Here is a 54488-nt window from a genome sequence, read left to right as displayed (position 1 = left end):
ATCCATGATTCAGAGTAGACGCTAGTATACTATTGTAAATTTGTAAGGTCTGTAAGACTGTAACAGATCTACATTGATAATAACTTAATAAGTGTGTCATTTGTTTTTCCTCACAAGTTGCACCCTCATTTATAGAGATATGCAGCAGATGAAACTGGTGCACAGTTTTTTGAGTAGATACAGAAATTTGAGTGAACTTCATCAGTTCATCTTATGCCCCCCTCCTAGACCAAACTAAACTTTGGCAAAACTGACCTGTAATGAAATTCAGTACTCGTAATTCACTCTATCCAGCCTACATCATAACTATATTGAAAACTAGACTAGACTACCATATTAACATGAATTAAAATTGACTCCATCCAAACTAAATGGACTCAAAACTTAACATAAACTAGTGTTGACATAGGTAAACATAAAATCACGAATACCGCTTGTAATTTAGTTTTAACTGAATTGAATTGAACTTATTGACTAATCACTTGCAATGACCACTAACTCAAACTATATTCAATCCGAACATCATGATTACCACCTATACACCTAACTCAATAAACTATTATTGGTCATCAAAATAATATTCTTTAGAGATGCAAACAATTGAATAAAATGATTCCTATAATATCTATGAAACTGTTAGAGGGTGGTGGGACAGTTGTCGATGATGGTACACCATAAGCTACGGCCTACGGGAAAGTACAATGCCCCTAATCCCTATGCCTGCAAGCTTAGCTAGCTGCACTCCCACAGCTAAGCTTTGGCATGTTTCAAAGATACTCAAAATCTCATCAACTATTCTCAATTATTGTAATATAAATCATTATTATAATTAAGATACTGATGTACTGTAACTAAAATACATACATATTTGGTTGTATTTTAATACTTAAGAGTAGTCATTTTTTTGTAATTTTATGCTAATACATTATTAAAATATATGTTTATGAAGTAAATTGCTAGTAGTTAGCAGCTTCTAAGAAAGTGGTTCTCCTGTCGGGACATTGTCTGAATAGATGGCAGATTTGAGGATGGTGTGTGTGAATTAAAGCTTGCTTTTGAGTTGGCTTTGGCATACAAGTTGTTGATAATTTTATTTTAGTGGAACAAAATAGATTTTTTTTTTTTTTTTTAAAAAAAGAATATGATTTAATTAAAAATGGTTATTAATCCCTTCATTTATGCCTGCAAATGCATTTTTGAAGTCCTTTTTTTTGTCTACATTGTAGACTATACATTTTTTTTTTTTTGTTTTTGTTTTTGACAAGGACTCTACGTGTTAACATTTTTCAAATTATATCATAATTTGTACTTGTACCAGTTGTATGAAAGAATCAAAAGCAATATTCTCCATGGCATGGTACACCTTACTCTTAATCTTTTATAATCAAGCACTTTTCTATTTATTAAATCTTCTTTTTAAGTCTATATTCATGATACTGTACTTGATTATGTAACTGAAATATACATGTCACTATGGAGTATGTCTTTGATCGCATAAAAGGAAGGGGTAATGCCATTACAAAAATCTAAATATTTGATGATAGTCAGTTAATGACATACTCAAATCTTGTCTCTAATACAACACTTTTAATGACAATCTGTTAGCCTATCATAAAACATACCCAATTTCATATAAAAGACCCAACTCAACTCTTATGTGTAAATTAATTAAAATATCAAACAAAGTATATTTCTCTATCTTGCCCAAGTCTAGTTATGAAATGTTCATATTCAACAAGTAAGATTTGGCCTATTGAGGAGTTTTGCTTTTACAATTTTACACCATAAAACTGTACAATCAAATCCTATTAGAAGGCTCATTAGGATGGAATATTCCATTATCCTTCCCTTCTCCGCTAATTGTGCAAAGTTAATTCACGCAAAATTCTAACCTAATAGGATTTCTCCTTACCAACCAAAAAGCAAATACTCGAACTCATTCATTAAAAATTATTAATCATACGTCTAGTCCATTTACAATCACGCAAACTCTAGCTTATTTATTAGCTCTAACAATATTCTTGACACAAATTACTGGAGTAAGTTTTTGTAAGAAATTTTCATGGGGCAACAGTAATTAGAGACGTGACAACTTGTAAGTTTGATGTACGTGTATAATCATACACTTTACAAATTACAATCTACGGCTGTATTATGTATTTATAATTGTACTCGTAGTTGACTTAGTAAACGTACATCCACATGCACGGCACGTATCATCTTTGCCCGTCTCGTGCTCCTAATATAGTCCTCATTGATTAGTCAAGCCGCAACGCTTTCCACGCGATTAATCTGTCAAACCATACTCCTTCCACCTCCATACGATTTCTGACATCTGTCCACTCTACCCCACTCAAAGTCAAAACAGGCGACCCTTTCGCAATTTCTTACACACACATCAACTATTTTAGGAAATTTTCAGGGTTTTTACACCATCTCTAATGGTAAAATTTGAATGAGTTTTTTTTTTAGAAGAGAGACTATTTTTTACGAACAATATCAATAAGTTGGTATCTAAATTTAGCAACTTTAACATAATAAGTTTAGATAATCAATCATTTGACAAAAAAAGTGAGCCCTTATCAATATTATAATATATTTATAATTTATTTATCTTTTTGGAAAACTTATAATATGGATTTGGTGGGCCATAAATTAAAAGTGACATAAGTATACTTTAAAGAGTTTCATCATTAGGAAATTAGACTTTACATGAGTTGCTAAATTGAGAAGTGGATTGGGTATCACCATTAGAGGTAAAAAACAACTCATTTTGTTTTTCAATACTCAAAGTTGAGTCTCACCAATGAAGATGGTCTTACTTTTGCTTATCTTTGCACATTTTTTAGGTTTTGTTAAGGATTATTTAATGATATTAGCTACGTACTACTTGTATGTTGTATCAATTTGGCTTCTTCTTTGGAGTTTGGATATAGATTTGTGTTTAATGTTTTATTCTCTTTACCTTATTTAATTTGTGTTTAATGTTTGCTTAATGTTTTTCCTTATACACTAATGTGCAACTAAAGTCAAAATCTAGTTAAATCAGACAATAAGATTAGATCAGACCAAATTTGAAATAGTCGGATCATACAAGCTAAGACTTTAGAAAATTCGGATCACGCCTTATTCTAGAGGAAGAAACAAAGCCTAAATCTATCTAAGGTTACGAAAGCAAATCTCCACTATTTTGTAACAACTAACAAGTAACAACCCTGTATGACACTTTGAGTTCAGGATTTTTCTTATACTCATACTTTTAGACAGGGGCGGAACTAGGGTGGGTTCAAGTGGGTTCATTGAACCCACTGATTTTTTGAAAAAAATTTAAATTTTTTTTTTTTAAAAAAAAAAAAATCAAAATAGGTTTAAATAGAATATTTGTGTATTATATGGCAACAAGTAAAGTTGTAGCCCAGTGGTTATTTTTACCTCCCATCACACAAGAGGTTGTGGGTTCAAAACCCATAACTCACATTTTTTTTTTTTTAATTTTGTTTCCTGAGCACTGAGCTTTCCTGCTTCGTGCTTCCAGAGTTCGCTTTCCTCTTCCTCATTCAGTCATTCCCCCAAATTGCAAAACCCTAACTTCTTCCTCCAATCCTCCTTCTCTTAATCTCTTCCCGTTCTTCCTCCTTCAGTCCTTCTCTTCCCGTTCTTCCTCCTTCTCTTCCCGGCGCAGCACGGCAGCAGACTAGCAGAGTCAGCAGAACACGGCGGCAGCGGCAGGCCGGCAGCGCACCAGCCACTCACCCAGACCCAGCGTCCCAGCCTCACAGCCGTGTATGGTGTATCGGTGTATGTAGGGGTAAGTGAATTTGGGGATTTTTTTTTTTTGCAAATGTAATTTACTTCTCAATTTGGGGATTTTTTTTGCTAAATCATTGAATACTTGAAAATTGAAATTCATATGCTAAATTCAATTGCTAATATACATTACGATTTACGAATTGCCAATTTTTTGTAAATTGCTGAAGTTTGGTTAATTGGTTATAATTATCTAATTTACTTCTCAAGTTCTCAATTTGGGGATTTTTTTGTATTTCGTATGCTATTTTCTGATTTTCATATGCTATTTTCTGATTTTTTTGTAAAAGCCGGTTGTTTAGCTACTGCAAAGTTGCTGCTGGAGGTTTAGTTGTTGCTGGATTTGCAAAACTAGCTTCTTTCCGTGAAGGCAGTGGCAATGGCATGTTTCAAGTTAGAGAATGGTTCAAAAATATTCGCGGAAAAGGATCAGAGAATAACTAAGGACTTATAAGCATTCAAGTGTTCTTATTATGGATTATGTTAATTAGTTTTTGTGAGTTTAAGCTTATTACAATTATATATTCAGTTGAAAATCTAATTAGGTAATTTAACATTTTTAGTTGGGTGATAAAATTGGACTCTGCCTTACAAGCATTAGAACTAGGAGAAATTGAAAGTGGGCAAGGTTTAAACCAAGAACATGGCTTAGGTAGGCCTGGTGATACTAGGTGGGGATCACATTACAAAACTGTTTCAAATGTTACCGCATTGTATGCTACTATTGTTAAAGTTCTTGAGAAGATTGGATCAAATAAGATTTATAAGGATGATCGCGTGAAGGCTATCACTGTCATGTCTACATTTGAATCATTTGAATTTGTATTTATGATACATTTGATGTCCGAAATATTTGGGATTACTGATAAATTGTGTCAAGCTCTGCAAAAGGGGGACCAAGATATTGTTAATGCCATGACATATGTTAAATTGACTAAGGAGGGATTACAACAAATGAGGGACCATGGGTGGGAAGACTTTTTACATCTTGTGGTTTGTTTTTGTGTTAAACATGATGTAGAAGTTCCTACTATGGATGATATGTATGTTCCTCGTGGAAGGTCAAGACGCTTCTTTGCCAAAGTTTCAAATCTTCATCGATTTCGGGTAGAAATGTTTATAAGTGTTATTGATTTACAACTCCAAGAGCTCAATAGTAGATTTGATGAAGAAAATATGGAGTTACTTATTTGTGTGTCATGCTTAAACCCGATCAATTCATTTGCGGCATTTGATATGCAAAAGTTGTTGAGACTTGCTGAGTTATATCCCAAAGAGTTTCCAACTAATGATATGACGATGACTGCACTTCGTCATGAGCTTCAATTTTATATTAATGATGTGCGCCAAGATGCAAGGTTTGGAGACTTGAAGGGTATTCATGAGCTTTCTATGATGCTTGTTGAAACAAATAAGCATACTACTTACAACTTAGTTTACTTGCTTATAAGACTAGCATTGATCCTTCCGGTTGCAACTGCAAGCGTGGAACGAGTGTTTTCCTCAATGACATACGTAAAAAATAAGTTGCGAAATAGTATGGGTGATCAACTATTGAATGATAATTTAGTCACTTTTCTTGAAAGAGATTTATTTTCAAGAGTTAGTGATGATGATGTATTGGAACGCTTCCAAAGTATGAAGACTCGAAGAATGCTTCTGTAGTCTTTTTTTTTTTTTTTTTTTTCATTTTTCTATGTGTAATCTATTTGTAATCCATAGTTTGAAATTATTTATGTACTGAATATTTAATTATTGTATTTTTATTCCTTTGTTAATTATGATTTCAAATTTCGGAAGTTTCGAACCCACACTTCGAAAATCCTGGTGACGCCACTGCTTTTAGATACGGAGTCTAGCTTGCTAAGAAAGGATTATGGGATCCATGCTACATCAAATTCAAGAGGTTATTTCAAGCAACTTACCTCAAGGAACTCATTCCCCTCGTCAAGAGGGATTTTTGATGTTTATTTATTTTACCTTTTTTGAAAAAGAAAAATATAGTAATATTAGAATGACAGCAAACTAAAAGTTATGACAAATCATTTATTATAACTTGTTTGATTTTATTAAAAATAAAATAAGAAGAATAAATTAAAATAATCTCGAAATTTACAATTGAATGAGATAGTCCGGAAAATTTTAAACCCATGGAGTAGACATATTTTTAACTTTTCTTTTAATACATTATATTATACATTTATACGGAGCACTTTCTTATTTTAGTACTTGCAATGTTTTAATTTTTCACTTTGAATACATAATTCTGCTCATTAATATTATATCTATAATTGACAACTTTTATTAAGTTAAAAATACTAAAACTAAAGAAATAATTAAACAAATAAGGCGAATCCAAAAAACATTGACATTGATGCAATCTTCCTTATATTGTAAATCAAATTAAGTGATCAATGTATATATGTGAATAGTACAAAACCAGTTAAATATACTCCGTATAATATTTCGGAAAAAACAACGTAATTACTAGTGTACTTTAAATTAAATCACACTTTTGATTAATGGAAAAGTATAACTAAGTACGTACATACTGACCCACTTACCCTACCTTTCTAACACACTCACTATCCACGAGTCTACAACTAGGAAAGAAGGAACTTAACCAACCAACCAAGTAAAAAGTGTCATTAATTAAAATATGTGATTCCTTCATTTCCTTGTTTATTTTATGAAACTACTTAGAACCTCACTTGAACTCTCTTAGAAACAAACTCCCACCAACACCAACACAAACACAAACACAATACACCTCCCTATATATATACATATAACCTTCACCCTCCAAATCCTCTAACTTGATCAAACAAGAAGGAAAATTACTATAAATAGTAAATTCAAATTCGTCACTAAAACCAAACATACAAATTAAACTATTACACACAAGTATGATGGGAAGACAGCAGTGCAAGAAGCACCCTAAACACCGCCAATCCCCTGGCGTGTGCTCCCTTTGTCTCTCCGACAAGCTATCTAAGGTCTCAAACTCCGGTACCGCCTCTCGTTCCGCTATCATTCGAGCTCGTGCTCGTGTTTACTATGAATCCTCCTCATCCTCCTCACTTTCATCTAGCTATGATTCTTCTACCGCTGCCTCCCCCGTACACCACGTTGTAATTAGTGGTGCTCGCCATCGGAGGATCGTGTCCGATGTACGAGCTAATAATGTTATTGGGTATAACACTAATAGCAAAGGTGGTTCGGTTTTTAGTAAGAGTAAATCTATGGCTCATGTTGAAAAAGAGAGGTTAAGATCGGATGATAGTAATAATTATGATGATAAAAAGAAGAATATGAAGAAGAATGTAAAGAAATTATGGGCCAATTTGCTTCGATTAGGAAGAAATGAAGAAAAGCGTGTTAATGCACATGTTAATGATCGTAAGATTTTTCAGCCGCATCAACTTCAAAGTTCTAGCAGCATGGTTGTTTATTAATTGATTGATTGATTAATTGATTAATTAAAGCTAGATTAGTTTTATTAATTGTGTTATTTAGACATGATTAGTGATTTTAATTTATTTTTTTTAACTTTTTTGTGTATAAAAGAAAAGGAAAAATGGAGGGGAGAAAAATATACATACAGCAATCCAAATTACAAAAGAATTGAAGAAGTTTATTATGCTTTGATGAATATGTACAGTTATAATGTGATACAAGTTTTACAAAGGATAGCGATGAAATAAAATTTTGTGGATAATTTGTGTTTATTTTATTATTGTCAATTATTTACTTGTATGGTTAATGATTTTGGAAATTTGGATATATTTTTAATATATGTTGTTGATTATTTTTGGTTCTTTTTTCAATTCAAAGGTTTTGGACTAGATTGGCAATGGGATAAGAAAAGTGTTTAAGTGCATGTTGTGTGTGCATTGAAAAGTAAAATAGGAATTTTGCTTTGGGTGTAGTAGCTAGATTTAATTATTATTGTTAAGATTTATGTAAGAAGAGATAAAAGGATTTTTTTAAAAAAATAAATAAAAAATTAACAGTTAGTTTTTGCTTTGTGTATGTTATTGCCCGGATTAAGTTTATGGATGAAAATAAATTATACAAAGATATGCAATTTTTTGAGTTAGCTATTAATGATAGTATATACAGTTCGATATGTACACAAATGCAACTCGATATTCCTCATTGTAATGTAACTCGTCTGCAAATACTCCGTAAGATACATCTGCCTCTATCACAGATCGAGGAAAGGACCTGCCTCATGCAACCAAATGTTGGACAATTCAAAGCCACAAGGGCAAAATCCAATTAATATAGTTCGCGTATTGATAATAATGCCTATAGATCCATGAAGTTTCAACTTGCATACACAATATATCATACACCACGATTCAAATTATTTATCATGATGTACATTCACTTGATCATTCTATCCGTTTACAAACATATACTCTACTAATTTATATCTCTAGTGTCATTTAAAATATCGATGATTTGTCAGTTTTCAATGTTAATACAGTCGGCATATACCTAATAAACAGTTCATTTTATAATTATATACTACCTCCGTTTTTTTTTAGTTGACACGTATTCTTTTTTGAGAAATTTATTTTTAGTTGATACGTTTCTATTTTGGGTAAGCTTTGTAATTGATGTCATATTATATCATAATTATTACAACAATGTATATATTAAGAGATATTGATTGACACAATAGTCATGAATTCTGTTTACATTAGAAATGACGCAAAACAAAGTATATAATATGTTATGATGACCGTTTTGCTTAATTAAGTATTTTCAAGATATGCATTAAAAGAATTTGTTATCCGTAAGCATACATATTCTGATAGGTACACTATTTGCTAGATTGCTAAGTTAACCACATCATGATCCCTTTATTTCAGCTTACGAAGTAATATACCTTTAAATATACGATTATCTATACTAATTAATCTTAAAACACATTATTAGAGATAAGAGTGAGTCATGTTGATTTGAACATTATTTCTTATTTATATGCAAAATTAGTTATTTATTAGTTGAATTTGAATAATTCATTTACATGAGCTCAAAATATTGTTCAAACTCAACTTAGTTTTTAGAGAAGGTATTGGATGTAAATTTGGTGCGGATAGCTTGGCTGATATATTTTACTTTTTGGCTGATATGTTTCATGTGTTAGCTGATATAGTTTTTGTAACGGCTAATATATTCTTTTTGTTGGCTGATATATTTTTTTGTAATTTTTGATAGGTTCCTTTTGTTGGCTGATATCAAACATCATTTGGCTTATATGTTTCGCAGCCACCTACACCAGCGAATCGCACCTCCCCTGCGATCTTGAATCAGAGGACGCTCGCCGTCGTCGGAGAATTTATTCTTCATCTACTCTGTCGTCGTCCTCGTCTCTAACAAGTATTAATTCTCTCTATTTTTTATTTTTTTTTAAATTGGTTTGGTTTTGAGTAATGTGGAATTTGAATTGATTGAGTTGAATTTGATTGAATGAAGTTGAATTCGATTGAATTGGATTTTGCAGTTGGTGGAACTTGGAAGGATGTGAGTTGCCGCACGAACTAGTCCGCACCCAATAGTTTGTATAGTATTTATCATGTTTGAACTTGGTTTGTATTTTGAGTATTAAATGAACAAGCTTTGTATTTTCTAGTTTTGCATGATTACATTATTACTTATTCTCCAAGAATATACTTAAGATAATAAAATTAATTTTATATTTTCTATCCTAGCAATTTGTTGACAAATTCAAACATTTAATACAAGTTCTAGGCAAGTTATTAATAAAAGCAATTGTTAGTGAATGAACACAAAGACAAGATATTCATGAATATATTTAAATAGATGAGTTGTTCATAGATACATACGTAGTATTAATAAATGAATATCCATGTATTCAGGTTCAAGCTCATTTACTACTCATTAATAAGTTCGATTCGCAAATAATATATATTGTATTAACTTATTTTCACCTCAAATAATTACCAATTCAAGAACTTATTTATGTTATTGAAACATTCTTCTTGTGAATGTTGTGACTTGTGAGCTTCATGCAAACAATAGGAAGAAATAGTACTATAAGGAAAGAGTGAAGTTAAGAGAGAGACGTGGAATAATAAGGAAATAAGGTTAGAACAACTATTTGGCGATGTGTTATTGTGACTTGTTCATGTTTAGGCCGTAGAAATTAGGTTGATTCGGTCATTATGGGGTAGAAACACAAGTATGAAATCGTCTAAAATAGACAACTAGGAAAAAGTTTAATACAACTTGTCAAATTAGGCTTCTTAATGTGTAGTCACGCATCGTTAATTTTTCACGAAGCTAAAGATTAGAAATTTAGAAGTCAACTTATATCATAAAAACTTACTCTATTTATTTCTAAATAATTAACACGTTTAATTTTTTTCACTATTCACACATTAACTTTGACCGTCATATTTTAGTAACGTATTTTATCATTAAATATATTATTAAACATGTATTAATATAAAGTTTCATAATATCAACTTTTAATACTACCTCCGTTTCATATTATTTGCAACGATTTGACATAAAGTGTGAGTAGAAATTGTCGAATTGTTGCAAATAATACGAAATAGAGGTAATATTTTTCTTACTAATATTTAAGATCAAACAAGTGCATTGACATTTGTGACAAGATTGACTCAATCAATTGTTTAGGAACGAAGAGTAGAGCATAATGAAGTACTTATTCGTATCATATTTATTTTGATCATATTATAACTTCAATATCCATTCTAAATATCTTTAATTGTTTATTGCTATAAAATACGAGCATAAAATTATACTTCGTTTTATAAATTACACACGTGAAATAATATTAAATTTAATAATTCTCATTTAATAATGTTTTTTTTATACATTTACATAAAAGTACGGTAAAATATTAATCATATCAAACCAGACCATACTCCAAATCAGACGAGAAAGATTAATAATAAATCATTACAGGTTAATTGAATGTAACACTCACGGAAAAAACTTGCGTAGACTTAGTCCACAATAATATTATTGTGGACATGAGGCCGCTTATAGCACGCTACTAACGTTATATTGAACATAGTGACCCTTATTTTAACGTAGTAACCTTATTTTTATTATAGTTGTCTTTATTAAAACATGTGTTACTTTTAATATTATTGTGGACCTGAGGCCGCTTATAGCACACTACTAACGTTATATTGAACATAGTGACCCTAATTTTAATGTAGTAACCTTATTTTTACAATAGTTGTCTTTATTAAAACTTGTGTGACTTTTAATATTCTTGGTAACCTGAATTACAAAGTTATGTTGAATATGTTGACCTAAATTTTAAAATAATGACCTTTATCATTCATATTGTTCGGTATATAAAAAATTTCATTAAAAAAAAAAAACTAACCTCTTATAGATTTTATACCAAAATAACTTTAATTTCATCATAAAATTCTTTTATTTTAATACAGTGACTTTTTTTTTTATTGATAAAACAATCATAGTTTATCTAATGTTAATAATTTACAATAAATTAGTATGAACCATATCCATTTAAGAATTTGTAAACACTCACATCACACAACATAATTAACCGTGCATTTGAAGTTGTAAGTATGGGTGGTTAATGGACTAGGTTGCTTATTTATAATAGGGTCGGGCCAAAATTTAAAGGATCTTGACCCTTTAATATTTTAGTAGATAGGGTCAATAATGGGCTTTTATTTTATTTTTATTTATTTTTTTTGAAGAAAATAATGGGCTTTTATTGACAGCTCATTAATATCAAAGACATAGGGTCAATAATGGGCTTTTATTGACAGCCCATTAATATCAAAGAAAAATTAAAGGGTCAAAAAGAAAAAAATCCAAATTTTTAAAAAAAATAAAAAATCAGAAGATTAGAATAACCAACATAGGGTTAGCAATGGCGATCCTCTGCATCTTCTCCATCCTCAAGAAGCAACCTTCGAATTCCTTCATTTACTACATTTACTTCGCTCGTCGTCTCTCTGATCAACAACAGCAGCAGCGCCAACCCCTGTCGTTCGACCGCTTCTCTTTTCGCCGTCTTCTCCCTTCCGTTTCGTGATTCCTCGGGCTTTTCGTGTTTCCGAGGATGATATTCTTCGTAATTCTGGCCTTGATGCGCTTATTATCATCCGTCTCTTCAAGTTTGGGTATCTTCCTGTATTTTCTAACACTTTACATTCATTAAAAAATTGCTACAAATCAGTTTTGTTTTTCTGTGCTATTTAATTTATAATTACTCCGTATTTTATTTTGTTCGGGTTAGATATGAGTATGTGATGGTATGCATAAAACACAATGCTATGACTTTTAATTTTGGATTTTATTTAAATTTTTTACAAATGAAAAATATAGTCATATTCAATGAGTAAGACTTGATATATTTTATCTGTATTACCGAAGATGTCACTTGATTTGTGAGCTCGGTAAATCAAGGAGATTACTTAGACATTTCATGGTTAATACTAGTACTTTGATGTTACTGTTTTAAAGTATGTTTTCATTGATGTGTCGCAAGAAACTTGTTATAAACAGATCTGCATAATACACTATCAATCAATTGTAATTGAGGCTGTAGCATGGACATTCAGACAACACTGCTGGTGGTAGGGATAGATTTAGAGGATCTGAGCATGTTGCAAAGCTCAATTTCAACATCCTCCATGGTTGGCCTTTTGTATGCTTGAAATGATGTGCACCTGAGTGCAAGATCTATAGATGCACTCAATTCAGAGGCTGGTATTTCACTATTATTAATTACAGGATCTACAATCTCACTAATGCGCTTATTTCTTATCTTTGAGGTTACCCAGTCAATTATGTTGGTCGACTTAGCATTTTCTCCAATGCAGATACAAGAAAAGGTAGCATCTTTTCCTGTTAAGAGCACAAGAAAAAGCACACCAAATGAATACACATCTGTATATTCTGTGAATTCTCTACGTGTTTGATATTCAGGTGCCTCATAACCCCTGGTCTCTTCTACAAAATGATCAACCACAAAATTTTGACCCTCGGGAATAGAAGCAGAAAGACTGAAGTTGGACAATATGGCAGCATTGTCCTGGTTCAAAAAAACACTAAGAGGTTCCAAGTACCCGTGGATGAAAGGCCTTGGAAAAGCTGAATGGAAATATGAAACAGCACAAGAGATTTCCCATGCAATCCTTAGTCTGTCTTTCCACTCTAATACAGGTAGTTTGTTTTGTTTCTCATCTTTGAGTAATATACGATCTTCAAGAGTTTCAGCAGCCACCCACTCATAAATAAGAACTGGAACTTTAGTCTCAAGGCAGCATCCTAGTAGTTTATGGACCTTATTATGAGTTGACATCTGAGTAGCAATCACAATTTCACGAGAAAGCCTTAATAGGATCTTCCCAAAAGAGCTTTCACTCTCAGGTACACTTTCACGCAGCTTAACCAAAATAGCTCTCCCTTCCCAAGAACCTTTGTACCAGTTACAATTATTACGCAAGAATTCCACAGCCTACGCACGCATTCCGTGCCGCTTCCACTGCTGTTGCTGCGATGCTCGTGCTAGGCGCAGCCCAACACGCTGCTAACTCGCGTGCAAGGCCCAGCTAGCATGTGCTGCTGGCCTTGCTTGCAATGGTGCGGGCTGGCTACTGCCATGCCTAGCATGTGCGGCTGGCCCCTTGCAAGCCATGGCTTGCACGCATGGCTGGCTCGACCAACATGCTCGGTAATGCTAGGCATGCTGAGCTTGCGGCCGAGCCTTGCCTTGCGGCAATAGCTCTGGCTAGCCATGCTAGCCTTCCTAGCCCTCGATTGGCTAGTCCACTTTGAGGCTAGGATTTTCTTGTGCGATGGCTTGTTGTTTGCTTGATTTCTCGTCACGTCGATTCCTAAATTCGAATCGACTTACGACGCTCGGTTTCCGACGCTTTAAGCTCGGATTTCGACGTCTATGTTCGTAATACTCTTATGACTCATTTAATCCTTCGGATTAATTCGTCGTTTCGGTTCGGTTACTCGATTAGGTGTGACCCGAAAGGTTCAGTCAAGAGTAAGCTGTAATATTAATTATGCATTAATATTACTGATCGGAAGCGACCTCTAGCTAGGCGTTCCGATCACTTGACCTCACTGAATAATTAACTTTCTAATAATTTCGAACCCTCTATCGGAATAATACACTTGTTCGAAGGACACCATTCCTTTCAATCTCCAACTTGTCCTTCCAGACAAGTGCGTTATTAGTGTATAGCCTATTTCTTATGTCACTTAATGTCTCTTCATGATTTATAAGATAAGATTCTTCGTCATCCTTATTACATCTAGAAGTGTTTCTCGATTTCCGAGTTTGACTGTCAATAAGCAGATGATATTTAAAATCCATCTGATCACGACCATGCATTTTCATAGTCTCGCTCTTCGTGAGGCATTGTAAATAGCAAAGACATGTTCCCTATTGTTAATAAGGAGACATTCCTAGTCTTGCATTGTTAGCTTCCCTTACTAAGAGGACCTAGCCGCCCGAGTGTTGCCGTTATATTGCCTTTGTACGGCAGACGTTTGACAACATCAAAACGGACTAGTACTAAAACAAGAGAACTTACAATACTCATGGTCGAGGAAATAGGTTCCAATAGCTATAATGAGAAATATACTTATGACGATTTTAAATCTCTTAAAGTATTCTCATAGGTTAATCCGGTATAGTTCCAAACGAATACCTGTGCAAATGATTTATGACAGTCATGTCCTTGTAACACAAGAAACGGTGCTATAAATCATACTACACACTAATCTCAAGTGGTCATTAGTCGTCCAACATTTAAATGACCTTGATCAGAGATAATATTCATTTAAAATATTCAATGTTCACTTAATAGGTGTTTCTTTATCCAAGACATTGTCTTGATACCCTATTTTGAATATTCTCAAAAATCGAAGGACTAATTATTTAATTCTAAACCACAATTAAACAGAAATGGAGTGATAATAATTTGCAGAAAATTAAATTATTCAAAAAACAAATGGTTCAACATAGTGTTTTACATTAAAATCCTCAAAATTAATTAAAACACATAAACAGGGGAATCAAAATGCTGACTCAAAGCCTTGCAAAACATTATCATCATCCTAATTTTAATGTAGTAACCTTATTTTTAACAATGTTGTCTTTATTAAAACTTGTGTGACTTTTAATATTATTGGTAACCTGAAGTACGAAGTTATGCTGAATGTAGTGACCTTAATTTTAAAATAGTGACCTTTATTATTCAAATTGATCGGTATATAAAAAATTTCATTAAAAAAAAAAACTAACCTCTTATAGATGTTATAATACCAAAATGAAGTTCTAGATAGCTGCTACAAGAGGGGGGGGGGGTTGAATTGTAGTATAGGTAAAGTAGACTTTTTGTGGAATTTAAATTATGTAAAACAATAGAGAGAAATGATATGGGCTTTTCGAAATTTCCACTATGTAAATCAAATTCTTTCACAAAGTGAATAATCTACTCGAACGAAGTTCCACAAGAACGGAACTTGTTCCCAACTCTCTCAAAAGTTTCGACTCTGAAACTTCCTTTACCTCACAAATTACAACTCTCACAAATACCCTTAGATCCCAATTACAATAAGTAATACAAGACCTAATGTACTCGAGAATATAAGAAGTATTTTGGAACTCTATTCACGCTATTAACTAAATTATTCACTGGAATATATTTGCTCAAGAATTCTGCATTGCTGAGATCGATTGCATATTTGCATGAGTTTATATAGTGGAAGCAAAGTCACTAGACACCTCCCATAACTCCCACGTACACATGACTCCAAGTAGTGGAGAGTAAGTGACAAGTGGAGGACATGGGTGTCTTCCTTTGCTTGCTCACCAATCCACAACAACCTCAACAATATCCTAAAATTTAGCCATGATAAACCGAATGAAGGTTAATGATAAAAACGGTTAGTTTGACTTATTCAAAAAGATATTTTGTTTAAAAAGATATTCTAATAAATTATTTGATTAATTAATTTATAAAACAATAATATAAAAAGATATTTTTCTGTTAAAAAGATAATAAATAAATTTGATTAATTTATTTATAGAACAATAAAATATCCTTTTTATTATTTAAACTACCTTATTAAAACATTATTTATCATATTCCTTCAAAACCAGTTTAATATTCCAATTGAACGTTATTAATTTTAACCTTAATAATAACGTGCCTCACTAAGTTTCAAACCAACTTATATTCTAAGCACTTACAAATAATCTAGAATGTGATTTTGTACGTTGTACTTGTGTGAATGCTACTCCGCATTCCTGAATTTGTGTTCCTACTCCGAAACGATCCTTGTTGCATGAACCTTTCATTTACCAAAGACTTAAAACATATATTAGTCGAATTTGTCAGTTTGTTCATCAAAACCATAAAGGTCAACACAAAATAACTTTTATTTCAACATAAAAACCTTTTATTTTAATACATTGATCCTTTTTTATAAATCATAATTTATCTACTACGTATTATTAATAATTTACAATAAATTAGTATAAACCCTATCCATTTAAGAATTTGTAAACACTCACATCACACAACATAATTAACCGTGCATTTGAAGTTGTAAGAAATTCCTCGTCTTTGACGAATTCAAAGCCACTATGTGTACTAGTCGGTGGTCAAACCAACGTGCTTCTGCGTATTTCTTGTTTCTCCTTTTTCTTTTGCTTTTACATTTTCCTGTCTTTAACAGGAATCCGAATTTGTTGTCTTTTGATGTCTTTATGAACTGATATTAAACTCTTGTCTTTTTTTTTTTTTTTTTATGGGCTTCCATTCTGCCAAGTTGAAGAAGACTTTTGGGCCAATTACTTCTTTGTCTTTGTGCGTATTTTATGGGCTTGGCTAACCAAGATCTATGGACTTTATTAACAGTTTATACTTGATTTGAAACTCTTATATATTGACTCTTATAGGTAAGGACTCACATCAAAGATAACATTGTATTGTGTCTCCTGCTTACAAGTCACAACAACACATGAACCACGGCAAATGGCGGTGTAGACATCCGACATTAATATGTACGAGTAGCATATAAGCTTTTATACAAAGCTACTCGTAATTAAAGCAACTTCAATGATTGCTTTTCAGGCTTATTTGCAATTTAAATTTTACAATTTTCAAGCTAATAGTCGATTTATTGGAGAATAATTCATTAATTAGCTTGATCAGACAAATTAATTAGTTTAACTAAGCAAATTACTTAGAAATAATTGTTTCTTATAAAAAGTTAATTGAATTAAATAATAAAGCTGAAAAAAATAAATTCAAATGACAACTACCTTACCACCACTAGAGCAAAAAATTGCTAGGAAAATTATAGCTAGAAGAAATTGCGTAGCAATTTAAGCTTAAAATTAAAGTAGTTTAGAGCATTTCCATGGTAAGCTAATTGTCAAGTTTGTTTGATATGCCACGTAAAATGTCCAGTTAACCCTTTTTGTAAGCTAGTTTATAATCTAATGATAGCTATTAGCTTGCTGTTTAAATGAGTTTTGGCTTTCTTAATTAGCTTTTAAAATTTCATTGTATTAATATATCAATCTTCCATATTTTGGAAACTTTTTCCCAAGTAAATTAGCTTGCCTATTCTAATTTAATTTTTAAGAATGGTAAATCTATTAGTTAGAGACTTTTGAAAATTACAAGTAAGCTCATAGCTACAATCATTAGAGTTGCTCTTATCATTAAAGTTTATTAATATTTAATTGTCGTAAATTTTACTTATTAAGAATTAAAGATATTATGTTAAAGTTTTACATTGGCATACGTGCATAAGAGAATAGTTTTACTTATTTAAACACGAATGAAGTTTATTACTCCATATCACTCGTATAAATGATGGTCAAAGACTCAAAGCATAGGCAGTAGAAGTACAGTAGATGTCACCTAAATTAGTAAAGTCACTTAAAATCAGATTAGATACAACAGCAATACAGCATGACTGAATTAAACCCAAGTTTAGTTAAATAAACTCGAGGGAAAAATTGCCAAACTAAGCGTTTTTGGGAAACAATTTCCCAAACAAGACGCGTGGCAAAACTATTTACCAAACTAAGCTTCCAAGTAAAACGCCAACCAGTATGGCGTTTTACCCTGGGCATTTTTTTTTTTAATTTTTAGTCAAGGATAAAACGCCATCAAGGGTGGCGTTTTACTGCTGGGCAAATTTTTTTAAAAAAACACATTTACACAAAAACGCTAACGCCGTTGGCGTTTTACCCTGAGTTATTTTTTTGAAAATAATTTACCCCCCTAAAGCGCCACCATGGTTGGCGTTTTATCTCTGCACACAAACACAGCTACACAGCAACAGCAGCAACAACCACAGGAGCTGCAACAACAACAGCAACAACCACAGGAGCTGCAACAACAACAGCAACAACAACCACAACAACCCCAACAACAGCAACAGCGACAACCCCAACAAGAGCATCAACAACAATCACAACAACTACTACAACCTTAACAACAGGAACCACAACAATAACTACAACAACATCAGCAACATTAACAACACCAGCAACAACAACAACATCAGCAACCAATACAATGAAAAGAATGAATGCGTATGGTGAAGTTGATAATGTACAGAAAATGAACTAAAAAGGTTAGTAAAATTGATAATATTTATTTGGATACAATGTACTATAAAATCTGATTACAACTAACAAAAGAAGTTCTAAGATCCCGATTCATCTATTATATGTAAGTGTTGTCTATCCAATCGCGGTCTTCTACGACGGTAGTACTGAGATACCGTTGTGAAAGGATCTGGGGCAGAGGTCTGGGGAGGAGTCTGTTGGCTGGAAGATGGTCCTTCCTAAGATGAGTATGGCGCAAACATGTGGATGGCGATATCTTCCTGATCATCAAAAAACAGGGGGGACCCTGTAGGGGACGTGTGAGTCTGTCCCCTACTACTGCTGCCTACCTCACGGTGTGAACGGCAGTGTGATTGGTCCCGGCCCTGGGGGATAAGATGGCCATGACCATGTCTCTGTAAGCTACTCACAGTCATTGCGTGAATGTCATCCAACTGCGGTATGGTGGGATATGATATGCTCAAGACTTCTAGTGCATCATGTATAGCAAGCATATCAGACGCCTGCATTAGTCAACAATCAGTCATTTTAATAATTAAAGAAACTATAAATTGGAGGAAAAGAAAAAATGACAAAAAACTCACATATCCACTGATGTCTCCAAAAGCTGGGTGGTAATGCGTTGAGGGTGGGGTGTAGTTAGGGTTGATGAAGCGTCGGGTAATGCTCCTGTACCATACTGTTTCGGGGTTTTCTGATATCCTGCGGGAGAGTTACAATTCCGAGACTGGAACCGGACGCCTGTACCTGCAAAACAAATGGATGCTCCGGATGATTGGAGATCCGCCTTCGACGGTCAAGTTAGTACTTGATTAAGGAGTAATTAACGCGGAAATTAAAGTGATTGGGTCTCTCTAGGTGAGAGTGTTTAATGTCTGTAATCCGCGTCCTCCCCCTTAATGAGGATTAAGGGAGGTATTTATAACCTCGGGAAACGTGCCAATCCTAGGTTTAGGTTAACCTTAGGCTGATTGGGCTTCCCTCGGAAGTTGGGCCTAGGTGGCCGACTTCTCCATTAGGCATGGAGTATGCCATGTGTCATGACATAATAGGTCCAGGGTGGACGAATAAGAGTGTGCCACGTGGCAAACCCTGAGAGGTCCAACTGGGGGGCACTTGGCAGGATCTGATTGGCCCACGTGGCGCATTCCGATTGGTGGGAGCAAAATCCCCTGACCATTTTCCCCTCACAGGTGACACGTGACTGGTCACGTGTTACCTGTGACAGGTGTCGCCCTGTAACAGGCGACGGCCTTCTACAGGTGTCACTCGGCGAAAGGCCGAGAGATTCTCCCGCCCAAATTTTGAATTCCGGAAGTGACCCTTCGCCTTCTCACTTCGCCTATATAAGGGAGTGTTGTCTTTGGTCATTTTCACACTTGAGAACTTTGTGAGAGAACATTCGGACCCTTGAACTTGCTCTGACATTTTGGACCCTTTCTGCCTACCGTCTGCTCTGACAAGCTGACTGCAAAGGATTTTCAGAACTTCATCAATCGTCACTCGTTCAGGTAACCGTCGGTTCTCTTACTCTTAATTTTCTCTTTACTTTATTCTTTTTTGAAATGGCACCACGGAAGCACACGACACGACCTAGGTTAGTGATCAGCCGGTCACCGGGGACGGCTGAATCTAGGACTAGGAGTGCCGCCTGCCCTTTTCTGGACCCATCTTTGCCCTTTATACAAAGTCCGACTGTATCTGTGTCTATGCAGAACATGATGGCCAAAACAAAAAAGACTGCCAGGATCTCAAACTCAGACGGCTCCTCCCACAGGGTGCCGATTAGTGAAACATCTGACCAGGCGCCAGATGTGGAAGTGAAACAAAGCGGCTTGAAAGCCGGCAGTTCTGAGGGAGGAGTCAAAGTGACCCCTTCCCATTTTACAGTTGACAATTCTACATTCTCTCCTGCTCCTTTTAAAGGAGAGGAGGCGGGCCCCTCTGAGAGAGGGGAAGAGTCGTCCTCTTCGGACTCGTCAGAGGACGAATCCGAGTCTAGCTCTTCTGGCCATGCTTCTCTGGACACAGAAGAGAAAAACAGTCGCCTACAAAAGGCGAGGCTTTCTCACGCAGTTGAGAAGGGGGACGATTGGGCGGAGCCATCCGCCTCTCACCGAGAGCAAAATACCCCCTACTACTGCACGGTACCTCGGGGCCGGATCACGGCCATGCAAAAGAAACTGGGGAGCTTTATCGCAAACCACACAATGGGCCCCGACTTTTTAGTGTTCGTGCCGGATCCAGAAGACACAGTTGTCTGGCCGGCTGGTACTAGTTATGATGGCGCCTGCTTTGGCTGTTACGAGGCGGCCATCAAGGCTGGGCTGCGCTTCCCACTACATCCGGCTGTTCAGCGGATCTTGGATGGGTATGAGTTGGGATAATGGCAGTTAGCCCCGAACTCCTGGGTTAACGTACTCGGCTATGTGGCCGGGTGCGAACTGCACGGGGTGGAGCCGAACTTCGAGGCTTTCGCCCACATGAACTACCTCAGCCGGACCCCTAAGGCAGGCGGTACCGGCTGGTATCAATTGACGAGCCATAGGGGCTACCTCATAACAAGAGGTAAAACAAACAAATGGAAGGACTGGCGGAGCACCTTCCTTATCATTGAGAGTTCAGACACAGAGCTGAACAAGCGCTTCAACAGGTGGAACAGGAATCCGCCCCTTCTCGCAGGCGGCCGCAGCATGCCGCCTGTTCCCCCCAAGGCTAAGAAAGAGATCCTAGATAAAGGACTCTTCAAAGTAGAGTCGAAGGTGAACTCTACTTCAGGGGTACGAGAGCAAGTACCCCTGCACTGCGTCCCGAGCTTCAAATGGCTCTACGACGAGTACTTTTTGGCCGCCTGTGGCCTCAGCAGCCGGTGCTCAAGAGGTAGCCGGCCTGTCGAATACTCTGTTGTTCCGTGCATTTCTAGTTATGACTTTTATTAACTTTGCTATTTGTTTTTGCAATGGACGCCATGAGCAAAATTACCGCCTCCAAGACTGCGGCGGCCATGTTGCGGGCCTCCATCATGCAACAGTCTTCAACCGACTCCCCCAACAAGGGGCACCCTTGGTGGGCTTCGAACCTTTCACTCTCTTTTTGGAGTTGTGTTTATGCATATACTGACTCTTTTCTTCTTTTTTAGACGGGCGCTCCAAGAGCTTCTTCTTCCCAACAGCCGGACTCCAAGGCCCGGAGGACGACTGTTGCGAGCTCTCCTGGTTCTGCCAGGAAACATGCGGCGGCTGAGAAACAGCCGGCCACTCCTTCTAAAACTCCAGCTGGGACACCTAGAAGTATGAAATTGTCCTTGTAAATTTTAGACTTGCTCCCTTATTTACTAGGTCTAATCTGTTTGTTTATGCTTGATGTAGCCGGCCCTTAGGAGCCTGACTTGGTAGAGGTGGCCAAGTCTATGATCAAGGCCGTTCCTCCAGCCGAAAGGGAGGCGGTCAGGGGTGTCGACACCCTTGACCTAGACGGGATCGCAGGGGTCCTTGCTGAGGTATACTTAGCATATTTTTGAGTATTTGAATTCCAGGACGCCTGTTTTCTTTTTTGTTTGGAAACTGACGCCTGTTCCCTTTTTACTTAGGCCCTGCTCCGAGTGAACGGCCTTCGCAAGCCGCTTGACCGGAAGAACAAAGAGGTAAAGGCTGCAAAAGCTATGGTCGCCTCTGACTGTGATAAGGCAATGTTTCAAATTGCCCAAAATGAAGTTCTGACAATTGATATTCTTTATTATCAGGCGCAGGCTACCACCGCTATCCGGGCTCAGTTAGAGGCGGCCCAGAAGAGGAATAGCGAGCTGGAGGCGACCATCAACAACCTCAAGGCCGAGTTGAGACCTCTTCGCCAAAAGATGTCCTCATACGAAACCTTGGAGAAATCCTTGGCGAGCGTAAAGGAACGCCTAGTGACCCAGGAGAAGAGTCTTACTCAGGAGCTCTCGGAAAAGGCCGAGCAAGAAAAGAAAGAGCTGGTTCGGGAGATGATGGAAGACTCTGCTTAAATCCAACGCATGACTTGGGGCCGCCTCTTCCCCAATGCCGACTTTGCCTCCTGGGAAAAAACGTACCGCCAGTGTTCTGATAGATATAATCAAGAGATCCTGGCGGCTGCTGAGGAAGAGGCGTTGGAGGAGGAGGAGAAGCCGGTAGTGGCGCTTGTGCCGCTTGGGGGTAATGCATCGAAGGATGCAGCTGAAGCCGAGTCCAGCAAAAAGAGTGCTGACCAGGCCGCAGCTGCTAATATTGAAGATCTGCCCCCTTCTTAAGTTTTATGTCTTCTTTCCACGGCCTGCGTGCCGTTTGTTTGTATTTACCCGGCCAGGGGGCCGGGGCTCTGAATATTTGGCCGGTCTTTAATGATCGGCTTCCTTTTAATGAATATTTTAGTTTTGCTTCAAATTTGTTTAAGTATTGAATATTCTGATATCCAATTGCACACTATACCGACTGTTCTACATGTCCGATAGTTGCAGACAGGTACGGATAGTTAGTCACGCCGCCTATGCCCCTAGACGACTGATTGTCTGTTTCCAGGCTAGGCGATCAGTCGGCCATTTATCCAATCGGTATTCGATCCATTTTAAAGACTGGATCCCATTTAGGCAGGCGGTCCTGTCATTTGTAAAATTAACCAAGTAGGAAAGTGGTTTCCTACTTATCATGTTTTTAGGCTAGAGACTTTAGGCAGTCTAGGCCGACTGTTCCCCGCCACATTTAATCTAGTGTGAACAGGTGCTGTTTGAACACCTTTTTAGTTTCATACTAAATTTTTAAGGAGTGACCAAGTAAACATGATTGTTACCTAGTCACCAAGTGACTGAGTAGAAGAGGTATCAAGCGGTGGGTACCGGTTGTTCCCCTTTATTCGCCAATGTTTGTTGGCTATTAACTCATAAAATACCAACTGTTCTTATCCCAAGTAGTTCAGTCGGTCGGTTGACCCGGATGGTTACTGCGAACACTTGCTTCACGTGATTAGTCAGTTAAGTGAGAGATATCCTTGTCCGGGAAACGGCTACGTGGTTGTCTTGGTTAGACAGTCGTATAGGTGTCGTGTAATGATTTTATAGAACAATGTTCCACCCAAAAGGGAGCTGCTCTCTGCGACGAATTTCATCCGGATGGATGCCGTCGGACGCCTGCTATAACGTTGGGACATGTCGAATTGAATTTTTATATTTTGATCAGTTGGCTTGGCGCCTGGTCTGATCATTTTAGCTATGAGCCTTTGATAGTTCTTGGTGAACTGTATTATGGGAGTGTAGCCGGTTGAGTGAAACAAGCGACGTGCCCTTCTTAAGTAAGAATAAAAATTAAACATGGAGAGTTAGGGTTGGCCGTCTGGTGTTTCCAGACGGTAGGTACCGTCCCTGACCTCTTCACAGATTCGGTAGGGTCCTTCCCAGTTGGGAGTTAGTTTGCCAGACTCATTAGCCCTACCAACTGCTTCCATTTTTCTAAGTACAAAGTCCCCCACTTTGAGTGGACTCCTGTGTACTTTTTTGTTGTATGATCTAGTCATTCTCAGGCGGTAAATTTCATGGCGCAAGACAACATTGCCCTTCCTTTCAGGGAGTGAGTCTAATGCCAGGCGCATGGCTTCCCAGTTTGTCTCTTCGTCATATAGCATTACTCGAAGAGTCAGCTCGTAGTGTTCTATTGGAAGAACAGCTTCCGCACCATAAGTTAGGAGGAATGGAGTTTCTCCAGTCGCCCCTTTTTCAGTCGTCCTAATGGCCCAGAGAACATGTGGTAATTCATCCGCCCATAGGCCGCCTGCTCGTTCAATCTTTTTCTTGAGACCGTCTGAGATGATTTTATTAAAGGCTTCTACCTGGCCGTTTGCTTGTGGACGGCCGACAGATGCAAAGTAGTGTGCAATTCCTTGGTCACCCAACCAGCTTTTGAGAACAGGCGTCTCAAATTGGGGACCATTATCAAAGACCATAGACATGGGAACCCCGAACCGAGTGATGACATTTTTCCAAATGAATGAAATTACATCCTTCGTCTTGATTCCCTTTACAGCCTCCGCCTCTACCCATTTAGTGAAGTAGTCGATTGCAACAAGTATGTACCTCCTTCCGCCTGTAGCAGGCGTATATGGACCTAGAATATCCATGCCCCACTTAGCAAATGGTAGTGGGCTATGAATGGTAGTGAGGTCAGTAGCCGGACGGTGAAATTATCTTGCCAAACCTTTGGCACTTGTCACATTTTTTCACCATCTCCATTGCATCTGCTTCTAAAGTAGGCCAAAAGTAGCCCTGCCGCCTTGCCCGTTGAGCAAGCGTCCTACCGCCTATATGGGAAGCACAGTAACCAGAGTGAAGATCATCTAGTATCTCTCGCCCCTTTTCTGGAGTAACACACTTCAAGAAGGGTTGAAGGTACCCCCTTTTGTGAAGTTCTCCCTTTATCATTTCAAAACTGGTTGCCCGTTTTTTCAGTGCTGCCGCCTGTTGATGATCATCCGGCAGGGTACTGTTTGTCAGATATGCCCTGATTGGATCCATCCAGGTTGAGCTTCTGTCTAGGATTCCAATAGGGTCTTCCTCGATGCTTCTCTTCTCCATTACTTCCCAAAAAACAATTCGAGGAGTATCATAAGAAGCGGATGATGCTAATTTTGAAAGTGCATCCGCCTGGTTGTTTTCTGATCTCGGCACTTGAGTCAGACGAAAATCTTCAAGGGATCCGACCGCCTGTCGTACCGCCTGTAAATACTTGATCATGGCCGGATGGGTTGCTTCGTATTCGCCATTATACTGACTCACTATCAATTGTGAATCGGAACAGGCGTCTATCTTTCGTGCCCCTGCCGCCTTGCACATGCGGATTCCAGCTAGTAAAGCTTCATATTCTGCCTCATTGTTTGAGGCCTGAAAACTGAAGCGTAGAGCATACTCGTACCTGTCGCCCTCTGGCGACTGACATATGACGTCTGCTCCACAACCATTTAATGTAGAGCTTCCATCCACATATACCTTGAATCTTCCAACTATTTGATCTCGAGAATCAGGGGGACGAGTCATCTCAACAATAAAGTCAGCAAAGGCTTGCCCCTTCACTGCTTTTCTAGGCTCGAAAGTAACTTCGAGGCTCTGTATTTCTATGACCCATTTGATCATTCGGCCTGACGACTCCATGGTGGTCAGTGGCCACTTGATAGGTTGATTTGTATACACGACGACTGCATGTGCCAAAAAGTAGGGCTTCAATTTTTTAACAGCCATGAAGAGTGCAAGACCAACTTTCTCCACTAAGGGATACCTCAACTCGGCATTTTTCAGTACATGACTGACAAATTAGACCGGGAGCTGACAACCGTCTCTTTCAGCAAGAAGAACAACGCTTAACGCATGATCAGAGACGGCCACGTACATGTAAAGAACTTCTTTGGGTAAAGGGCTGACCAGCCTCGGCAAGGAATGCAAGTGAACCTTCAATTTCTTGAAGGCCGCCTCAGCATCCGGCCCCCATTCAAACCTTGCCTTCTTCTTAATTGCCTAGAAAAAGTATAGGCATTTGTCGCCTGATCGGCTTAGAAATCTTCCCAAGGCCGCCAGACAACCTGTTAACTTCTGAACCTCTCGGATGGTACGAGGCGACTGCATGTCGATGACCGCCTGCACCTTCTCAGGGTTCGCCTCTATTCCTCTCTGATTGATAAGGAATCCGAGAAATTTCCCAGACTCAACTCCAAAGACACATTTCTTGGGATTGAGCATGACATGGTGCCGCCTGAGTGTGGCGAAAGTTTCTCGGAGGTCCGACAGATGATCTTTCTGAAGTTTAGAATTGACAATCATATCATCAATATATGCCTCGACATTTCTCCCAATCTGATCAAAGAACACAGTGTTTATCATTCGCTGGAAGGTGGCCGAGGCATTCTTAAGACCAAACGGCATGACCGTGTAACAGTATAACCCTTTATCAGTGACGAAGGCCGTCTTCTCCTGATCTTTGTTCCATAAAGGAATTTGATGGAAACCAGAGTACGCGTCCATAAAGCTCATCAAAGCATGGTCGGCTGTTGAGTCGACCAGGTTATCAATTTTAGGCAGAGGGTAACTGTATTTGGGGCACGCCTTGTTTAAGTCTGTGTAGTCTATACACATTCGCCAGGTGCCATTCGGCTTTTTAACAAGCACCATGTTTGCAACCCAGTCTGGGAAGTAACATTGCCGAATGAACCCTGCATCAAGTAGTTTTTTAACTTCGGCGGCTACCGCCTGACTTCTTTCTTCGCCATGGTTCCGCTTCTTCTGCCTTACCGGCTTCTTTTTCGGATCCACGGCCAGTTTATGTACCGCCAGATCAGGACTGATGCCTGGCATTTCATGGACTTCGAATGCAAAGATGTCCTTGTATTCTTTCAATAGTTTGTGAAAGTCGTCACCCAGGACCCCTAGAGCAGTCGTCCCAACTTTGACTGTTCTGTCAGGGCGCGAGTCATCTAAGATCAGGTCCGTATGCTCACCAGTTGGCTGAGGGCGGAATTCATCCGACCGCTCCTCTGCCAGTGATTGCTATTTTCTGTCTTTTCTTGCGGCCCCCGTCTGGGATGCCTTTCTCTTTTTGCCGCCTGCTTCTTGAACAGGCGCACTCTCCTTAACATTGTCAAGGTCTATTTTTCCAGCACTCGACCCAGTGGCCATAACAGTGGGCTTGACATCCGAGAGATAGCACTCTCGGGCCATCCTCTGATCTCCCCTTAGGGACCCGACTGTTCCATTATCCCTCTCAAACTTGAGCAACATAAGAGATGGGATTATAACAGCCTTGGAATTATTCAGGGTTGGTCGTCCCAGAATCATGTTGTAGGCCGAGATTTCTTCTACTACCAGGAAACGGACTACCATGTGTCGTCCTTCCCCTTTTTCACCCAGGCGGATGGGTGAATCCACTCGTCCCATTGGGTGGACGACTCCTCCTCCAAACCCTACTAAAGGATGGGATGTCGGATGTATGCAATCAGTCTGATATTTTAATTTCGAAAGACATTTTCTACTGATGAGATCTGAGGAGCTTCCGGTATCTATGAGGATTCGGCCAACTCTCTGATTGGCCACTTTACATTCAATAACGATAGGGTCGTCATGCGGCCCTCTTACCTCTCCTAGATCTTCTTCAGTGATGACAATCTTAGGAAATGAATATTTGGAGGGCCGTTCTTGGTGAACGGAATTTACATCTAGCCGTCTGATATTGTCTTTGTTGCCCCTAATAGTGGGGCCGACTCCTGAGAAGCCGCCTGCAATGGTGTAGACGACTGCATCATCTGTATCGGAGCTGTCGGCCTGTTGATTCTTTTTGGCCGACTGTTTTTTCGAGGAAGTGTTCCCCGTAGATTTCTTGACATAAGTGTCAAGATCACCTTGCTCAGCCAGGCGGTCCAGATATCGCATGAGACTGACGCACTCATTGGTGTGATGACCAACATCTTCATGATAATCAAAGAATTTTTCTTCGTTCCGGTTGTTTGCAGAACCCTTCATGGGGACCAGCTTCTCAATTGAGATCCGTCCCTTGATTTCCTTTAGGATAAATTGGCTATCATTGTTAAACGCATACTTTGCGGAGTATGGTTTGAATTCTTTTTTCTTCTTCTGGGCCGGCTGTTTAGAGGAATCAGCCGCCCAGACCTCTTTTCTCTTCTCATCTTTGTTTGACGACTGTTTCTGTCGTCCTTCTCTTTTGTCGGACCTTTTCCCGTCTGACTGTTTTACCGTACTACAAAGATCAGTCGCCTGTATATAGGCTTCCGCTTCAATCAAGGCCTCTTGAAGAGTCGCCACCCTCTTTCGGACCAAATCAAATTTGAAGGTCGACCCGTCTTTGAGACCTCTGAAAAAGTCAGTATAGGCTACTTCATTCGGTAACCCTTGAATCTGTATTCTCATCAGGTTAAACCGCCTGATGTAAGAACGAAGCCCCTCCTTCTTGCCCTGCTGAATCGTTCCTAAATCAAGGGTCGTCTTCTTCGCAGGGATGTTCATGGCGAAGTTGGAGGTGAATAAGTAATCAAGCGTGCTGAAGTTATTTACACAACCAGTCGGCAGGTTGCCGAACCATTGTTGTGCGATTCCTTTGAGAGTCGCTGGGAAACACTTGCACCAAGTGGGATCATCCAACCCTTGAAGGTACATCAGGTTGGTGAATGCCATTAGATGGTCTTCTGGGTTAGTAGTGCCGTCATAGGCGCCTACTAATACATTTTTTACTTTGGCCGGCTGAGCGGCTTCAGTAATTTCCTTGGAGAAGGCCGCCGGTTGTTCGCCAAGTCTAAGCAACCGTAGCTGCCAGTCCACAGGTTGGACATTTTTTGCTGCATGTCCACCAAACGGAGGTGGCTGCAAAAAAACTGTTGTTGCGGTACAAACGGTAAGTTTGGTACCGCCTGGTCGCTATGAAAGCCGGACTGACGGGAGGTGCCGCCTGACTGACTCTCATGATACGACTGAGTATGCCTCATCGAGGTATTGCGCAGACTGTCTTGGAAGTTTGAAGTAGAGGCCGACTCTGACAATCGGTCACTCTTCTTCTGCTCTAGCAGTAGCCGAGCATCTGTGTATGTGGAGGGTTTCTTAGCCGACTGCTCCTTGTCCAGAGCAGGCGGCTTCTTGTTGATCAATTCTTGAATTTCTCCCTTGAAGTCCCTCATGAAGGTCATGAGTTCGTTCCTTGTGATGGGAGCAGACCCATCAGTCGTCTGCTACCGAACAGGCGGTGCGCCTGCTGGCTCACTTCCAGTTTGAAGATGTTCCCGTTCCCTCCTTTCGGTATGACGGGTACGTCGGGCCCTTAGGGTCCCGTCTGAAGCTGTGTGAGCTTCAACTTCAAATTCATTCTCAGTATCGTGGTCCGTCTGAACTAGAGGGTCGTCCAGGGGACGTCTCTCTTCAGGAGCCGGTACAAACGTGGATGCCATTTCAGAAGTACTATCCCCACAGACGGCGCCAAAATGTTTCGGGGTTTTCTGATGTCCTGCGGGAGAGTTACAATTCCGAGACTGGAACCGGACGCCTGTACCTGCAAAACAAACGGATGCTCCGGATGATTGGAGATCCGCCTCCGACGGTCAAGTTAGTACTTGATTAAGGAGTAACTAACGCGGAAATTAAAGTGATTGGGTCTCTCTAGGTGAGAGTATTTAATGTCTGTAATCCGCGTCCTCCCCCTTAATGAGGATTAAGGGAGGTATTTATAACCTCGGGAAACGTGCCAATCCTAGGTTTAGGTTAACCTTAGGCTGATTGGGCTTCCCTCGGAAGTTGGGCCTAGGTGGCCGACTTCTCCATTAGGCATGGAGTATGCCACGTGTCATGACATAATAGGTCCAGGGTGGACGAATAAGAGTGTGCCACATGGCAAGCCCTAAGAGGTCCAACTGGGGGACACTTGGCAGGACCTGATTGGCCCACGTGGCGCATTCCGATTGGTGGGAGCAAAATCCCCTAATCACATACCATGTATGGATCGTGATACTCCATCAGGACTTGGACAGGCGCACCATCCGCGACGTGCTGCAGCCGCTGGTTCCACATGTCAATGTAAGGGCATGCTGAACTGCCCAGTTAACCTCCCCCTTTCCTCGTCGGTCTGTCCTGTGCAACTGGACACTCGTGTCACACGGGGCGGGGATGGCTTGACAAAGGTCGAACTGTCGCATGACTCTGTCGGGGAGGTGAGCCTCCACCAACTCAAAACAGATGAGCACTGTCATGGCACGCCACTCCATCTGGTGATCAAGAAGATATTGGGGCATGGCATCGACTAAGTGAGGGACGTACGAATCCCACGTCATCTGCATTAACAAGCAGTCGTTACAACATAATTAACTTATTAAAATAATGAACACGGTGTTAAATTAGTTTTTAAAGTGAACTATAACCTGAGACTCGCTCAGTCTGTCGAATGCATCTCTATAATACGGCAGACCCCTTGCTGCATGCACACGAGTAAGTCTCCGCCCTAGCCACCTGATTACATGTATAATAACAGTGTTCATGGAAAAATTAATAGAAAATTAAAACCCTATGTGGATAACTTAACAATAAGTCATACATACCGGCAACCGTATGCTAAGTCCGGTGGTGGGTGTGGCGGCGCCTCATATGCATTAGGGGTGAAAGTTCGGTTTTCGGTTTGGTTTATAGGCCAAACCGAAACCGAACCACCCTAATTCGGTTTTTGGTTTTTGGAAACCAAACCGCACCACTTTACTTTTGAAACCAAACCAAACCAAACCATATAAATTTCGGTTTCAAAAGAAAAAACCGAACCAAACCGAATTTTTTTGGGCCTTGTTTATTTGGGCTTTAATCTGCAATTTTTGTGGGCTTAAATCATATAAATATTATATTCATCAACATATGTAGTAGCATAAATGCTTAATGAGATTTAAACAACATTAACAAGTTCGAAAACTTCAAAGTTATAATTCAAAGTTTTAAAAGTTCAACACTTCATCCAAAAAAAATAAAATTGTTCAACATTACAACTTTAACAATTGTTTAACAGCAGTAGCAACAAGCAGCATAGACCAAGTTCTAAAAGGCAGTAAAAAAATTGTTTAACAGCAGTAGCAACAAGCAGCAGGGCAACAGCAGCATCATAACAGCAGGTCAGCAGCAAAAGCAGGTCAGCACTCAACAGCATAGACTAAGGCAGTAGCAGTGATAGAGCAAGGCAGTAGCAAGTCTGGAAAGTGGCAACAGCAAGTCAGCAATGAGCAAAGAGCCACATCAGTCTATTATTTCAAGCACTTCATCAATATCAGCATCACCAATTGCCATATTCTTCAAGTCTATCATAATTCATAACAAAAATAACCAAGTTAATTTATATATACATAATGAAAATAAGTAACTTTTGATTAGATGTTCTTATATATTACCCTCTTCAAGAAGCTCAACTTCCTCTAAACATTCTTCAATACTTGGAAATGGTGAAGCACGTAACCAATTTTGAGCACAAACAAGACCTTCTACAACTCGAGGAGTTAATGAGCTCCTAAACTGATCTAGAACCCTGCCCCCAGTGCTGAATGCACTCTCAGAAGCTACTGTCGAAACAGGGACAACAAGAACATCACGGGCAATTCTCCCCACAGTAGGAAACCTTGAACAATTGAATTTCCACCAGCTCAATATGTCAAATTCATCAATATCCTCCGCTGTATCCTCCTCCAAATATTTGTCTAACTCTATTTTTGCATCTCCATCTCTCTCACACTTGTGTTTCTTATACTTACTCTTTAAGACTTCAATCTTTTTATGTTTGGGAATCAATGGAGTTTTGCCATCCTTACTTGAAGACACTTCCTCCCTATTCACATCATTACCAGAAGAAACACGATACTCCTCATACAAAGCATTCAAAGCTACCTTCACATTATCAACTAACTTTGATGCAACAATGGGGTCATAAATTTCAGTTATCATCCACTCAACATAATCAAGCTTATAACGAGGATCAAGGACAACGACAATAAAAATCAGGAGGTTTATTTTTTCTGGATCACCCCAATACTTTTCATATTTTTCTTTCATTCTACAAGCCATAAGACACATATCCACATCATCACTTGAAACCAAATCTTTCATAAGTACAGCAACACTCACCAATTCATGAAAAAACAAATTCAAACTGACATATAAAGAGCCAGAGACATGCAAGGTCAGATCATAAAAGGCTTGTAGAAATTCAGAAAGTCTTCTTACATTATTCCAATCATCAGAATCTGGGCTACCCTTACCATCCCTCTCATTCAAATCAACTACATAGTGAGGGTCTTCCCCAGAATACCTCTCAAAAGCATCTTGAAGCTCAATAGCAGCATTCAACATCAAATAGGTGGAGTTCCACCTAGTAGGCACATCAAGGCACAATCCCTTTTTTGTGTTGATTTTTTCATCTAAGACACATTTTTTAAACCTTTGCAACCTAGCAGGAGATTGTTTGATAAACCTAAAAGCATGCCTAACACGTTGAACCGACTCATTAACAGTTTTCAACCCATCAGAAACAAACAAATTGACAATGTGTGCAACACAACGCATGTGAAGGAAACGACCCTTAAGAACCCCAGTTTTCCACCCATTTATTTTCCTTCTCATATACCCAATTGCAGTATCATTTGAGCTAGCATTATCAACTGTTATGCACATGACATTTTCAAGCCCCCAATCAAGCAAACACTTTTCAATTTCTTTGCCAATATCATCACCCTTATGACTAGAAATAGGACAAAAATTCAGAATTCTTTTGTGTAATTTCCAATTATTATCAATAAAGTGGACAGTCAAGCACATGTAATTGATTTGTTGTATAGAGGTCCATGTATCAGCGGTTAAAGAAACTCTTCAATTACACCTTTTTAACACATTTTTCAGCTTTCGTTTTTCAGTTAAATATGTTTCAAAACAATCTTTGGCTACTGTAATTCGAGAAGGAACATTAAATCTAGGCTCTATTACACCACAAAAATGTCTAAAACCTATACCTTCAACAAACTTAAATGGAAGTTCATCAACAATCACCATAAATGACAAAGCTTTTCTAATACTACCAGCATCAAATTTGTGGTATGTCAACCCACTAGTACCACCACTTGGTTCTTTAGCACTTTTAAATGAAAGCAAACTTTGTTTTGAATCTTTAGGGGTGTTAAAGGGATACTTACGACATCGCGAAATATGATCCCATAACACACTTGTGCCGTTTTTCTTTGCCCCACACTTGTAGCTCATCCCACAATACTTGCAAATTGCCTGCATTCCAGAAGGTAAGTCTTCTTTATCAAAGTGCTCCCAAACTTCAGAGCGTTCTTTCATCCTCTTCCTTTTTGCTCCCTGTTCTTTTTTCTGATTTTGTGAGACTTGGTCAGTCTCATGTTCGGATTGAGGCTGGTCAGGAACACCACCCACGTTGGTTGTCATTCAATAATTCGTGGTTGAATAACAATCTGTAAGAATACATGCAAACTCATAAATTAAGAATATTGGATCTTTTAAAGGGAATAATAGGTTGGGGCCGTTGTGCATTAGTCATGCAAACTGTTTTCTTGTTTATGAGGCTTGGTGCAAAACTTATTAATATATTATATTAACAATTGTTGTTAGATGAAATTAAGTTAATATTGGGTTTTGTTAGTTTTGTTACATATTTTTGAATTGTAGTTAATTTATTTTAGTAAGAATTACAATGAATTTATAGTCCTATAAAAAAAAAAGAGACTTACAGTACCAATAATAATAATTATACCCCTAATAAACAAAATCAGTAGTAACTGGCTAACTGCACCAAAGACAATAACAATTTAGCAATAATAATTAGCCCCCTAAGATTCCACCCCACCACCCAAAAACAATCAAATTAAGCACTAACTGACTAACTGTACCCAAAACAAGTAAAATCAAAATTAACAATAATAACAAAGATCAACAATCTAATAAACACTTATCAAGACAATGATAATGCTATTAATCATGCGAACCCTTGAATTAATAACTAACTAATAATCTGAAACAATCTTCAACAGAGTCCAATCGAATAGAGCTTCAAAATACCAGAAAATTCAGAATGTTTTACTAGACCAAAACCCTAATCAGAATGTTTTACTAGACCAAAACCCAAAATACCCTTGAATAGACCAAAACCCCGAAGCATCAAAATACCAGAAAATTCAGAATGTTTTACTAATTTGTACATAATAGAAAATTCAGAAACAACATCGCAATATGAACATCAAGCATAGATTAAAACCCTAATCAGAATGTTTAACAAATTTGTACATGTAATTTGCAGATTTTCGTAATTAACATTTAACACTAATCATAATTAAAACCCTAAAAAAATATGAACATCAAGCATAATCAAAACTTAAAAGCATACCTTTGGACGGTGGACGGTGTCACAGTGAACGCCTGAACGAGTGCCGGTGAACGATGGAGAGTGAGAATTCTGAGAAACACAAAAGAGATGATTGAGAAACTGAGAAAGTGAGGGTGAGAGACTGAGAAATTCGCAATGAGGGTAGGGTAAGAGGCGAGGAACTGAGGAAGTCAGGAGAGAGAATCAGAGAATGAGGGTTAGGGTTTTTTTTTTCCCTTATATACTTAGGGTAAATCTGGGCCTAAATTTCGGTTTTCGGTTTTTTTCGGTTTTCCATTTCCTCAACTCGAAACCAAACCGAAAACCGAAATATTTTTTTTTAAAAACCGAACCGAACCACTTCAAAAAAAAACCGAACCATATTTCTTATTCGGTTCGGTTTTCGGTTCGGTTCGGTTTTAACCCGAATTTGTTTCACCCCTAATATGCATGCTCCTGATCGTCTTCCTCCTCCTCCTCGCGTCGACGCCTAGCAGGCATAGCTGGCCTACCAACGTGGATGTGCTCCCAAGCCCATAACTATAATAAAAAAACAAAAGTTTAGTCTAGCCAATGTTTAGTACGTAATAGGTAGAAAATGGTATGAAAGTACAAGACTACCTGAAGCACAATCAAGGGACCGCTGATCTCCCATCTACTACGCTGGGATGCTCTGCAAAGATGTCGATATAAGGTTGCCAGACACGCACTACCCCAGCTGTAGTCACGCATACCCTCCCAGTTGTTCTCTAACAGATGTAGGTAGATCAACTGTATGTGACTACCACTCTTGTTACTGAATAATGATCCTATCAACATGAACAGGTACGCTCGAGCGTATCTTTGGGGGTTTGGTTGAATAATGAAGAACAACGATATATGGTGTTAGAAATACCCGACTCTAAAACGCCAACGACGTTAGCGCTTTTGTGTTAAAAGTAAAACGCCGACGACGTTAGCGTTTTTGTGTAAATGTTTTTTTTTTTAAAAAATTTGCCCAGCAGTAAAACGCCACCCTTGATGGCGTTTTACCTTTGACTAAAAATTAAAAAAAAAAATTGCTCAGGGTAAAACGCCACCCTGGTTGGCGTTTTACCCTGAAAGCTTAGTTTGGTAAATAGTTTTGCCACGCGTCTTGTTTGAAAAATTGTTTTCTAAAAACGCTCAGTTTGACAATTTTTCCAAACTCGAGAGCCCTAAAAATGGAACTTTCAAAGACCCACCTCAAATTCCGTAACATTGGCGCTTTTCTTTCTCTCTCCTCTTTCCTCATATCACCAATTCTCTTCTTCCTCACCTTCAACGAGTTCAACCTGCCACTCTTCTTTCAACCAACTTTTAACTCAATTTAATTTCACTAAAAAACAAAAATATTGGTTAGTTCTTAATTTCAATTGCATGTTTTCTTCTCTTAATTTGTATTGTTTTCATTGAAATTTACATTTTTTTTTTTCTGTGAATTTCTAACTTTTTTTTTTTAATCTGTTTGCATGGTGCAGGTTATTCATCCTCACTGTAGATTACTCTAAATATTTCATTTTTTTTTAGGTTGGATTGAATTAATTAGCTCTGATTAATTTTGGGAGTTAGTTAATATTGCAAAATTAATCTGGGTAATAAAGCAATTGAAGAATATGGTTTTGGGGGTTTAGGGTTAGGGTTAGGGTTTTAGTGAATAGGGTAATGGTGGTGGGGGTGGAGGAGAGGTGATGGAAAACGCGGAGTTGGAAGAACCAGAGAAGAAAAGACCTCATTTCAGCAGTGATTCTTCCCCAATGGCTCGCAACTCTAATCTCTCTCCTGATAACAAATCGGTTCGCTTTCGCGCTATACCTCTTTGCCTTAATTTGATAAGATAATTGCTTATTTGATTGATAACACTCTATATGCATCAATTCGATATGTGCTGTTTTAATTGTTGATAAATTAAAGGAATATGAAAGTAGGGTTTAGGTTTGAATTGATTATAAGCTTATACGTAGTAACTGGTTTAATAGTTACTTCCCACGTGTTGGCGGAGAAAAGGGTTTCTGTATTTTGGCCTAATTTTCGTTCATTGTGTTATAATCCAGTGATGTATTGTAGCTGATTAACTGTAAATTTTGGGTTGTTGCTGTCAAAATATGTTGGCATTGTGAAATTTGAGTACTGATAATAGCTTGAGTTTACGACTTGGTGTGTTTGATGCTTGGGTTACTATTGTTTGCTCATGATGAATTGAATTCAGTGTTTAAAACAAATTGTAAACCAAACCCAGTGCTTAAGGTTGGATATTGAACTTGGTGGTGTGACTATGGAAGTATGGAGTGTGTTGCTAAGACTGGAGGGAGTCTTTTGTTATCTGAATTTTGTTGTATATTCATTTTCCGGCTTCTTCAGTGATGTTCTTGCTTTGGTATTTGTAGACGCAGACCTAAGGTGTGGGGATATTTTTGTATTATATGTAAATACTACTTTGTTTTGAATGGTCGTTACGAATTTAATACATTCCTTAGCTCGAAGAATATAAACTTTTGATTCCCTTCCGTGCTCATTTTGTGGATTGGGATTCCGTTTAACCAACCTGTTGTAACTGTACCTTACTGTTAAGTCATATTGCATAGTCTTTCCCTTGACCTCCACTTTAAAATTTCTTTCTGCAGTTGGATTTTAGTCATTTTTCATTTTGCATGGAATTCAGAATCATTCCTTTTCTCTATGTATGCCCATTGCCATTAGTCCACTTATAGATTGTCCAACCTATTTCCACCCCAGTATTTGAATGCAGTTTTGAAAAAAATGCTAGATACTTGTGGGCCTGCAGCTAACAGATAAACAATATAATGCTATCGACTTTATGGTGCCCATGATCTCAAGGTGTCTGTAGCTACTAGAAACATGTACTTATTTTTAGTGGGGTGAGCATAATAGGGTACCTTGTTAAAATTTTTGGAACCTCAACTGGAAAAATTGGGAACCAGAACCGGTTCCTGGAAAATGAGAACCAGGTTCCGGTTCAGTATACCTTGTTTTTTTAATATACATAATAATTTTTTGCAAAATTATATTTAAAAAAACTGGATGGTCATAAATTTATAACTTCAACAACTCGCAAATACAACAAACCAAAAGTAGTTGTTTAGCAAATTTAAGACATATATTTATAATTGTTATTTTAAAAATTTTGGGTGTGAATTGGTGTATAATTTGAGCTTAAGTAATATTACATGGTACCCTATAGGTTTTGGTTCCAAAAAACTGAGAACTTGAATCGGTTCTTAATTTTACTACCCGGAACCGGTTTCAGAACCTCTGGTTCCTAACTGGTTCGGTTCCAATTCAGGGTACCCTGATTATTTGCTCACCCCTACTTATTCGAGGTACCAACTTTTATACATGAGTGGAAGTTAATTTGTAATGTAAAACATTATGTGTCAACAATTTCATAGAATTATGAAGCCTTGTTGTGAGAATGAGCTATTTCATTGATGCCACCGATGTATGAATATACGCAAGCATATTTCTGTGGATGAAAAATCGTGTCAGAGGAAGAGGCTAGTTAAGAGCTCTATATTTGTTACAGGTTGATGCAACTCTCCTCCAATACCAGAATCAAAAACTTGTACAACAATTGGATGCACAGAAACATGAGCTACATGATCTTGAAGTCAAAATCCAAGAACTAAAAGAAAGGCAATCCTCTTATGATGATATGCTAACAACTATCAAGCAACTATGGAACCAGGTTGATTCCTAAAAATGATATGTGCTTACTTTTTTGGCTTCATTTTTTTTGTTCTTATTCTATTTGTTAATGAGATACCATGTCTTTGTGATGTAGTTGATTGATGATGTAGTTTTTCTCGGGGTTAGAGCTGGAGGAAACCTAAATGTCTTGCAAACTTTAGATTCTGAAGACTATTCTCAAGGTTGTCTTATTTGTGACTTATTGACTTGATGTACCTCTTAGGTTCTTCTGTTTTCTTACAGCTAAGATTTTCTTTGCTTCTACTCTAGATTGACTTGATGTACCTCTTAGGTTCAAACACTTCGTGTCCTGCGGAGCATGTATTACTCTGTAGGCTTCTAAACGTTGATTCTGTCAAGGGCAATGGAGGAGAGGATCATGTTAAATCTGTTGAAGAAATTTTTTCCCAACACTACTCCTCTATTTTGGATTTACTGAGATTTTTTGAAAACTTTGTCGAGGATCAGAAGAAAAAGACCTTCAGCATTGCTCAGGAACTGCATGAAAACCTTTCTACAGAAGGTTCTGGAGGTCAGTTTTGGATAACTAAAAACTATTTTCTGAGTAGCTTTATTGGGATTTGTTATAGAAAGTATCCTCTAGTCCTGTACATTTTTCTGGTTGAGCATCATCATGTGCTTATTGCCATTTGTGGTTGTAGCAGATGCCATCACTAAATTGAACAAAATTGAAGATCTGATGACAGAGGAGGCTACTAGTCTTCGTGTGGTCATTGATGGTCTCCATCTAAAGCACTTACAATATGCTGATAGGATCCAGAGCTATATACAGAACAAGTCAGTGGATGAAACTGAGATCAAACATATTGCTGGTCTGTTGTATTCTTCTCTTCAATTCTGGCCTTTTTAAATGGCCTGTAATACCGAACTAGATTTTATCTGTACTATTATGGGTTTTGGTGTTGTCAATACATATGATGTTCTTTATGACACTTTTGTTCTTACACATACCGCCTTTTTCCCTTTCTCAATGTTAAAAAGGTGAGCTTGAAGAGAGCATGGCTGAGCTTGAAGAAAGCAGAAGAAAGCTTGTAAATCTGAGAATGCAGAAGAATTTAGCATCTGAGACTTACAGCCCAGTCACTGGGGTTATGAATGGCAATTTATCTTCATTGAAATTGCCTGATAGGTCAATGGGCCTGCGGGAGCTGAAACACTCAATTGAAGAAGCTGAGGTACTTAGCTTTTATGTGCATCCTTATTACTACAGAAAAAATGGGACGAATCATGTGGCCTATCTTGAAGTTATGACAAACTTTCAGTCCCTTTATTAACATTTAGCAACAATGCAGATATTGGCTGCTGATCGTCTTGCTGAGCTTGAGGATGCACGTGAAGACAATTCAATCCTGTCAAAACAATTAGAAGAAATTGAGGTATGTTGCATGACAATTGAATTAATTGATGTTTTATAATTATAATTAACTGGTCCATAGCATTGGCGGGAGCCTTGTTATAGGCATTGTATGTGATGATATGTTGTGGAGTCTATAGATTAGCTTGGGCACACTTGCTACTTTGTTTTCTAATCTTGAATTGGCAATATTGTCATTTCAGAAAGAAATGAAAGATGATAAATACGTGTGCAGTTCTCGATTGTACACCTTGGTAAATGATCAGCTCCACCATTGGAAAGCTGAAGTCACGCGATATAAAACATTGACCGATTCTCTGCAGGTGATGACTGCTATTTTTTAGCTTGGTTTCCTGTATACTTATTGTTTTCCCCTAAAAAGGCTTGCTTCAGTCCGATAGGTCATACCTTATCAGAAGAGAGAAGGAACTAGAGTTAAAGAAAGAATCAGCAGACAGTGCAAAAGCTTCTATTGACAAGGCTGAGACAAGAGTTGAAGAATTAGAGCTAAAATTCCAGAATTCTATTATTGAGAAGAATGAACTTGAGGCTAAAATGGAGGAAGCTGTTCAAGATTCAGGTGACTTATTGTTTATACGATCATTAATGTACATCTTTGTAATTGATTAGTCTTTAATACTTGAAACTTCCCGCAGGAAGAACAGACATTAAATCTGAGTTCAATGTGATGGCCTCTGCTCTGTCCAAAGAAATGGGTATGGTAGAGGCTCAATTGAATCGATGGAAAGATATTGCTCAGGAAGCCTTGTCCTTACGTGGGGAAGCAGAAACACAGAAGGCATTGTTAAATAGAAAGGTATTGTCTGAAACTGTTGTGCTGTACTTGATTTCCAGTTAAATTTAACTATTTGAGGTATTATCTGGATATCTTGGCATATCATGTCACTTCGTCCTCTAATTGCTCCATTTGTCATTCCTTTAGAAGGGAGGCACAATATATTTAGATGATGTAGAAAATTGGTGCATGTTGAGTTTTCAGATGTACTGTCAGCAATGGGTTTTAACTTAACACTTATAAAACTTAAATAGAAATAGTAAATATACTGTTGAGACCAAATTTTTGTCAAGGGTACATAAGTAAAGAATTCCTATGGATCATATGTCATGTATGTACGTGTTTATTTACTTTTATCTTTTTTTCAAGTGACAGGTTTTTTGACATTTTTTTCCTAATATGTTCACAATCTTTTATTTGCTGGTAGACTAGTGAAGTGAAGGCCTTGGGAGATAAATGTGGTCAGCAGATGGCAGAAATCAAATCCCTCAAAGAGTTGGTGAGATGTCTTCATCCCAGCAGAGTCTTAAATCAACTTTTTTTTCTTCATCTTTTCAGTCAAATGAGTAATTTTGTTTGAAACTCTCTGATAGTGTTGGTATATTGATCATGAGTCATGACGCCTCAGTATTTAAGGGGCCTTTTCTGTTAACTTACAAGTATATAAACATTGCAGATTGAGAAGCTGCAAAAAGAAAAGTCGGAACTGCAAATTTTCGTAGATATGCTTGGTCAGGGAAGTTATGACAATAGGTATGTTGATGAGGTCTTCCTAACTTCTGACATGTTATTTAAGTACACGTTTTTTTGGATCAATTAGTAAGTCTTATACGTGATTCAGCGGCACTTCCAAAACATTGGGTTTGTTCAATTTTGAAGTGAATATTGACATAACTGATATTTACTCGGGTATGAAATGGAATTTAAATAGACGAATAAGATTTCTTGTTTGGTGATTAGCTCAGCTGATATTTTTTTAAGGCTCTAATGTATTTTGAGTTTTTTACCTGGAAAACCCATAATACAACTTTTTAGTTCAAAAGTATGATATTTGGCTTCCAATATATCTTGATATCTTCTTCAAGGAAGCGTTTGGTATGAGAATGAAAATTTGAGGATTAGAGGGTGGGATTGGGGATAACAATTTTTAGGCAGGAATTCATTAAATTTTGTCCCATCGCTTGTTTTGGTAGTGGTTGGAAAAGATTTGGAATACTTTACAAGACTACCCATAAATTGTAACTAATACAATTAGCCATCTTTTTTATTCATGGCATGTGGGACATTTTACCCCTTTATTAATTCCCTTCCTTTAGTTCCTGCCCCTGGATACTATTATGATGGGAAGTGAGGGCTTCTATTCCCCTTAAAAATCCCACTCCCTTCCCCAATCCCTTTAAGGTATTATCTTCATTGAAACTATTGGTTATATTCCTAATCCCACCCCTTTATAAATCCCACTCCTACCCTCAATTCGTACACACCAAGCACCTCATTATGTTCATTCTCGGTCCATTAAAGGTTGACATACATCTTTTATTCTGTTCTATTCCAAATTCCTATATATATCTTTTTGGGATATTAGTTCATGTCTCAAATCATGCTATGAAATTTTATGTTAAGAGGGTTTTTATGGATGGAATTCTCTATAGAAGTGATCAGTATTTCTTATCTTATGAAGTGTATTACGTTGGCTATTCTTTTGGCATATGCCGCGTTCCTATGTAGTTTGCAATAACGAAGAAAAATAAGACTTTACTTCCTAAAATTCCTAACGAACTAATATACCTAGCTGCTGCTAATTAATGTGATCAAATGACAACCTTAGCCCACTGTGTCACCAATGTTGTCCCATTGGAGTACAACTAAACTAAGGCCCATTCTCACCTTAGCCCCTAAATCTATGTTACATGAACTCTCAATTTACCTTAAGTACTTGTGTCGAACCTCAAACCCTCGACAGTCGGACATGGGTAGGACACTTGGACATTCCAATTTAGACCAAAATCATGTTTATTTTTTTTATTTTTCATTTTTATTTTTTATTATTATTTTAACAAACACTTGGACACGTACCAAATAGGGGTACTTTGAGTCTATGTTACTCAGACTCTTCATTTTACCTCACATACCCGTGTTGGACCCTTGACACTCGGACACGGGTGGGACACTTGGACACTTCATTTTAGTTCAAAATTATTTGGAATTTTTCACAAAATAGCCGGGTCGGATACTTGGACACGTATCCATGTCGGACATGGATACCCAAGTCCAAGTAACATAGAGTCTAAAATATGCTTATTATCTTTTGTTGTCAGTATGTTGCCTTTTCGCTCGCAACATAGGAGATTTACCAACTCTTGGAATTATTATACTCTGTATACCTAGAGGGATTAGAAAAACTTGCCTTAGTTTTCTTAGTCGGTTGGCAGGGCCTATCTAAGACTTATAGGTCATGATTTGCAATTTATTATATCATTATATGAGATATTGTTTTTCTAGAAAAATCAAGAATATACTCTTGTGTATTGTTGCCCTCAAGTTTATACCTTGAGGTTGTTTCACATTTGACCGACTCATTTGGCTGAGTGATATATATTCTAGGTCCTTTTGATTCTAAAATTAACATTGCTACCTCTGTCCGTTTAGCGGTTGGATGAACGAATTAGTAGCTTATTTCCTAAACTAAAAGTGCATGTAATATATTGCTCTTATGGAACATGCGTTGTCAATTTCAATTTTGGTCAAGGCTCAGGAAATCCTAGTGTCTTGATTACGATCAATTTACTGATATGGTTGATTTCTAATTGTGAAGATGTATATTTTGGCTGCTCTTTATGTTAATTATTTTTCTCTGTTTTCTTATATTTTGAGCTGCATTGGATGTTTCATACGTGCTCTATTTATCTAATGAAGATTTTTTGACTCTGAATTTCAGGGATCTTATGGAAATCCAAGAATCTGAACGAAGAGCTTGTGCACAAGCTGAGGTGTTGAAACATGCTCTTGATGAGCATAATCTGGAGCTAAGGATAAAAGCTGCTAATGAAGCTGAGGCTGCTTGCCAGCTGCGTCTCTCTGTTGCGGAAGCTGAAATTGCTGATTTAAGAGCCAAACTGGATACTACTGAAAGGTTTGAACTTCATGTTTTTTTCTTCAGATTTTGTTTTTGTGTGTAGTTGATGTGGGGGCAAGACCAAAAACCAATTATTTGATTACTCTTTTTAATTATTGAGCTTGGCTTGTTACTGGTTAAAATGTCACTTGGTATATTTTGTGGGCTTGTCGATGTTATAATATACGGGCTTATGGGTTTATACGGATTCATGTTAGGGTTTTAATTATTGTGTTTATGTAATAAGTTATTAATAGAGATTGAGATTAATTAAATTGAGTTTTCCCTTTGTGGAATTTATCGGGTTTAAGGATTGATACACAAATGTTATAGACTGATAATCTGACTTGTATTCTTGATTTGATAAGACTAATAAATAAAGATTAAAGCTTGGGACTTTGATTAATAATGGCAGAATTTGATACAAAAGTGAGGTTAATAGCTTAAGGCTATTACTCTCTTGATAACTTTAGGTTATCACTCTCCTAGTAACTTGAGGTTACTACTCAACATATTTTCCTCACAATTAATATCCTACTGCATATAATATCCTCTATTTATACTAAGGCCAAGGACTACAAACCTAAAAGTACTAGTCTTCCCAAATTGCCCTTCCTAATATTAGTCTATTACATTACCGTCCCCCTAAACTTCCACCTTGTCCTCAAGGTGGATAATAATCAGCACTCGATTCTCGGCAAAAGCAATGATCTCTCAAAGTTGATGAAGGTGGAGATTGACTTTTGAGAGTGGAAAGAGCGGGCTGCATGTAAAGTGGAGTAGTGAGTTGGGCAGTGAGAGTAGGAGAAAGAAAACTAGGCCTAAAGTCATTAAGCCCATTTGTTTGCCTTTTCTTTCTTAACACAGAAAAAGACTTTTAAATGAGCAAGCCCCTTTAATCTCTGGAACCCATTATATTTGGTGCATTGGCCATCTGTTTTGTTTGAAGCATGTGACTCTTGGCTGAATGCTTTTGCAATATCTTCAAGGTGTATTACTACAATACCCTTACTAGCACTTTTCAAAATTGGCTTCCTCCACAAGCCAAAGACTTCAGTCAAACTTCTGCCAAAAGCTTCAAGAAACCACCAGAGAATGGTAGCCACGCAAAACCCTCAAAACCCTCAAGCACACATTGGCTGCTGCCACCTTTGCCACCGGCCCACCTCAATAACCCGTTCCACCATTCTTCACCATCAGTCCCACTGCCGACACAAGAGCATGGTCCTCTTCCGACCAAGATACCACCGCCGATAAAGCCACTAGAGACTGATAATCTGACTTGTATTCTTGATTTAATAAGACTAATAAATAAAGATTAAAGCTTGGGACTTTGATTAATAATGGCAGAATTTGATACAAAAGTGATAGGTTAATAGCTTAAGGCTATTACTCTTGATAACTTAAGGTTATCACTCTCCTAGTAACTTGAGGTTACTACTCTCAACATATTTTCCTCACAATTCACATAATTTCCTACTGCATATAATATCCTCTATTTATACTAAGGCCAAGGACTACTAACCTAAAAGTACTAGACTTCCCAAATTGCCCTTCCTAATATTAAGTCTATTACAACAAACCTTTAATCTTATTTCAATAATGATTAAGATTATTGGTTGAATACCTTGAGGGGATTCAAGAACCAAATTAACCAATAGATTCTTTTAGGAGTGATTTGAGTCTATTGTCTATCGGTTACATTTATTTTAGGTTAAGATTCATATTGTTTGACTAAGATCCATATCACTCGCCCACTTCCTTGGCTCCCACTTGCTTGCAACACCTCAGACTTCATCATGCTACACATCTGCAACATTAAGCCGATTAAGGCAATCCATTCTTAGCCCACAACAGTTGTTGGGCTCTGGGTCAAGACTCTCGACAAGAGGAGAGTCGACTAGCGTACAAGTTAAGTGAGGTTACGCAGTGGGAAACTTCCAACATTGTGTATATTTGTCTCTGTTTAGTATCGAAGTAGTACTGCAGAAGTATAGTAGTAGGTAGAAAATTATTGTGTAAGAGGCAAGGTGGCTATATGTTTTTGTAGGCATTTGCTGTGTAAGAGGCAAGGTGGCTATATGTTTTTCTTTTTGTTTTGGAGTAGGGGGCTTCAGATTCCATAATGAGGCTTTAATGAGAAATGAACCCTGCCCAGATGGTGTAATCTACCTTCTTTCTTCCTGATTTCTGGTTGAATAGAGAGGTAGATACTAACCATATTGCAGCATACCCTAGTGCCTCTATTTTTTCTTGTATGATGGATCATTTTGATATTATAATCAGTAGTATGCAGCCTTACCCCTGTTTGCAAGTTTGCTTGGATTTTGTCTTTCTGGACTTCTATTGGTAAGATATAAGCTGGCCTCTTACAGTTTTAAGCAGAAAGCTACTTATGTGAAATTTGGCATGTTCTCGAGGCTGATAAACAGTAGACATTCTTAAAAGTCACAGAGTACATCTTTGTTGGCTTTGAAAGTTAAAAATCACTTTCTATCTGCAGGGAAGTTTGTGAACTGACAGAAGCAATTAAAATAAAGGACGCAGAGGCGGAAGCTTATATATCTGAAATTGAGGTTTTCATCTCATTCTACCTTTGTTCCCCAAAGATTTTGGCATTCAAAGTGTTCCTCTTGTTTATTGGTTTTATTAATGATTTATTTTTCTTTTTCTATGTTGCAGACGATTGGTCAAGCATATGAAGATATGCAGACACAAAATCAACATCTCTTGTTGCAGATGACTGAGAGGGATGATTACAATATTAAGGTGTAATGCTAGTCACATGTGCTTAATTTGGTCTCATTTATTATGATTTTTTTTTTTTATGTGCCAAGTAATTAACTGTTGTGCTGTGTATTTAGCTGGTGTCTGAAAGTGTAAAGACAAAGCAGGCTGTGAATACACTTCTCACAGAAAAGCAAGCCCTGGCTAAGCAATTTCAATCAGTTAATGCATCATTGGAATCTCTTAGAGCAAGAATTTCTAGGAGTGAGGAGCAGGTATGTTTCCGTATACGATCTTGTGCTAAAATTTTGCAGTTTTTTGTAATGCCAAGGTGACAAGTTAACTCTGTGCAGATGAAGGCTATTATGTCAGAAGCGTTGAATCATTGTCAGGAAGACAGGCACCTCATTGTTAGCCTAGAGAGAGCGAAATGGGAATTATCAGATGTAGAAAAGGAATTAAAATGGGTTAAATCTGCTATTGCTTCTTCTGAGAAGGAATATGAACAGGTTCAACGGAAGACTGCTGATATTCAAAAGGAGTTGGGCAGTGAAAGGTAATATCTTTGTTATCTTACCCTGCTGTTAGACATCTAGTTTCATATCCTAATATGCATTATTCCTGTAACCTGAAAAAGACATGATGTAACAGGAAAGTCATGTAAGCTTGTTCCAACTATCTTAACTTTTTGCTTGATAGATGTCTATCTTTACCCACCTTGGCAGGCACTCCATGTTTCGTAAGTCCATTGTTCATAACTAGGTACTGGAATCGACCAGGCTTGGAAAATTCATTAAATATCACGAAACATGTCCAAAATTGGACTGGGCTGGAATAATTCTGATCCCCCAGTCTACCAAAATTAATACCCCTGGTCTTCTGGTACATAATTTTGTTTTTGCAAGAGTGTCCTGATTGAACGAATAGTTTTAAATTATGAACATTCAATATGTAGATTATGAACATATAGTTTATATATTTTCAATAATTATAAATACTTAGTTCATACATCACTACTAACATATAGTTGCACAAATTGTGTACTTATAATTCTTTTATTACTTAGGCTGTAATAAATGAACATATAGATTAATGAATGAAAATAGAAATATATTCCTTAACTCAGAACCTAAACTCATTTGGGACCACGGCATGCATTGTGGTCCCAGGTGCAGGATATAGTTATTGCAACTGGTTCTGGTCTGATACACAGGTTCAGTTTGTGCACTTCCCCTGATTGTAGTTATTTTCCTGCTTATGATTGTATATGGATTTATAAGAAAACGAGTGTTGCTTGTGGGAAACCAGGAATGACAAAAAGAAGCTTGAGGAGGAGCTCAGAGAATGGAAGGACAGAGTTGCGGAGATGACCGCTGAAACAGGGGAGGCTGCAATCCAGAGACTTCAGGAGGAAATAAAAGATTGCAAGTCTATTCTCAAATGCAGTGTTTGCTTTGACCGACCAAAAGAGGTAGGTTACTTATCATTTATCTTTACGCTACTCTTGAGGTTGAAGTCGTTGCCTATCATCATAATTTGCTAGATATTGCTATTATTTCCCATTCGTTTCCTACTAGTCCCCTGGTTCAATATACTTATAAAGCAAGTAATTGTTTCATATAGGTTGTGATTGTGAAGTGCTACCATCTATTCTGCAATCAGTGTATACAAAGAAATCTGGAAATTCGCCACAGGAAATGCCCTGGCTGTGGTACCGCATTTGGGCAAAATGATGTTCGGTTTGTAAAAATATGAAATAAACCTGCTCCTTTAGCCTCAATTTGTTTTTTTGGGTTGCAGAAAACCCAATGCTTTGTATGATAAAGTGCACCACACCATTGTAATTGGCAGCCTAAGTGGTTATGCCCCCTTGTAAATAGCAATTAGTGTAGTGAGCTCCTCTTATAAACTATAGCAGCGGTGCTTATCTGTAGTGTACTATAGGTGACTTTTTAACTCATGCCCTTAATTGTGCATGCTGATGTGAATTCGCATTAGTTCATATTTTTTGTTTGTTGACAACTAATAAGAGTAGCAATATTCTTGTAGCCTGCTTGACGGATGACAGTCTATTCTCTTTCTTGGCTGATTTTTGGGGGTTCTTATTGTAAACATTTGTTATTTAATGAATGATTGATGATGTATATGGATTATAATAAGATGAAAAATGTGTTTTGCCATTTCAATATTGTATTTTTACATTCAATGTGAGTATGTAAATTGATTTAGGGGTGTTAATAGATTATTAGTTATCGTGTAGTCGTGTGCTCTATACGTGATAAGAAAAGTGTTTCATACTTGCATCTAAAAAAAGCGAAGTATGTAGTAGTCAAGTGCAATCAAATTATAAAAATGTTTGATGTATGAGTATGACCCATTGACCTCTCTATGAGGACAGAGGACCTAGAGTAAAGCCAAATGAACATAGTCCTGGAGTCCGTACGTATCCTTGGACTTGTATAATGAGCCCTTTCAGGCCTAAAAGGACTTCAAATGAGCTTAAAATTGGGGGTCCCTATTTTGAGTCAATTAATATAATGATGTGTCAATTTTCTAAGGTGAGGCCCGTAAATAAATGTTTGTATTCTTGAAGTGTCATTTGTAGCAGTCGTTGCTTTTAGTTTGTAAGTGTCTACTGTAAAATATCTTAATACATACTTGGTATTTTGTAATGAAACCTCCATGTATAAAGAGTTCCCTTAAAAACTTACTCTAGAATAGAAGTTTCTGGCCTTGGGGTTAAGGGGCCTATAAATAGGCGTCAAGGATCAATTGTACACATTATTTGAGTGGTTTCAACTTTCAATAAACAAAAAATAATATTACTCCGTAATAAACACTGGTCCTCTTTAACTCATTATTCTTCCTACACTTAAAATTCTATGTCATGCGTTCATGTGCCCAATTTAATGGAGTAGTACGTTTTGTTAAAGATTCAAGCCTAGAAATATTATTTTGAAAAAAAAAATTGTTTAAATGGTGTAGGGAAAGTTGGAAAGAGAGAGAAATATTATTTGGAATGATATATTGTTTGAGAGAGAGTGGAGAACATGTTTTTTTTTTAATGGGATGAGAGAAGATTTATGAGAGATGACAAAAAAACAAATAAAAGTGACTAAATTTTTAAATAAGATTTCAAATTTTGTATGTAGATCTTAGATGAATTTATCCGGAAATTAAGCCAATTCTAATTTTGAATTTTCTGATTTTCAAAAAGTAAAAAATTCAAATGGAATGCACATTTCCGAACAGAGCATTACATTACGCTATGACTTGAATAAACGATCAATAAATTTTTTAACATAGTAAACACCTCCATTTTTTCTATAAAGATACTCATGAGTGGGAAAAAGCTGAAAATTTATCTATGAAGTTAAAATATAAAATTTGTTTAATCGACTTAATATAGAATCCAAATAATGCAAATCAAAATGGAAACATTTATCTTTAATAAAAATATGGATTTCTTTCTACTGCATTCTAAAAGGAAACGATACGACTGGTTATTGAGTAGAATAACACCTTTTTATGAAGGTTATCTCAAAATAGATTGAACATTTTTCATATTTGTATGTGTTCTTTAATAATTCAAAGTTTTTTTTATTTAGAATACTCATACTACTATTTTTTTTTAAAAAAAAAATAGGCCGCCAGCATATTATTAATTCAAATCCAATTCCTCCAAAGTTTGAGAGTTTGGGAGAAAAACATTCACACAAATTAATTCCGAACAACCTCTAATATCCCGTCTTGCAATAAGATGGACTATCTGTAGGGAATTTTTCAAAACTCAACTTTGAGCCCCACTGTGATCATGTTTTTAAGCATGGTGGCGTACAAAGGGAAGGAAGCTAAAGATAAAAGAGTCGCCAACAAGTTTTAGGAACTTGTAAACCGTTCACGGGTGTGAAGGTTACACCCATTCATGATCACGGAGATCGCTAACTCCATAGTGGTCCGGAACCATGACTAGATATTCGAGGATGATGGTATGAACCCAACCTTAAAGAGATTGAACCCGCCCTAAATCGGCCTCTACTTAATTCTTATTATATTCATGTGCGCTTTTCGATCAACATACATACATCAAGTTAGCCCTGAACCTGTTTAATCTACGTTGGTTGATTATTAATGTACAATCAAATCTATTATTGTTGAACACTTGAATTAAAATTATATTAGCTTAAATCAAATTATTAATTATCTTATCAGACGTGATTTTAAGTACAAATTCCCTTTAAACCTGCAAAAAGGGCGTGATCAAGCAATAACAATCAATCATGAATAATCAAGCAATATATAATTAATTGACACAACAATCATTATCATTATAATACCATCTAAACATGATTAGCAAAATTCTAGGCATGATACTAAATGGATTGATAGCAAACCCTAGCATGTCATTAACAATAATCATAAAGAGAGTAATAAACTTTCTAGGGGAATTGAATGAAGGGTGACACGTGACGTTAGCATGTTGTCCCTATGAATTTTAATAATACTATAGATATAGTGCAAATATAACCACATTTTATTATTTTTTTTATAATATAATCTAATTCATGTAAAAAGAAACAAAGATATCTTGACCGAAAAATCAGGGAGACACAAAAATAACTTAGATATGGTACAATTTTATTTATAATGCATGTGAGCTTGTTAATTATTCTTTGCTTAATTGGTTTGGTAAAATTTTATTAGAAGCTGCCATTCCTGACATTATAAAGCTCAACTGAATTAATTGATTGTTAAAGGGACCCACGAGCTCTTCCTTTATTCTCTCAGGCAAAAGGTTTGTTGCCACGTGACTGTCCACGTTACATGTTATTTAAAAGACATTTTAACGTGCCCATTATCGTCATAATAATCATCATTATCCCACTAAATTAATTGTCTTTTGATTATTGGCCTTTTAGGTCTACGCCACGTGTCCTGTTCTATAATGTTTTTACTGTAAATTTTGAAGCTTTAATTCCATTTTAATCAAATGTAATGTTTAAGTTTGACAAGTAATTCATGGTGTGGCAATTTATAGTTTTAGCTAATGATTAAAGCCTTAAGGGTTAGGCTCACACAAATTACATGGAAGATTTTACAGTAGACCTTGCAGTAGCTTAGAAGACATATTTTAGTGGTAATAAGAAATCTTGTGTTATAACATGAGTTTTTATGTTCAATTCTTGTTTAGACTATTTACGATTTTTTTTTTATGATTGAAAGATTTTAAGTTGATGACATAAAATGAGAAATATTGCGTGAGGTAGGGTGTCACATGATACATAAAACTTCTTCAAAAACGCTTTTTAATACTTATACAAGTATAGATATACCTATAGATCAAATTTCAAACAGAATGAAGAGATATCTTATCTAATCATATGTGGGTATGTTGAACATTATAATTAAGTTTCAACTAATTCATACAATAAACTTAAGTTTGTAGATTTTTAATGTGATACCAAACAACCACTAATGCTAGCTAACTGATGTAAAAAGTAAGACATGTAAGAAAAAAAGTAAGAGAAGTGAGTATATATGTTTCGACTATAAAGGTTTTTTTTTTTTTATTTATTTTTTTTTTTTTTATTTTTTTATAAAGGAAATGTGGCAAATAAAAGTACGTTTAAAAAATCAGTTTGTCAAAAGAGAAAAAAAAAGGAAAAATTCATGGGAATAATCCCACCTTTGGGCCGTTCGTTTTTAATAATCCCACCTTTGGGATATTTTTAAATAATCCCACCTTTACCCCTCGATCTTTTTTAATGGTCCCAACCAGTCATGTAACCTGTTATACCAGGTTACATGATACGTGGCAGCCTGTGATTGGTCAAAAAAAAATTTAAAAAAAAAAAAAACTTTTTTTTTTTTTTTTTCATTTCCCCTTCCCCTTTCCCTTCTTCCCTCCATAACCACCAGAGCAAAAACCACCACCAACATGACCCCCACCACCAACATGACCCCTACACCCACCACAAGCAACCACCGTTCCTCAACCTACCACAACCCACCACAAGCAACCACCCTCCCTCAACCCACCACCAGTAACTCCCCTTAACCCACCAACAGCGGCGCCCCCTTCAACACACCACCAACATGACTAATAACCCACCCCCTAAAGAACCCTCCACCACCGCATGGCAACCCACACCAACAAAACCCTCCATCAACAGCGACCCACACCAACAAAACCCTCCCCACAGGCGACGGCTGCTCCTATTCCCCCCCTGTGCCGGACTTGGGAGGAGAGAGAAATCTGGGTGGAGAAAGGAGAGAGAAATCGGGGCGGGGGAAGGTAAGGGAGGCCGAAATCAGGGCGAGGGAAGGGGAAGGAGGTCGGAATTGGGGCGGGGGAAGGGGGGGGAGGCTGGAATCGTTGGTGGTTTAGGGGAGGGGTTGGCTGGGTTTTTGGGGGAGGGTCTAGGGTGTTGGTGGTTTAGGGGAGGGGGTTAAGCGGCGCCGGCGTTGGGTGGTTGGAATCGGGGCGGGGGAAAGGGGGAGGCTGGTGGGGTGGTTTTGGGGTTCGGGTCTGGTGGTTCTAGGGTTTGGGTTTGGGTGGTGGTGGGGATGGTGGTGGCTGAATTGGTTTTTTTTTTTTTTTTTTTTTTTTTTTTTTTTTTTACCAATTATGTAATGACACGTGTATATTAATCTTTTAAAAAAAAAAAATTACCTACTCAACTGGTTTCAGGTAAAATGGGACCATTCAAAAAGATCGGAGTCCAAAGGTGGGATTATTTAAAAATATCCCAAAGTTGGAATTATTAAAAACAAATGGCCCAAAGGTGGAATTTTTCCCATGAATTTTTCCAAAAAAAAAATTAGGGTGTAACCAACAAAAGGAAATCTACAAAAGTAAACTACATACCGACAAAAAAAATTGAAGGTTGTATGATTAGCTTTCGGCTTTCATGGTCTTTCCAACTTTCAATTGTCTTTCCAACTTAGTTTTGTCAAACAAAAATAATACTGCAACTGCCATCTTTTAAGCCTTTTTTTTTTTTTTTTTTTTTTTTTTTTGCATTTTAGCTAGTTTAAAGAATTTTTACTAGCTTATTAATTAAAACTAGTTCTTTTATGTTGTTGTTTAGGTTCATTAATTGTTGAAAGATCTTTAGAACAACTTCAATGGCAAGCTAATCTGACAATTAGCTTATCATGCCCACATAAACTTTTAAGCTAATTACATTTTAGCTACTTTGAACTCAAATGGCTCGCTAGCGCTATTAGCTTACTAAGCTAATTAAATAAACCTCACCTCCTTAATTAATTTTTTTTTATCTTTCATTTTATTTATTCTAATTTTTTTTTTTGGTAAGTTTTTTTCCAATCTAATTAGCTTGAGTTGCTCTTATATGAATCATTATATGAACTTGAAATAATTAAAAGAGCTCATATATATATAAGAAGCTAAAGCTAGAAATTTTAAGAAAAACAAGCATATTTTATTTAATTCTACCAATTATTGCACATGCATGATTTTGTTATACATGTCCAAATTAATGAAATCATTGATTTTTATCAACTATTGAGTATTGAACTGATTGATAGCTAGGCCTTAATAATCACCAATGAGAAATTTTTGTTCCTCATAAAAATAAATAAATAGATAAATAAAAAAAAAAAGAAAAAAAAAAATGGAAGATAGTTTTACCCGTTTCAATCCTTTTTCATTTATTTTTTTTTTCTAATAAATTAATAGGTAATGAAAGTATGAAACATAGACTAACCCGCAAAAATAACAGATTTGGATAGCAATTAGGCTCAACTTCAATCTTGACCCTATTTTGATCCAAAGCTCACTTTTGTTCTAAAACCCCCATTTTCATTCTAAGCTCAATTTAGCGAGTTTTGGAGACGAAGTTTTAACACTAGTAGATTTGCGACCTCCAATTAGGTCTAAAATAGACTTAATTAGCTCCTGGTTCAGCCCAAGATATGAAGGGAAAGTGTCATCAACTCTAGTGCAATTACTAAGTATAATTTGGATCGTATTATGGAGATAATAATTCGTTTATTTGGGTCGTCTATACGTCTTGCTAGAGAACGCTATAGAACTTTAGGTTAGTGAGAAATAAACTTGAAGCCCACCTATACAGATCCTACAAGGTCTCACATTAGGTTTGGATCAATAAAGAAACCCAAAGCCCAAAGTGGGCCTTAGGTGACAGGCTAAGAAGGGAAAAGGGGAGAGGAAACCCTAACCTAATTAATGAATGTGATTATATTAATTGAGATTTTAGAGAATAAAATACACAAGTCAGTTTCTAAAAACTACGTAATATTTTTCTCTCCACATTTTCTCTCTAAAATGGTTCTAAAATTCCAAGGTGAAAGATTTTCCCGTCCTACTAGCATTGGTGGAGCATTGATTCAAGCCGGTGGAC

At 37.3% G+C, this 54488-nt stretch overlaps 5 protein-coding genes across 6 annotated transcripts; 3 read left to right on the top strand and 2 right to left on the bottom strand.

The window, feature by feature from the left end:
• The first annotated feature begins 4647 nt into the window (after nucleotides 1–4647).
• Nucleotides 4648–5472, top strand: LOC110709572 (zinc finger MYM-type protein 1-like). Its single transcript, XM_021887787.1, has one exon. It carries the CDS (start codon nucleotides 4648–4650, stop codon nucleotides 5470–5472), a length of 825 nt encoding a protein of 274 aa, XP_021743479.1.
• A 1081-nt stretch (nucleotides 5473–6553) lies between these two features.
• LOC110709695 lies at nucleotides 6554–7535 on the top strand. Its single transcript, XM_021887918.1, has one exon. It carries the CDS (start codon nucleotides 6714–6716, stop codon nucleotides 7260–7262), a length of 549 nt encoding a protein of 182 aa, XP_021743610.1. The 5' UTR covers nucleotides 6554–6713; the 3' UTR covers nucleotides 7263–7535.
• A 4503-nt stretch (nucleotides 7536–12038) lies between these two features.
• LOC110709570 (non-functional pseudokinase ZED1-like) lies at nucleotides 12039–16885 on the bottom strand. Its single transcript, XM_021887786.1, has 2 exons — nucleotides 16799–16885; nucleotides 12039–13318 (listed from the first exon to the last, which is right to left on the bottom strand). Exons 1-2 carry the CDS (start codon nucleotides 16883–16885, stop codon nucleotides 12416–12418), a joined length of 990 nt encoding a protein of 329 aa, XP_021743478.1. The 3' UTR covers nucleotides 12039–12415.
• A 14320-nt stretch (nucleotides 16886–31205) lies between these two features.
• On the bottom strand, nucleotides 31206–32830 carry LOC110709679 (zinc finger BED domain-containing protein RICESLEEPER 2-like). The gene is made up of 2 exons (XM_021887898.1): nucleotides 31385–32830; nucleotides 31206–31294 (listed from the first exon to the last, which is right to left on the bottom strand). Exons 1-2 carry the CDS (start codon nucleotides 32799–32801, stop codon nucleotides 31233–31235), a joined length of 1479 nt encoding a protein of 492 aa, XP_021743590.1. The 5' UTR covers nucleotides 32802–32830; the 3' UTR covers nucleotides 31206–31232.
• Nucleotides 32831–35525: 2695 nt separating this feature from the next.
• LOC110709678 (E3 ubiquitin-protein ligase BRE1-like 2) lies at nucleotides 35526–48287 on the top strand. Of its 2 annotated transcripts, none has more exons than XM_021887896.1 (20): nucleotides 35526–35738; nucleotides 35862–36176; nucleotides 37925–38086; nucleotides 38183–38273; nucleotides 38381–38620; nucleotides 38754–38921; nucleotides 39091–39284; nucleotides 39402–39485; nucleotides 39667–39786; nucleotides 39857–40043; nucleotides 40120–40280; nucleotides 40687–40758; nucleotides 40936–41012; nucleotides 43198–43392; nucleotides 45878–45950; nucleotides 46057–46143; nucleotides 46239–46376; nucleotides 46455–46657; nucleotides 47410–47572; nucleotides 47725–48287. In XM_021887896.1, the coding sequence occupies exons 2-20, from the start codon at nucleotides 36072–36074 to the stop codon at nucleotides 47854–47856; spliced, it is 2652 nt and encodes an 883-aa protein (XP_021743588.1). In that variant the 5' UTR covers nucleotides 35526–35738; nucleotides 35862–36071; the 3' UTR covers nucleotides 47857–48287. The 2 variants fall into 2 exon arrangements, with proteins under 2 accessions (XP_021743588.1, XP_021743589.1); XM_021887897.1 differs by having other exon boundaries at nucleotides 35527–35738; nucleotides 38183–38270.
• The last annotated feature ends 6201 nt before the right edge of the window (nucleotides 48288–54488 follow it).

The sequence above is a fragment of the Chenopodium quinoa genome, unplaced genomic scaffold (genome assembly GCF_001683475.1).
Source record: "Chenopodium quinoa cultivar QQ74 unplaced genomic scaffold, ASM168347v1, whole genome shotgun sequence".
NCBI lineage: Eukaryota > Viridiplantae > Streptophyta > Magnoliopsida > Caryophyllales > Amaranthaceae > Chenopodium > Chenopodium quinoa.
The sequence above is the reverse complement of the archived record's forward strand: the minus strand, read 5'-3'. Positions and strand labels throughout refer to the sequence as shown.

Bases quoted from the DNA above. Each gene is read 5' to 3' on its own strand.
- LOC110709572 (XM_021887787.1), top strand. From the start codon at position 4,648: ATGTCCGAAATATTTGGGATTACTGATAAATTGTGTCAAGCTCTGCAA.
- LOC110709695 (XM_021887918.1), top strand. From the start codon at position 6,714: ATGATGGGAAGACAGCAGTGCAAGAAGCACCCTAAACACCGCCAATCC.
- LOC110709678 (XM_021887896.1), top strand. From the start codon at position 36,072: ATGGAAAACGCGGAGTTGGAAGAACCAGAGAAGAAAAGACCTCATTTC. The intron at 40,759-40,935 runs GTGAGATGTCTT...TAAACATTGCAG, and splicing joins TCAAATCCCTCAAAGAGTTG to ATTGAGAAGCTGCAAAAAGA. The intron at 41,013-43,197 runs GTATGTTGATGA...TCTGAATTTCAG, and splicing joins CAGGGAAGTTATGACAATAG to GGATCTTATGGAAATCCAAG.
- LOC110709679 (XM_021887898.1), bottom strand. From the start codon at position 32,801: ATGTGCTTGACTGTCCACTTTATTGATAATAATTGGAAATTACACAAA. The intron at 31,295-31,384 runs GTAATATATAAG...GAATTATGATAG, and splicing joins AGTTGAGCTTCTTGAAGAGG to ACTTGAAGAATATGGCAATT.
- LOC110709570 (XM_021887786.1), bottom strand. From the start codon at position 16,885: ATGTCGGATGTCTACACCGCCATTTGCCGTGGTTCATGTGTTGTTGTG. The intron at 13,319-16,798 runs GTGAGTCCTTAC...ATGCGTGCGTAG, and splicing joins AATACAATGTTATCTTTGAT to GCTGTGGAATTCTTGCGTAA.